Source organism: Dipteris shenzhenensis, chromosome 27 (genome assembly GCF_047967505.1).
Source record: "Dipteris shenzhenensis isolate YYH24624 ecotype China chromosome 27, Dip_SZ_1.0, whole genome shotgun sequence".
In the NCBI taxonomy this organism is placed as follows: Eukaryota; Viridiplantae; Streptophyta; class Polypodiopsida; order Gleicheniales; family Dipteridaceae; genus Dipteris; species Dipteris shenzhenensis.
This window is the reverse complement of record NC_141622.1, coordinates 23,300,381-23,372,469: the sequence shown is the minus strand read 5'-3', so window position 1 is coordinate 23,372,469 and position 72,089 is coordinate 23,300,381. Positions and strand designations below refer to the sequence as shown.

Sequence of the window (72,089 nt, the reverse complement as noted above, 5' to 3'; positions counted from 1 at the left end):
GTATTATAGCAATGCCTATTTTATACAAAAATCTTTAGGTGAATCTGTAGGAATGGTGAGAGCATAATGGGATGGCTTTTGAAGAAACCCACATTTAGAGTAGACTTCTCTATGAAAATTCCCTTATGATCCTTCTTACAACTTTTACTTAATAGGGGGTGACATTGAAAACCCTCTCTCAACCTATCTTCATGAAAGAGTTTCTTCAAAGAAAACTCATTGAAGCAAGCCATCCAGGTAGTTTCGCCAGCGAAACCACTTTGAAGCAAGTCTCCCAAGGTAGTTTCGCTGGCGAAACTACCTTGGACAGCACTTTTAAAAGTGACATAACTTTCATATCCAATGTCCAAATATAGTCATTCAACCACTCAAATTGATCGGAACACCCCATTTGAGCACATCTATGGAGTTATATTTTGGAAAATATTTCATATATAGTATTAAATATTACTTGTATTTTATGAGAGTGATATATAAGCCCAAGTTAATACTTATTTATAGTAATTTAAACTTCTTTAGAAACATGTCCATAAATATGCTATAAAAACACTAAAAAGATATTGCCATATGATATAAATGTGTTAATAAGTAATTATATATGCATAGTATTATTACATTGAGAGTGATTATGAGGAATGTTTCTTAAAGGAATCAACACTTTTTTAAGGTAATAACAGGGGTACAAAGGGATGTCTCTAAATAAGAAAATTATGTTGTGTAAAAATGAATGAGTGACTAGTCTGTATATTTTTATGATAAAGAGATCTAGTTCTAGTGAAAATAAAAGTGTAAAAACCATGTTTCCTAAAGAAAAACATTTTTAAAAATCTCTTGAAAAACACGCTCGGATAAACCTGCTCATAGGTTTTTGCTCGTAAAATTGACGCATCCCAACTTCTAGACACAACTTTATGTTACGACTTTGTGTAACAACTTTGTGTTACGAGTTTGTCTACATGAAGAGAGAGAATGTGTTACGACTTTGTGATACAACTTTGTGACACAACTTTGTGTTACAACTTTGTGTAACAACTTTGTGTTACATCTTCTACATGAAGAGAGAGAATGTGTTACGACTTTGTGACACAACTTTGTGTTACGACTTTGTGACACAACTTTGTGTTACGACTTTGTGATACAACTTTGTGTTACAACTTTGTGATACGACTTTGTGTTACATGCAGAGAGAGAAGCTCTCCAACTTGTATAAATACCCCATAATGGAATGAAGCCCGCACTCTTGGGGCATTGTGTTGAGTCTACATTGGTATTCCAAGCATTTGTCTCAAGTGTCCATGCTTCCTTGCACTGCACATCCAAAAGCATGTCCTAACCTTGCAACCCTTCTCCCCTCTCCTCCAACCCTGCAACCCACCCTCTCCCTCTCCTCCTCCCTCCTCCCTCCTCCTCCTCCTCCTCCTCCTCCCTCCTCCTCCTCCTCCTCCTCCTCCCTCCTCCTCCTCCTCCTCTCTCCTCCCTCTCCTTCCTCCTCCTCTCTCCTCCCTCTCCCTCCTCCTCTTCCCTCCTCCTCCTTCCTCCTCTCTCTCTTCCTTCACCCATGCTCTTACACCTTCTTCCTCTCCCACTCCTATGCTTTCCTAAACCCTTAAACTCCATGACCTACGAGGGAGACGAGTTCTCCACCATGTACTCTACTCTGAACCTTGGACCCTCCTTCTAACCCTGAACTCTTTCTAAACCCTGGATCCTCCTTCTGAACCCTGGAACTCTTTCTAAACCCTGGAACCTCCTTCTGAACCCTTAAACTCCTCCTAAACCCTACAACCCCCAATGAAGGCGAAAGCCTTCATTTCCCCAACAACAATGGTTTACGTGCCTTTTACACATGCTTGCATTTTGTTTACTCACCACACTTAAGCCTACGTCTCTCACCGGAACACGACTCGAGGTCCTAAGCTACATATATACTACAACGACAATTCCAATATATCTGTAGGTGACAAAAAGCCTCGGAACCCTGCAACATAGAATACCCAGCTCTTCCTACGAAAGCGGTAGGAAAGAGCCAACATTTGGCGCCGCTGCCGGGGAAACTAGCGTCTCAAGTAGCGACGAGTAAACATGCGTAGGTAGGTATAAAAGCCACATGATGTACAATTAGGCTAGGTAGTGAACACGGTTGCGTAGAGCTTTCAATTACGATCATTTTACCTTTTTACAGAAAGGCAAACCGAGCTCTCCATAAAGAGTTATGGCTCGGGAAGAGTTTAGGGTTAAACCCTAAACCTAAACCCTAAACCTAAAATCCAAACCTATAAAAACCTACTCCACCCCCCCTCATTCTTCATCTCACACTTTTTGCCTCCATTCTCTTCCTCCTTCCGAGCCCCACGCAAGACACTCCTCCCTCTCCATCGACCGCCCCCTTACTCCTATCCTCGCCATGTAAGTGACATCGAGCCCTTCTCGCAGCAATGACCTAGCCTTCCACCCACCGTCCATTGTTCCGCGACAATCCCGTTCCATCGAGAAAGACTTGGAAAGCGTCAGGTAACCACTTCGCCTTGCTTTTCAATTTCCGTCTTTCAGTTTTTTTTTGTTGCTCTTTTACCCCTCCCCCTCCACCACCACCTCCCTCTCCACCACCACCTCCCCCTCTCCACCACCTCCCCTCTCCCCCTCCCCCTTCATCTTCCCCCTCCCCCTCTCCCCCTCCCCCTCTCCACCACCACCTCCCCCCTCCCCCTCACCTCCCCCTCACCTCCCCCTCTCCCCCTCCCCCTCTCCACTACTACCTCCCCCTCCCCCTCCACTACCACCTCCCCCCTCCCCCTCTCCCTCGCCCCCACCTCCCCCTCCCCACTTCCCCCTCCCCCTCCCCCACCCCCTATCTCTCTCACTCGCCCCCCTCTCCCCCCTCGTTCTCCCCCACCCCCTCTCTCTCTCATTCGCTCCTCTCTCTCTCTCCCCCACCCTTTACGTTCGCCCCTCACCCCCCCTCTCCTCTCTCTCCTCCTTACACCCTCCCCCTTACCCCCCCCTCTCTGTACCCTCCCCCTCTCCACCACCCCCTCCACTACCACCTCCCCCCTCCCCCTCTCCCCCCTCCCCCTCACCTCCCCCTCACCTCCCCCTCTCCCCCTCCCCCTCTCCACCACCACCTCCCCCTCTCCCCCTTCCCCTCCACCACCCCCACACCACCACCTCCCCCCTCCCCCTCTCCCACTCCCCCTCCACTACCACCTCCCCTCTCCCCCACCCCCCACCTCCCCCCTCCACCACCACCTCCCCCCTCCCCCTCTCCCACTCCCCCTCCACTACCACCTCCCCTCTCCCCCACCCCCCACCTCCCCCCTCCACCACCACCTCCCCCCTCCCCCTCTCCCACTCCCCCTCCACTACCACCTCCCCTCTCCCCCACCCCCCACCTCCCCCCTCCCCCTCGCCTCCCCCTCTCCCCCTCCCCCTCCACTACCACCTCCCCCCTCCCCCTCTACTACCACCTCCCCCTCCCCCTCCACTACCACCTCCCCCCTCCCCCTCTCCCTCGCCCCCACCTCCCCCTCCCACTTCCCCCTCCCCCTCCCCCACCCCCTATCTCTCTCACTCGCTCCCCTCTCCCCCCTCGTTCTCCCCCACCCCCTCTCTCTCTCATTCGCTCCTCTCTCTCTCTCCCCCACCCCTTACGTTCGCCCCTCCACCCCCCCTCTCCTCTCTCTCCTCCTTACACCCTCCCCCTTACCCCCCCCTCTCTGTACCCCCCGCTACCTCGCCCCTGCGGCGGCGCACGCAGCGCCGCCGCCCCGCGCCCCTCCACCCCGACCGTCGCCCCGCGGCGGCGACCCCGCGCCGCCCCCGCCCGCAACCCCGCCCCCCGCGGCGGCGCGCACCGCGCCACCCCGCCGCAGCCCAGAGCCGCCCCGCGGTGGCGCACCCCGCGCCACCGCCCCGCGCACAGCCAGCCGCCCCCGCCCGCGCCCCTCCACCCCGGCCGCCGCCCCCGCCCGCCACCGCCCGCGCCACCCCGCGGCGGCGCAGCCCCCGCCCACCCCGCCCGCGCCTCCCGCCCCGCGCCCGCGCCCGCACCCCACCCCCTGCTCTCCTCTCCTCTCTCCCCTCGCCGCCCTCCCCCGCCACCCCCCTCGCACGCCCTTCCCCCCCCGCGCGCCGCCCCCCCTCACCTCTCACCCCCCGCTCCCCGCCCCCCGCCCCCGCACACTCACACTCCCCGCTCCCCACCCCCCGCTCACCACCCCCGCCCACCGCTCGCCCACCCGCCCCGAACCCCCTCCCTCCACCCCCGCCCTGCGCCCCGGCGGCGCACACAGTGCCGCCCCCTTCCTCCTCCCCTGCGCACCCCCCCCCCCCCCCGGGCGCCGCCGTCGGCAAAGCCCCCCACCCTGGAAAAACAACCAAAAAAAAAAAAAAAAAAACCTAACCTAAAACTAACCTCAGGTTAGTTACTAACTACGGTTAGGTTAGTCGATTAACCCTAGGTTAGTTAGTCCTAACTACAGTTAGGTTAGGTTAGTTAGGTTAGCATTAACTAGAGTTAGGTTAGGTTAGTTAACCTTCGGTTAGTTTAGTTAGCCCTCGGTTAGGTTAGTCAGTTAATATCTAACTACAATTTTAAACCTCCCAGTTACAATAACTGGGAGGATCTAGGTTAGTTAGTCTAACTAGAGTCACTTGGTTTCAACCCCTCGGTTGGACTTAAAGTCCATTCACACCACCATTAGGACCCCCCCAAACGCCAAATTTAGCCCTCCTTTAACCCCTCGAAACTCATCCGTTTGGGACCCAAATTGAACCCCGTTTGAACCCAGATTTCACACACGGAAACACCACGTTACGGAGTATTTTTCCAGCCCATTGCACACCATTTAGGCATCCCTAGCACACGTTCGTTCGTGCCCCCGTGTGGGCCCCATTTTGCATTAATTCACTCGTATTTTCACGCCGCGTCCTCCGATTAACGATCCGTCAGCACCGGCACATTTCCCTACACACGTAGGACAATCCTAGGCACATTATTAACACGACGATCCCTACACAAACTAACATCACTCTAACTCTCCTAACGACACCACCTCCACACCCACACTTGGGGTAGCGATCCCCTTAGCCAATCACGCACCCTCTGCATGCAGTTACGTTCCGGCCAACAACTTCGACTCCAACGCTCGCCCAATCTGCAAATTACTCCACTGCCACAACCGTCCCCGCCAATCCTCTACCCCGAATTCCCCCCTGAGAATCAACAACTTCCTTTAACTCCTCCACGCCCCAACATGGCTGGACGCCGTCCTGAGCATGATGGGGACATCGAGCTCGATGCCGAGGCTGACAACTTCTTCAATCGACGAAATCACAACAATCACGGCCGACGCCCCTTGGGAAAACTGGAACTTCCCAAATATAATGGTAGGGGAGACCCTGCTCGCTTCCTCCAACATTTTGATGCCGCATGTCGAGCAGGTGGTGATCAATCCCATGAAACTAAGGTGGCTTGGTTTCCAATGGCCTTAACTGATGAGGCGTCAGAATGGTACCTCGACCTTCTTGTGGAAGAACGTGCCACATGGGACCTACTTCAAACCGAATTCAAACGTCGCTTTCAAACGGAAAGGCTACAAGATGATCCCGCTCTCCAACTCAGCAAGATCGAACAAGGCCGGAGGGAAGATGTACACACATACCTGGGAAAGATGAAGAGATTGATTGCCAAATGTGACCCACACCCAGATGCAAAGTACCTCACGGCATGGTTCATAGCAGGCCTCAGAAAGAAAATCTGCAAGGATATGAAAAAGATAAGTAGCTATGAAACATTCAGTGCTGCTCATGCGGCAGCCATTGACATCGAAGATGGCATGACAGATTCAGACACTAGCAGTGATGATGCCAGATCAAATACACGAGATAAGCGCTCGAAAAAAGGTAAATCAAAGGACACTGCCGAAACATCCAATGAAGATCGCCTCGAGGCCATGACCTTGAAGCTAAAAGAAGATATGATGCAGGCCATGGATCAAAAACTTCACTTGTCTCAGCCGCCAACTCAAACATATCCACGGCGAGAAAATGTATGGTGCCCACACTGCTTGGCAAATCATACAGCAAATGAATGCCCAGTCCTAAGAGCAAGAATCAATGCACAAGCAAATCCACCGCCACGGTTGTGGTGCCATATCTGTGTCGTCGGCGGCCATGATGAGACCAGTTGCATCTTCAACATGCGCAACAATCCGCCTCGACCACCACAATACCAAGCGGCACCCATGCCAGTATACAGGCAACCGGCACTTGCACAAGCGCCCCCAGCTCCGAGACTAAATCCTGTACCCGTTCGGACACAAGTCCCCCAACTACTCAGGAATCCGAATCCACGACCGTATCCAAGAGTAGCAAATTCAGCTCCTCAGGCAGTTCCAATACATCAATTACAAGCCGAGGAAGTCGACTTGCTATTTGAGTATGAAGCAGAGTACCCAGTGTACTACGTCGAAGGTGCAGAGGGTTTAATACCGGTCTATGCAAATCAAGTGCGACCCAACACATTTCGCGCACCAATCAAGTGTTACGGTTGTGGAGAAAATCATAGAATCGCAGAATGCCCTCATCGCGGTAGCCCAGTCACTTTCCAACCACTCTGCAGAGATTGTGGCATAGGACATGCCTGTATGGATTGTCCCATGAAAAATAAGGTCCCAAAACAAACAGAGGTTAAGCCCGACGTCCCCATCGGCATCATTGGGGTGGACCATCAAAGTCTGGGTCCGGCAAGTCTAAGGTCACAACCTATCAATGTAATTACACGCCAACAGAAAGCGGCTACGAAGGACCCTATCATTCCGATCCAACCGAAGCGACTTCTGAGAAAGAAAGCACAAGTGCCTCCACCTCCGCCAAGCAATGAGCAGCCGAGTTCATCCACATCAACTCCCGAGCCTCTAATAAAAGAAGCTCCATTCCCGAATGCAGAGGTGGAGAAGGCTCGTTTTCAGGCACTTCAGCAATGGGTCCAAAATGAACAAGCTCAATTTGAGGCTCAGAAACAAGCTCAAGACCCACTCCATGACTTGGCCCCACAAAGTATTGATACTATACTCGAGCCCTTGTTCCAACAACAAGCTCCACAACAGAATGTACCGCCACGTCAACTTGAAGGAGCTGCACTCTCTAGCATCTTGAGTTGCCCTGTGTCCATTCCCATCGGAATCCTCTTACGAAATTGTCCCAATCTCTGGGAGAGTTTCAAAGGATGGATTGAACTCGCAACTCCCCCTCCACCTATGAACGACATTGATGATATCCCTGTGCGGATGGGTGAGAAAGATGACATATGCAACATCACTGTGCCTTTGATCCACAAGGCATATAATGAAATCCAAGCCATAGTGGATGGTGGAGCAGGTGTCAATGTCCTATCAAAGGAGCTTTACGAAGAATGGGGTCTCCCACCAATGCAAAAGGCTAATTTCAACATACGCCTTGCCGATGATTCACGGGCTAAACCCTTGGGAATAGTGAATGGCGTGTCCACAAAGATCGCAGGAGTCCGCTTTTCCCTTCAATTCACAATCTTGGATCTCCCCAAAAAATCCTATCAAATCTTACAGGGACGTCCTTGGTTACGGGAAGCATCAGTCCTCCATGACTGGGGAACGGATAGATTGACAATCCAGAATCGAGACACTGCAGTCAGGGTGAATGTGGGGACAGGAGTTATTAAACCAATTGTTCCTAGAGCATTGGATGACACATCTTCCACGACAATCTCGAGCAAATCAGATCCCTTGCAACAGCATGCCATAGCAGGTGACTCACAAAGCAATGTCAATAACTGGATACAAACATTGGCAACCATCGACAACTGCCATTCATTAGACCCCATCTTCTCACAGATAGATGTTAACGCACTACAGGTCGATCCTCCACCGACGCATGAAGAACCAATCGATCTAGAGATGCCTTTCTTTATGGCTGACCTCGAATGGGAAAATGAACCTGAAGAAGGTACCCATACCAATGATGACTCAGATTTTCCTTGGGATCTTGAAACAGAGGCTGCAAATGCTAAAATTGAAGATCAAATCTTTGATAATGACCTAGCCATTCTGCATGCCCTAATGGCAGTTGAGCTCCCAAAAGTTGAACCTCCACAGTTGCATAACAGCAGAAGATCCCGCAAGAAAGCTGCCGGAGGAAATCGCAGAAAAGCCAAGGCCGAGCACTTCAATGAATTCGAACGAGTCCAAACACGGATTGTGGAATTGTATCTTGCAAAGGCAGTCCCCTCAAAGTCAAAACCACCACCTCTTGAATGGTCCCCTGAAGGACTGGAAGGAGTATGTGCAGCACATGAACCCTTACTTGGAAACACCTTACCAGTGGAAAAGTTACCCCACAGTTCCCAACGTAAGAAGTTTCGGAAATATAAGCCACATGTGCGGATGAAGCTCGATCAAGAGACTTCAGAAAAAGAAAGGAAGGAAGAGCCTAACAAATTACTAAATGCAACTATGCCACCCAGTACTCATGACACATCTCAGGCTAGTTCAACCCCATCAGAGACCCCATCAGAGGCCGATCTTCGAGCAGTGTCGGAATACTTTAAGAATTATACAAGTGGAAGTGCACCAATAGCAATGCCAAGACCAATCAGAGAATCTAAAGTTCAAGAAACCGATAGCATTGGAGAAACTCCAATCTATGAGGGACCGGCAAAAACACGCACAATAAACCTCGCCCTTGAAGGGGAGGAAGAAAAGTTGGTTTTCATTGGGAAACAGCTCCGTCAAGAAGATGAAATCAAACTCAAAGACCTCCTAATGGAATACCGTGACTGCCTAGCATGGTCATACAAAGAGATGAAAGGAATTTCACCAGAAGTGGCAGTTCACACGATCCCTATAAGGGAAGGTGCTCGCCCTAAGGTATGTGGACCTTATCGCACAAATCCTAAATATGGCACCATGGTTTATGACGAGCTGGAAAAACTCCTAGATGCCGGATTCATCTACGAGATAGAGCACATTGATTGGGTTTCACCGTCATTGTGCCTAAACGCAACAAGAAGCTCAGAATATGCGTAAACTTGAAAAATGTGAATGCCGCCACAATTAGGGATCACTACCCCCTACCCTTAACAGAAACAGTGTTGGAAAAGGTGGCAGGATCCGAAATATATAGCTTCTTGGATGGCTTCAGTGGCTATAACCAGGTACAAATTGCTCCTCAAGACCAATCAAAAACAGCATTTGCTACAGAATGGGGTATTTTTGCATATAGAGTCATGTCATTCGGCCTTTGTAATGCCCCAGCCACATTCCAGCGAGTCATGTTCACAGCTTTCAAGTCATTCTTGAATAAGTTTTTACAGGTGTTCTTGGATGATTTGTGCATCCATTCAACCAAACAGGACCACTTCAAATGTCTGGAAGAAGTACTAATCAAATGCAGGGAGTATGGCATCTCTCTAAATCCAACAAAATGCCAGTTCATGGTCACCCACGGAGTTGTTTTGGGACACATTGTCTCTCAGCATGGGATTGCAACTGACATGGACAAAATCAAAATCATCATGGAATTGCCTCCTCCTACAAATTCCAAAGGTGTACAGGTCTTTATGGGACATGCCGGCTATTATAGAAGATTTATATTGCGGTATGCCATGATAGCTAGACCACTTTACAAATTATTAGTGGAGTTCTTATGGACCGAAGAGTGCGACCAAGCCTTTGAGCTTTTAAAGTGGCGCCTAATCACAGCACCCATCCTTCTATCTCCCAATTGGGATATTGATTTTCATGTTCATACTGATGGATCCAAGTATGCAATTGGGAGTGTGCTTTGTCAACCTGGTGAACATAAGAAAGACTACCCCATCTACTTCGCCAGTCAACAACTCAATGATGCAGAGATCAACTATACAACCACAGAAAGAGAAGCCCTCACAATGGTGTACAGTGTAAAGAAATTTCGGCACTATCTACTCGCAAATGATTTTGTCTTCTACACCGACCATCAAGCATTGCTTTATCTTGTGAACCGTCCATGTACCACCGGAAGAATAACCAGATGGCTCCTCTTGCTGCAAGAATTCAACTTCAAAATTGTGGTCCGCAAAGGTGCCCAACACTACATTGCCGATCACATGTCTCGAGTCAAGACAGGAGAAGAAGCCACTGGAATAGAAGATGACTTACCAGATGCCACACTATTTCAAATAGATGCTGTTCCAGAATGGTGTGGAGATATCATTGGGTACTTGATGGCAGGAAGACCACCCCCTGACATGAAAGCAGTAGATGCCAGAAAATTGATTCTAAAGGCTGCACCATATCAACTCATTGCAGGACAACTATACAAGATGGGCAAGGACCAGATATTAAGAAGATGTGTAATGCCTCATGAGATCCTGCCAATCCTAAGTGAAGTCCATGAAGGCATTGCAGGAGGACACTTCCAAGGGGAAGCCACAGCAAGAAAAGTTCTCGCAGGCTACTGGTGGCCAACACTGTGGGCAGATGCCTATGAATATGTAAAAGGCTGTGATGTATGCCAACGAACTATTAAACCACAACACAAAGACTTCAATCCCCTAACAACAGTTGTTGCACAACAGCCATTTGAAAAATGGGGGATTGATTATGTGGGTCCCATACATCCAGCAGCAAAAGGAACACAGGCACGCTACATCATTGTGGCCACTGATTACTTTACAAAATGGGCTGAAGCTAAAGCAGTCAGAAAGGCAGATGCCAAAAGCACAGCAAGATTCTTGTACGAACATGTGATCACCCGATTCGGATGCCCCCTTGAAATTGTGTCGGATAGAGGCACACATTTTGTCAATGAGGTAATCCAAGAACTCTTGTCTGGCTTCATGGTCATTCATTAAAAAAGCACACCCTACTACCCCCAAGGGAATGGACTAGCAGAATCCACAAACAAAATCATATGCAATATCCTCACCAAGGTAGTAGAACCACAACGTTCTGATTGGGCAGAGAAACTGAATGCAGCCTTATGGGCATACAGAACCACATTCAAGGTCAGTTCAAGGAACACACCTTTTCAATTGGTGTACGGCCTTGAAGCCGTGGTCCCACTCGAATTTGTAATACCAAGTCTACGCATCGCAATACAGGAACGCATGGGTGATCATGAGTCCTTGAAATAAAGGCTCTGTCAGTTGGAAAAGCATACAGAGACAAGACTAGTCGCTTATCATGCCATGACAACAGAAAAACGTCGAAGAAAGGCATGGTTTGACAGGAATTTGAAAGCTAAAGACATCAAGGAAGGCGACTTAGTCCTGTTATACAATGCCAAAGTACACAAGGGAAAACTGAAGTATCTAGGTCAAGGACCCTACCGAGTACGCAAGATGAATCCCATTGGAGCTGTGCTACTTGAAACACTAGATGGAGTCCAATTCAACACAATAATAAACGGGAGCCGACTGAAGCGCTACTACATCAACACGCGAGCCATCCCCGACAAAAACGAAGATTTGGGAAACCAAGTCTTCCTTAATTAGGATTAGATTGTATCACAAGCACTCACTCGCATATGCACGTTTTTGCACATATAGTTTGCACTAGATTCTTACACGCACACTCACTGCATACGCACGTTTTTTGCACATTAGGGATGTTTGAGTCTTAGTTTCCCTATCAAATCCCACAAATAAGCATATAGTTAGACACATCACATGCACTCACATGATTTTGCATAGGCACATAATAGATTGCATAAAAAATAGTATCACACACTTTCATTCCATACTCTCAAAGCATGCAATGAATTCACAGGCACTACACAAAGCTATGCCAAAACTCAAGATGAATTGGCAACAGAGTCTACAGCCTCCGCAATGAGACCCCCGCCAAACATCACAGCCGTCTCCTATATGCAAAAATATCAAACTTGCATACTAATTATCTACAGGCTCAATGCTACGGGTGCAATCGCATCCAACATGTATGCAAGATAGCAAGAAATGACAGCCTCAACAACGAGACCCCCGCCAAATCTCTTCCCAAGAAGATTCGATGGCAGCATCCGCAACCTCAGCAACGAGATCCCCTCTGACATTCATAGTCATCTACCCCTCCTTAAGTGGAGACAAGCTTCTTGACCAACATCCTTTATACCAATCCTCCACAACGAGACCCCCGCTAAACCTCTTCCCAAGAAGATTCGATGGCAGCATCCGCAATCTCAGCAACGAGATCCCCTCTGGCAATCATAGTCATCTACCCCTCCTTAAGAGGAGATAAGTTTCTTGACTATTGACTACAAATTGTGTGGTGCAAAAGCATAATAGCAGGAATGACTCGCATACCACAAGCTAAATAGCCACTGAATTATGCACATGGCATCCCAACTCTGAAATCAAAATAAGCCATAACCCGAGGACGGGTAATAAAATGGATCCGGGAGTATGTTGACTCTGTGCCAACATGAACTTATGAAGAAAGAGAAGGTGATACAACTTTGTGATACAACTTTGTGTTACAACTTTGTGTTACAACTTCTAGACACAACTTTATGTTACAACTTTGTGTAACAACTTTGTGTTATGAGTTTGTCTACATGAAGAGAGAGAATGTGTTACGACTTTGTGATACAACTTTGTGACACAACTTTGTGTTACAACTTTGTGTAACAACTTTGTGTTACATCTTCTACATGAAGAGAGAGAATGTGTTACGACTTTGTGACACAACTTTGTGTTACGACTTTGTGACACAACTTTGTGTTACGACTTTGTGACACAACTTTGTGTTACGACTTTGTGACACAACTTTGTGTTACGACTTTGTGATACAACTTTGTGTTACAACTTTGTGATACGACTTTGTGTTACATGCAGAGAGAGAAGCTCTCCAACTTGTATAAATACCCCATAATGGAATGAAGCCCGCACTCTTGGGGCATTGTGTTGAGTCTACATTGGTATTCCAAGCATTTGTCTCAAGTGTCCATGCTTCCTTGCACTGCACGTCCAAAAGCATGTCCTAACCTTGCAACCCTTCTCCCCTCTCCTCCAACCCTGCAACCCACCCTCTCCCTCTCCTCCTCCCTCCTCCCTCCTCCTCCTCCTCCTCCTCCTCCTCCCTCCTCCTCCTCCTCCTCTCTCCTCCCTCTCCTTCCTCCTCCTCTCTCCTCCCTCTCCCTCCTCCTCTTCCCTCCTCCTCCTTCCTCCTCTCTCTCTTCCTTCACCCATGCTCTTACACCTTCTTCCTCTCCCACTCCTATGCTTTCCTAAACCCTTAAACTCCATGACCTACGAGGGAGACGAGTTCTCCACCATGTACTCTACTCTGAACCTTGGACCCTCCTTCTAACCCTGAACTCTTTCTAAACCCTGGATCCTCCTTCTGAACCCTTGAACTCTTTCTAAACCCTGGAACCTCCTTCTGAACCCTTAAACTCCTCCTAAACCCTACAACCCCCAATGAAGGCGAAAGCCTTCATTTCCCCAACAACAATGGTTTACGTGCCTTTTACACATGCTTGCATTTTGTTTACTCACCACACTTAAGCCTACGTCTCTCACCGGAACACGACTCGAGGTCCTAAGCTACATATATACTACAACGACAATTCCAATATATCTGTAGGTGACAAAAAGCCTCGGAACCCTGCAACATAGAATACCCAGCTCTTCCTACGAAAGCGGTAGGAAAGAGCCAACAATTAACAAAAGCTTTCAAAACTTTAACTTTCGTAAGCTTTCGTACGTACACTTTGCTCGAATTTAACTATGGAAAGCTTAATAAAATATAGGAATTGGCTATGGCGAATTCAAAGCAAAAAATCCGTGAATTAGAGAGGAAGCTACCGAACTGATTGAGCGTCAGTTGTGTTGTTTGCTTCCAGCTCCATCAACTTCGCAGCTCCGGTGGAGTTCAGCCTTCTTGCCTCAAGAATCTCCGTGCGAGCTGTGGTGAGTAAAACTCTCAGACTCTGAGACTCCTCTCCAATCCGCTTTGGAATGAATAGAAAGTGAATGAGGGAAAGGCATCAATTGAAATGAGAGAAAAGGTCTTGATTTGAAACTACTAAACAATTCAAATTTTGAAATATAGGTCTTCCCGCCATTGTGCCCTTTTGAATTTTGGATATATAGAGTGGCACTTATGCCATTCTCTCCAATATTAAATTTAAATTCAAATTCATATTGATAATTTTAATTTCAATTTGTATTTCAAATTGAAATTATTCTTTTGAAATTGTATTTCAAAACCTAAATTCTAGTTTTTAAATTTTGATTTCAAGTTAAACTTCAATCTCAATTTTGATTTTCATGATTGAATGGCAAATTTAGAGATTGAATTTCTAATTTTAAATGGAGAATGGCATCAGTGCCATTCTCCAAGACCTCATAAGAAGTCCGTGAGAGTGGCACTAGTGCTCTTCCCACCATTGTTCCCTTTTGAATTTGGATATATAGAGTGGCACATATGCCATTCTCTCCAATATTAAATTTAAATTCAAATTCAAATTATTCTGTTTGAAATTGTATCTCAAAACCGAAATTTATATTAGGACATTGCAATGGGAGAATGGCACTGGAGAATAGGAAAATGGAGAATGGCACTAGTGCCATTCTCCCAATGGAATGTCCTAAGTTTTTAGCTTTGTAATAGGAAAATGGAGACTGGCAATAGTGCCATTCTCCAATTGGAAAATGGAGAATGGCACTAGTGCCATTCTCCCATTGGAAAATGGAGAATGGCACCAGTGCCATTCTCCCAATGGAATGTCCTAATTCAAAATGTTGGCTTCACAAAGGTAGAAGGCACCAATTCCATTCTCCCATTGGAATTAGTGGAGTATCAATCTATAGGTTTAGTGCCATTCTCCATTGTAATAGGAAAATGGAGAATGGCACTAGGAATAGGAAAATGGAGAATGGCACTAGTGCCATTCTCCCAATGGAATGTCCCAATGGAATGTCCTAATTCCAAATTTTGGATTCACAATGGAATGTCCTAATTCAAAATTTGTACAAGTGCCATTCTCCCATTGGAAAATGGAGAATGGCACTAGTGCCATTCTCCCAATGGAATGTCCTAACTCAAAATTTTGGATTCACAATGGAATGTCCTAATTCAAAATTGGTACTAGTGCCATTCTCCCATGGAAAATGGAGAATGGCACTAGTGCCATTCTCCCAATGGAATGTCCTAATTCAAAATTTTGGATTCACAATGGAATACCCCTCCTAGAATAGTGGTGCCAATCTCTTATTAGGCCCTAAGAAATGTCATTGAGAAGCCTAAACTCACATGCACAAGGAATCCTAAACTCACATGTGCATTGGCACTACTACTAATGGAGAATGGCAGTGATGCCAATCTCATGCTGGCAACTACATAATGACAATGAGATCATCAAACTCACACTACAGCCAATAAATAATCCTACTAGAGCCAATAAATATAGTGGAATGTCAACCTACAGGTTTAGTTTGTCTAGATTACCACTAGTGGAGAATGGCAGTGATGCCAATCTCATGCTGGCAAATGCATAATGACACTGAGACCATCAAACTCACATGTGTAGAGATCATATGGAATTATGCCAATCTCTATGGAGAATGCCACCAGTAGAGAATGGCAGTGGTGCCAATCTCATACCATGACCTGAAAACATGCACAAGGAATCCTAAACTCACATGTGCATTGGCACTTTTGCCATTATCCTATTGCCATTCTCCGCTAGTGGTAATGTGCATTCTTCTATGTAATGATCACTCACTCTACTATGCAGAGATCATATGGAATTGTGCCAATCTTTGTGGAGAATGCCACCGTCAATCTATAGGTTCAGTCTGTCTAGACTACAACTAGCGAAGAATGGCAGTGGTGCCAATCTCATGCTTGCAACTACATGATGACACTGAGATAATCAAACTCACATGTGGAATGGAATAGGACACCACTCTCCTATCATCACTGGAATACCCCCCCTAGAATAGTAGGGTAAACATTTGTACAAGTGGAGAATGGCAGTGGTGCCAATCTCTTATTAGACCCTAAGAAATGGCATTGAGAAGCCTAAACTCACATGTGCAGAGATCATATGGAATTGTGCCAATCTCTGTGGGGAATGCCACCACTGGAGAATGGCAGTGGTGCCAATCTCATACCATGACCTGAAAACATGCACAAGGAATCCTGAACTACTAGCGGAGAATGGCAGTGGTGCCAATCTCACATGTGCATTCTTCTATGTAGTGATCACTGTCTCCACTGTGTAGAGTTCATATGGAATTTCAATCTATAGGTTTAGTTTGGCTAGATATTCACTAGCGGAGAATGGCAGTGATGCCAAAATCATGCTGGCCCTAAGAAATGGCATTGAGAAGCCTAAACTCACATGTGCATTCTTCTATGTAGTGATCACTGTCTCCGCTCACATGTGGATCGGAATCAGACACCATAATCATTGGAATACGCCTCCTAGAATAGTAGGGTAAACATCTGTACAAGTGGAGAATGGCAGTGGTGCCAATCTCTTATTAGGCCTTAAGAAATGGCATTGAGAAGCCTGTGTCAATCTCTGTGGAGAATGCCACCAGTGGAGAATGGCAGTGGTGCCAATCTCATACCACGACCTGAAAACATGCACAAGGAATGCTAAACTCACATGTGCATTCTTCTATGTAGTTACTGTCTCCGCTGTGGAGAATGCCACCAGTGGAGAACGGCAGTGGTGCCAATCTCATACCATGACCTGCAAACATGCACAAGGAATCCTATACTCACATGTGCATTCTTCTATGGAGTGATCATTGTCTCCGCTGTGTAGAGATCATATGGAATTGTGTCAATCTCTGAGTTCATCAAACTCACATGTGGAATGGAATAGGACACCACTCTCCTATGATCACTGGAATGCCCCTCCTAGAATAGTAGGGTAGACATTTGTACAAGTGGAGAATGGCAGTGGTGCCAATCTCTTGTTAGGCCCTAAGAAATGGCATTGATTTTTGTCTCCGCTGTGCAGAGATCATACGGAATTGTGTCAATCTCTGTGGAGAATGCCACCAGTGGAGAATGCATGTGTTGCCAATCTCATACCATGACCTGAAAACATGCACAAGGAATCCTAAACTCACATGTGCATTCTTCTCTGTAGTGATCACTGTCTCCGCTATGTAGAGACCATATGGAATTGTGTCAATCTCTGAGATCATCAGAGTCACATGTGGATTCTTCTACAAGTGGAGTCTGTCTAGACTTCTACTAGCGGAGAATGGCAGTGGTGCCAATCTCATACCATGACCTGAAAACATGCACAAGGAATGCTAAACTCACATGTGCATTCTTCTATGTAGTGATCACTGTCTCCGCTGTGGAGAATGCCACCAGTGGAGAATGGCAGTGGTGCCAATCTCATACCATGACCTGCAAACATGCACAAGGAATCCTATACTCACATGTGCATTCTTCTATGGAGTGATCACTGTCTCCGCTGTCTAGAGATCATATGGAATTGTGTCAATATCTGAGTTCATCAAACTCACATGTGGAATGGAATAGGACACCACTCTCCTATGATCACTGGAATGCCCCTCCTAGAATAGTAGGGTAGACATTTGTATAAGTGAAGAATGGCAGTGGTGCCAATCTCTTACTAGGCCCTAAGAAATGGCATTGAGAAGCCTAAACTCAGATGTGCATTCTTCTATGTAGTGATTTTTGTCTCCGCTGTGCAGAGATCATATGGAATTGTGTCAATCTCTGTGGAGAATGCCACCAGTGGAGAATGGCAGTGTTGCCAATCTCATACCATGACCTGAAAACATGCACAAGGAATCCTAAACTCACATGTGCATTCTTCTGTGTAGTGATCATTGTCTCCGCTGTGTAGAGACCATATGGAATTGTGTCAATCTCTGAGATCATCAGAGTCACATGTGGATTCTTTCTACAAGTGGAGTCTATCTAGACTACTACTAGCGGAGAATGGCAGTGGTGCCAATCTCACATGTGCATTCTTCTATGTAGTGATCACTGTCTCCGCTGTGTAGAGTTCATATGGAATTTCAATCTATAGGTTTAGTTTGGCTAGATATTCACTAGCGGAGAATGGCAGTGATGCCAAACTCTTGTTAGGCCCTAAGAAATGGCATTGATTTTTGTCTTCGCTGTGCAGAGATCATATGGAATTGTGTCAATCTCTGTGGAGAATGCCACCAGTGGAGAATGGCAGTGTTGCCAATCTCATACCATGACCTGAAAACATGCACAAGGAATCCTAAACTCACATGTGCATTCTTCTGTGTAGTGATCACTGTCTCCGCTGTGTAGAGACCATATGGAATTGTGTCAATCTCTAAGATCATCAGAGTCACATGTGGATTCTTCTACAAGTGGAGTCTGTCTAGACTACTACTAGCGGAGAATGGCAGTGGTGCCAATCTCACATGTGCATTCTTCTATGTAGTGATCACTGTCTCCGCTATGTAGAGTTCATATGGAATTTCAATCTATAGGTTTAGTTTGGCTAGATATTCACTAGCGGAGAATGGCAGTGATGCCAAAATCATGCTGGCCCTAAGAAATGGCATTGAGAAGCCTAAACTCACATGTGCATTCTTCTATGTAGTGATCACTGTCTCCGCTCACATGTGGATCGGAATCAGACACCATGATCATTGGAATACCCCTCCTAGAATACTAGGCTAAACATCTGTACAAGTGGAGAACGGCAGTGGTGCCAATCTCTTATTAGGCCTTAAGAAATGGCATTGAGAAGCCTGTGTCAATCTCTATGGAGAATGCCACCAGTGGAGAATGGCAGTGGTGCCAATCTCATACCATGACCTGAAAACATGCACAAGGAATGCTAAACTCACATGTGCATTCTTCTATGTAGTGATCACTATCTGCGCTGTTGAGAATGCCACCAGTGGAGAATGGCAGTGGTGCCAATCTCATACCATGAATTGCAAACATGCACAAGGAATCCTATACTCACATGTGCATTCTTCTATGGAGTGATCACTGTCTCCGCTGTGTAGAGATCATATGGAATTGTGTCAATCTCTGAGTTCATCAAACTCACATGTGGAATGGAATAGGACACCACTCTCCTATGATCACTGGAATGCCCCTCCTAGAATAGTAGGGTAGACATTTGTACAAGTGGAGAATGGCAGTGGTGCCAATCTCTTACTAGGCCCTAAGAAATGGCATTGATTTTTGTCTCCACTGTGCAGAGATCATATGGAATTGTGTCAATCTGTATGGAGAATGCCACCAGTGGAGAATGCCTGTGTTGCCAATCTCATACCATATGCACAAGGAATCCTAAACTCACATGTGCATTAATCTATGTAGTGATCACTGTCTCCACTGTGTAGAGACCATATGGAATTGTGTCAATCTCTGAGATCATCAGAGTCACATGTGGATTCTTCTACAAGTGGAGTCTGTCTAGACTACTACTAGCGGAGAATGGCAGTGGTGCCAATCTCACATGTGCATTCTTCTATGTACTGATCACTGTCTCCGCTGTGTAGAGTTCATATGGAATTTCAATCTATAGCGGAGAATGGCAGTGATGCCAAACTCATGCTGGCCCTAAGAAATGGCATTGAGAAGCCTAAACTCACATGTGCATTCTTCTATGTAGTGATCACTGTCTCCGCTCACATGTGGATCAGAATCAAACACCATGATCATTGGAATACCCCTCCTAGAATAGTAGGGTAAACATCTATACAAGTGGAGAATGGCAGTGGTGCCAATCTCTTATTAGGCCTTAAGAAATGGCATTGAGAAGCCTGTGTCAATCTCTGTGGAGAATGCCACCAGTGGAGAATGGCAGTGGTGCCAATCTCATACCATGACCTGAAAACATGCACAAGGAATGCTAAACTCACATGTGCATTCTTCTATGTAGTGATCACTGTCTCCGTTGTGGAGAATGCCACTAGTGGAGAATGGCAGTGGTGCCAATCTCATACCATGACCTGCAAATATGCACAAGGAATCCTATACTCACATGTGCATTCTTCTATGGAGTGAGCACTGTCTCCGCTGTGTAGAGATCATATGGAATTGTGTCAATCTCTGAGTTCATCAAACTCACATGTGGAATGGAATAGGACACCACTCTCCTATGATCACTGGAATGCCCCTCCTAGAATAGTAGGGTAGACATTTGTACAAGTGAAGAATGGCAGTGGTGCCAATCTCTTACTAGGCCCTAAGAAATGGCATTGAGAAGCCTAAACTCAGATGTGCATTCTTCTATGTAGTTATTTTTGTCTCCGCTGTGCAGAGATCATATGGAACTGTGTCAATCTCTGTGGAGAATGCCACCAGTGGAGAATGGTAGTGTTGCCAATCTCATACCATGACCTGAAAACATGCACAAGGAATCCTAAACTCACATGTGTATTCTTCTATGTAGTGATCACTGTCTCCGCTGTGTAGAGACCATATGGAATTGTGTCAATCTCTGAGATCATCAGAGTCACATATGGATTCTTCTACAAGTGGAGTCTGTCTAGACTTGTACTAGCGGAGAATGGCAGTGGTGCCAATCTCATACCATGACCTGAAAACATGCACAAGGAATGCTAAACTCACATGTGCATTCTTCTATGTAGTGATCACTGTCTCCACTGTGGAGAATGCCACCAGTGGAGAATGGCAGTGGTGCCAATCTCATACCATGACCTGCAAACATGCACAAGGAATCCTATACTCACATGTGCATTCTTCTATGGAGTGATCACTGTCTCCGCTGTGTAGAGATCATATGGAATTGTGTCAATCTCTGAGTTCATCAAACTCACATGTGGAATGGAATAGGACACCACTCTCCTATGATCACTGGAATGCCCCTCCTAGAATAGTAGGGTAGACATTTGTACAAGTGAAGAATGGCAGTGGTGCCAATCTCTTACTAGGCCCTAAGAAATGGCATTGAGAAGCCTAAACTTAGATGTGCATTCTTCTATGTAGTGATTTTTGTCTCCGCTGTGCAGAGATCATATGGAATTGTGTCAATCTCTGTGGAGAATGCCACCAGTGGAGAATGGCAGTGTCGCCAATCTCATACCATGACCTGAAAACATGCACAAGGAATCCTAAACTCACATGTGCATTCTTCTGTGTAGTGATCATTGTCTCCGCTGTGTAGAGACCATATGGAATTGTGTCAATCTCTGAGATCAGCAGAGTCACATGTGGATTCTTCTACAAGTGGAGTCTGTCTAGACTTCTACTAGCGGAGAATGGCAGTGGTGCCAATCTCACATGTGCATTCTTCTATGTAGTGATCACTGTCTCCGCTGTGTAGAGTTCATATGGAATTTCAATCTATAGGTTTAGTTTGGCTAGATATTCACTAGCGGAGAATGGTAGTGATGCCAAACTCATGCTGGCCCTAAGAAATGGCATTGAGAAGCCTAAACTCACATGTGCATTCTTCTATGTAGTGATCACTGTAGCGGAGAATGGTAGTGATGCCAAACTCATGCTGGCCCTAAGAAATGGCATTGAGAAGCCTAAACTCACATGTGCATTCTTCTATGTAGTGATCACTGTCTCCGCTCACATGTGGATCGGAATCAGACACCATGATCATTGGAATAGTAGGGTAAACATCTGTACAAGTGGAGAATGGCAGTGGTGCCAATCTCTTATTAGGCCTTAAGAAATGGCATTGAGAAGCCTGTGTCAATCTCTGTGGAGAATGGCAGTGGTGCCAATCTCATACCATGACCTGAAAACATGCACAAGGAATTTCTTGGGCATTGACGTGATTAGATCACCAAGTGGGATATGGCTCTTGCAGAGGCAGTATGGATTGGACATGCTGTCCAAATATGGGATGACAGGCTATAAGCCTATTTCAGTTCCTTTGGAGCAGAATGTGAAGCTGAGCGCAGATGCAGGTGAGCTTCTGGAAGACCCTACTATGTACAGACGCATAGTAGGAAGTTTGATTTATATGACTATTACCAGGCCAAATTTGAGCTATGCTGTTGGATTGGTAAGTCAGTTTATGCAAGCTCCAAGGAAACCGCATTTGGATGCAGCTAGACGCATACTTAGGTATGTGAAGTCCACATTGCAGTATGGACTATTTTATGAGACTGGGGTTCAGATACAGTTGCATGGATACACTGATATTGATTGGGCTGGTAGTATTTCTGATAGACGATCTACCAGTGGATATGTGTTCTCTTTTGGGAGTGCTGTAGTCACTTGGAGTAGCAAGAAACAACCTACAGTTGCCTTGTCGAGCACAGAGGCTGAGTACAGGGGTGCAGCAATGGCTGCATGTGAGGTAGCTTGGCTGCATAAGCTACTTTATGATATGCATCAATCTACAGATGGGCCAGTCGTCATTTATTGTGACAACATGAGTAGTATACACTTGGCAAATAACCCAGTCTATCATGCTAGAACAAAGCACATTGAGGTGCATTATCACTATGTGCGGGAGAAGGTTTTACTAGGTCTTATTGATCTAGTTTATGTCAGCACAGAGGATCAAGTAGCTAACATATTCATGAAGGTTGGTACACCGCCCATGAATAATAGTTGGATGATAGCTATCCTTATGTACTCTAGTTCGTGGCTCAGTTAGTATGCCACCTTAGTTAGTTGAGTTTGGTTTGAGACCCACATATAGGGTTCTTCTATTTCTTTGTACTAGAGTTCTTTTGGCTTTCACAACTAAGAAGAGGAAAATTGTTTTCAGCCTCCACCTTTGTGTGTATTCCCCCATTGTCTATGTGAGAAAGCCGCAAGTGAGACTCCTTCTCTCTCTCCCACTATCTTCACATTCTAATGCTCACTTGCCTATGTATCAAAATACCATATAATCTACAATCGCCTTCCTTTCTTTGTAAAAAAATACAAATGCCTTGCAATTTGGTCCACACAAGGAATGAAGAAATCACTATACATGGCACGGAATGCATTTGGAGGAAAACAGAAAGCCAATATATTTAAAAAAGTGTTTCAGTGGTTCTATCAAGGAATACTACAAAGGCTTCAAGCCAAGAAGAAAGTCAATACATCACAGATTAAGCTAGCATTCAGATTGGCTTAAAAGGAAAGAGGCAAATTTTGGAGAACTCAAATGCAGCACAAAGACATACTCAGTGGAGGCACTCAAAGATATTTGTAAACCACAAATGGGTAGATAGAAGCTAAGTGCTAAATCTTATTCATCAATAGGTGTCATTTAATGTTTTTTTTTTTTGCAATGAACAATGACTTGGATCTTTCATTCATAAGGAGGTATTACTTATTGTGTCATTGTATGCAACCATTGAAATATTGAAATGTACATTGTTTTTGTCACGAATACACATAAACATAACTAAGACATTCTAAAATGACAGTGTTCTCACAATTCAACTCTACTTCCATCTTGTAAAATATACAATGCCATACATGCTATTCTTCCAATGGTTTGCCAACTTTGCTTAGAATCCTTCTTGTGACTTTGATTGGAGACCTTTTTTTCTTGAGCTGAGGAGCAACCGAACTCTTCTCATCTTGTGTAAGAGTTATTGTTGTTGTCATAGTTTGCTCTTCATCTGTTTTGTTGTTGGGAAGGGCCACCAAAGAAGGCTCTCGATTCTATATGAGCTTATGCTTTCCATAACCCTCCAAGGCGAGGGGATTCTTTACACCACAAGATAGGGCCCAGACAGTATATGTCAAAAAGTAGCCAGCTCTTGAGCCTTGCTTTCTAGAATAACACCCAAAAATAATTAAAGTAGAGTACTTCTCTATTAGAATGATCTTATCTGTTTGCCAGGATATAGGACGACCACCCAAAACTTTTGACACACTTGAAAAAATAAGTAATAGCAACTCCATTGTTACTACGCAATTTGTGAAAAATCAATATCTTTGTAGCAGATAGAACTTTAATATAATGTGAAAGGCTTGATAGTTTACCAAACCCAGGATTTCTACTTCCAGCTACCCTTAGGAGGAATGTGTCATCTTCAACGTACACCTACCATATGCGAAACACACTCAGATTAAAGACAGACCATTAAATTGCATATCTAAAATCCAAATTCAAGAAAGGTAGGTGGTTTACCTCAATAATCTCATTTTTCTTCAACACATCATCGTTAAACAAGGAGTTACCCATCTCCTCCTTGCCCTCGAAGCTCTGACTCATATCCAAGCTTGTTGTGAGGTTCATTCGTGCTTGTGTTTTCTGGAAGATTGTCTCGTCCACATCTTCATACATTTTAGCTTGCTCAAAACAGATGGACAATTCTTCAGAAGTATTGAATTTTTCCTCCAACTCTAACAAAGGATCATCATCAATCTTTACTTTCTTGTTGACCCTTCAAAACTATGCAATAAGGGCAATTGCATAATCCTCTCTCTCAAATTGAAGAGGCACTGTATGTCATACAACAGCTTGGTGGTTGTCCTCCCTCTCTCCTGGCAATCTCGGCTAGTGCCTGACTCTTAAGCAAAGACCTCTTATTGGCAAGGATAGTGGTAATTTTTGTCTTTGCCCATTTGTCAATGAACTCATGATATTTTGGATTGGGATACCTCCTGCATAAAGTCTTGATGTTATCCTCAGCTAAAGTTTATTTTTGCTTCTTTGAATGGAATAAAGCAATCTTTGTAGTTGTTATGAACTACAGAGCACATGAAGGACATGATGTCCTCCCCCTACACTCAGGGGAGTTATGCCATAGGACCTTCAACAATAAACCGCACAAGTTCAACTATCTGTGACACTGCAAGGTCTTGCAATTCATTTATGAAAAATATGCATGGCTTCTCCCAAGCATGACCGCTCATTGTTATGAAATGCTCCGTATCAATGCCATTGATGTGTGCAAATTTTGTATCATTCTCTGATAGCAGGATATCATAAGAGAAGCTGAATGAAGAACCATCATCTAAACCACCAATTGCTCTACCTTGGGTACTGGACTGCAAGGCCTTTTTCTTAATGTCCATATATTCTCTGTCTCAACAACCTTTGGCATTTTAGCTCTTAGATCCTTTGTTGGTGTGGCATCTACATCCATTGAAGCCAACCACTTTCTAGCCCATGTTTTATCAAGGAGTTGACCTAGGCTAAGTGCTTTCTTCTTATCCACATCAATTGACTTGCCAGCTAACTCATCATCAGATTTCAATAAAAATAATAGTGCCGAGAGAGCAGCCTCACTTTGAATCATTCGGGTGACCACTTCATCTAAGTTGCTATGCTTGCTCTTCTTTCCAAAGAAGCAGTCACCACTTAGGATCTTCTTGCATACTTCTTCTGTTATTGCATCTGGAACAAACCTTAAAGCTCTCCACCAAACAATAGACATCGGTTTCTTTATTTCTTTCCTCTGAGTTGCAATGTGCTCTGGTGCCTCAAAGGATATCTTTCCTGTTTCATATGCTTGGCAAACATCCACGATGCTCTGAAACACTGATTCCTCGCGGACGACAATGCAGGTAACATCCCTGTATCTTGCAACAGCGGTGTTCAAATCCTTTGCCTCAACCTTATTACCTAGTATGCCTTGCGTATTGCTTACAACACCTTTCAAGCATCTATAGAACCGAGTCCTCTTTGTCATGTACTCCGATGTAGGTCTCCTGCCCTTCACTGTTTGTGGCTTTCCACAGCCCATCCATAACTCCCTTGCCTTTATCAAGATCTCAGAAAGAGAAGAGCTTTTTTTCAACCTAAATGGAGCAGAATTCAGCCTCTCTGATTCTAGAATGTACTTCGAGTCATCATTAAATATGCATATATGACAAATGACCCGTTGAAACTTTTCCATCCACTCAATCTGTGGCAAGTTTCCTTTTCTTCCCTCATCAAGGGCGATCGTGTAAGCCTCACAAAAGTGTTGCCCATCAATGGGCTCAAACCTACATCTTTCTAAGAATCTATTCTTTGCCAGCATGTATCTCTTCTCGATGTCAATCCCATATCGGCTTTGATACAAAGCCTCTCCACGAACAAAGTCACTCTTTCTAAAGTTCTCAAAAGCATCAAGAAAGTCCACGCGCTTTTGAAATGTGACATCAGGCAATGTAGGATCATCTTCTTGAAGTCTCTTAAACGCCATAGGACGAAGAGTGATATTAGTGGCAACGGGAGTTCTTGTTTTCCTTGTATCTTCATACAATTTGCGTGCAAATATCTTATCGAGCTTTCTTTGATTTGTGAACAATGAAGCTCGATCAATAAGCATTGTGGCCACGCTGAATTGTGAAAATCCCCAAATGTATCCCTCATCCTCTAGAGGATGTAAGTCCGCCACACTTATAGAAAAGTCTTCGAGACTTGTATCTTCTTCTTGCTGATCTTTCTCTTCATCGCTATCCAATTTTTCACCTGGTTTTAAATAGCCTACACTTGAGCGATCTCCACGTGGAGTAGGAGTTATTTTTGCTCTCTTTCTGGGAATAGCTATAGCACTTGAGTCTACTCCACGATCACTCCTTCTTGTTCCTGTAGTTGCAGCAGTCGATGGCGTAGGTACAGTTGGAGATACTATAGTTACACTTGTTGGAGTTATCGGAGTTACCGCCACAGATATTGACGGTACTTGAGGGTTGTATGTTATAGATGGCATAATTAGTGCCCCTGAAGGTTCAACACCACCACTTGGAAATGCATCCCACATTTTCTTCAATGCTTCTAAGGCATTAAGTAATTCTTGGGATCCCTCAATTGAATCTGGTAATGGTTTCAAGAAGTGCTTTGGAGTAACTCGTAACTTGTAAACCACCTCGTCATTCTTTCCTTGGCACACAATTTCTATCAAATTGTTTTCTTTAATATTGATGTTTGATACCATGCCACCATTTCTTACTACCTCTGCAGAATATTTCGGGCTTGATATGTTCTCTGAAGTGATCACCAAAAAATACTTTGATTTCCGCTCCATAAAATACCAAGCATGTTCAAGGTATTTGAAAGACACCTTGGAACCAAAACTGGAAGCCATGAAAGCTATAGTTTTCTGAAAAACAATCAAAAATAAAAAATGAGAAATACAATGATTTTCAAACTCAAAATATTAAATAAATTTTTAATTAAATATTCTTTTAAGTTTTATTTATTTTTAATTTTTAAAATAAAATGTTTTTTTAAATTATTTTATTTTAATTAGTTAGTTTATTTTAATCACCCCTTGCCCGTCACCTTGCGATGTTCCCCTCCCCGCCCCTTGTCCTTCCACGCCCACCTCTTCCCTCCGCACGCACCTCCCCACGCCCCTTCCCTCCCCACGCACCTCCTTCCCTTCCCCTTGCCCCTCCCCTTGCCCTCGCCCCACACCTGTTGCGCACGCAACAAGTGTCATCTCCCTCGCCCGCCCCCTTGCCCTCCTCGCCTCTCGCCCCCCTCACGCCCCCCTTCCATCCGCCCACCCCTTGCTCTCCCCACCCCCTCCCTTCCCTTCCCCTTGTCCCCTATTGCGCACGCAACAGGTGAGGGGGTGATGCTCCCTCGCCCCCTCCCCTTCCCCCTCCCCTTGCCCACCGCCCGCCCCCTCGCCCTCCTCCCCTTGCCCCTCCTCCCTCGCCCTCGCCCGCTTGCTCGTCCCCCCTCCCCTTCTGCCTCCCCTCGCCCTCGTCCGCCCGCCCTCCCCTCCTCCCCCGTCTCCCTTGCCCCTACCCCCACGCCCTCCGCCTGCCCCCCCTCCCCCTTGCTCCTTCCCCACGCCCCCCCTTCCCTTGCCCCTCCCCTTCCCTCGCCACACGTGTGCCTTCCCTTGGGAAAGGGCAAGGGAAGGGGGGAGCGGGGGGCCGGGCGGGCGGAGGGAAGGGGAGGGGGGCGAGGGGGACCTGTTGCGTGCGCAACAGGTGGGGGGGCATCGCTCCCCCCACACCCCCCCTTCCCTCCGCCCCCCAGCGCGCCCGCCCCCCCCCTTCCCCTCCGCCGTCCCCATGTCCCCCAGCCCCCCTCCCAATGCGCGCGCCCCCCCTTCCCCTCCGCCCTCCCCCGCGTCGACGCAAGGGGGCGGGCGCGAGGGGGGGCGTGGGGAGGGCGGGGGTGTGCGAGGGTTGGGAGGGCGGAGGGGAGGGAAAGGGGGGGCGGAGGGGAGGGCGGGTGGGGGCGGAGGGGAGGGGGGCGGGCACGCGGGGGGGGGGGCGTGGGGACGGCGGGAGGGGGGGTTGGGGGGGCGGAGGGGAGGGAAGGGGAAGGCGGAGGGGAGGGCGGGAGGGATGGGCGGAGGGGAGGGAAGGGGGGGGCGGGCGGGGGGAAGCCCCCCACCTGTTGCGTGCGCAACAGGTGGGGGGCGCGCAACAGGTGGGTGGGGGGGGGGGTCGGCCCCCCCCCCACCCACCTGTTGCGCACGCAACAGGTGGGGGGGGCGCCCTCGCCCCCCTCCCCTTCCCCACACCCCGCCCCCCGTAGCCCAAGGGGTCGGGCGCGCGGGGGGGGCGTGGGGAGGGCGGGAGGGGAGGGGGCGGGCGGGGGGAAGCCCCCCACCTGTTGCGCACGCTGTGCGCAACAGGTGGGGGGGCGCCCTTGCCCCCCCTCCCTCAGCCCCCTGCCCCCCCCCTCCCTCAGCCCCCCGCAGCCCCCCCTCCCGGCGCGCCCGCCCCCCCCTCCGCCCTCGCCACGCCCCCCACCCCCAGCCCCCCCTCCCGGCGCGCCCGCCCCCCCCCTCCCGCCCTCCCCATGCCCCCCCCCCGGCACGCCCGCCCCCTTCCGACGACGGAAGGGGGCGGGCGCGCGGGGGAGGGGGCATGGGGAGGGCGGGAGGGGAGGGGGGGGTTGGGGGGCGGAGGGGAGGAAAGGGGGAGGCGGAGGGGAGGGCGGGAGGGAGGGGCGGAGGGGAGGGAAGGGGGAGGGCGGGAAGGCCGAGGCGTAAGGGAGGGCGGGAGGGAGGGAGGGGCGGAGGGGAGGGCGAAGGGAAGGGGGGGCAGAGGGGTCAACAACAGGGCAGGAGGGGGGGGCGCGGCGGGAGGGCGAGAGGGAGGGAGGGGGGTGGGAAGGGCGGAGGGGAGGGAAGGGGGGCGGAGGGGGGGTGGGGGCGGGGGTAGGGACGACAGGGAGAGGGAGGTTGGAGGGAGCGGGCGGAAGGAAGGGAGGAGCGACGACAAGCGGCAGGGGGAAGGGAAGGAAGGGGACAGAAGGAGGAGGGAGCAGGCAAGGGGAGGGGAAGGGGCCTTGGGGAGGGAGGAGAGGAGAAGGGGGAAGGGAAGGGAGGGGAGAAGCGGGAGGAGAGGGGAAGGGACGGGAAGGGGAGGGGAGAGAGAAAGTTGGAGAAGAGGGAGGGAGGGAGTACCTGAGTGGAGAGGTGGTGTAGCTCCAGGAGAGAGTTGTGAGAGAGAATAAGAGAGTTGTGAGACAGAATGAGGAGAAGTAGAGTTTTATAGGAAATGGATAGCTTTTAGGTCATCAGTTTTTTTTAGTTTTTAAGGTTTTTTTAGTTCTTTTAGGTTCACTATAAGTCCCGGGGGATTCACAGGGGGAAACTTATGATATCACGTGAGTGTACAATAGGGGTTTTTTTTGAAATGAGGCATAAGCTTATACATTAGGGGTGGGGGCCCTTTTTTTCTCCCCAATATTGAATTTAAGCTAGGGGGACCATGTCATATTTAAGAAGGGGGGACATAATATAGGTTACCTTGGGTAACTAGTCCAAACAAATTTGATTTTATGTATGGTTTTAAATAGTCATAGGGAAAGTAACCTAAATTTGCTTATTGTGTAATCTAAATGCTTGAGAGAGAATGTAGATTTAAGGAAAGGGGGGGACATAATGGAATTTTGGTGGTATCTTATAAGCTTAAATAGGGGTGTTTTATTATCCTATGTGGATCTTAAATAGGGGGTTTTCTTGAAGTTCATGCACGCAGGTGACGTCCCCCTTTAATGAAGAGTGAATCCCCCGGGCTATAAGTAGAACATTCTTCATTCTCTCTTTCATTCAAAGATCATTCGTTTACACTCCACGCTTCTCTCCTCTCATCAACCTGTTGTAGGATTCGCAAAAATTTTCAAAATGTTGCAAGAGGTGAGTTGTTGCGTACGCAAGAACTTCTAAGAATCAAGTTTTTATAAATTTGAATTTTTTTTCAAATCCGATCTTTTTCTAAAAAACTTGTGTGTACGCAACAACTTAAAAAACCATTTTAGCATTAAATCTTTTTTTCCATAAATTTTTCTCTTTAACTGAAACTCTCACAACCCCTCCCTACCTATTGCGTACGCAACAACTTCAAAACAAAATTTAACACTCAAACCCTATCTATTGCGTACGCAACAACTTCAAAACAAAATTTAATCATAAATCTCTCAAAAAAACTCATCAACCAAAAAAAAAAATCTATTACAAATTTCTCTCTCAACCTCAAAGCCACTCAAACCTCCCTACCTATTGCGTATGCAACAACTCCAAAACAAAATTCAATCATAAATCTCTCCAAAAAACTCCTTTAAAAAAAAAAAAAATCTATAACACATTTCTCTCTCAACCTCAAAAACACTCAAACCTCCCTACCTATTGCGTACGCAACAACTTCAAAACAAAATTTTATCACAAATCCTCCAAAAAACTCTTCTCACTACACTTTATTACAAATATCTCTATCAACCTCAAAACCACTCAAATGTCTTACCTATTGCGTACGCAACAACTTCAAAACAAAATTCAATCATAAATCTTTTCAAAAAACTCTTCTCACTACACTTTATTAATATAAGAAATCCATTTATAATATTTTTACCCCATAATATAATAAATTAAATTTTTATTAGCTAATGTTAAAATATAATTTTACTAAAAATATATATTATTAATCTATAAATTAATATAAATATTATATAATTATTATATAAATAAATATATAAATACATTAATTTAAGAAAAAAATTGAAAGGAGATCTTCTAGCATATGTGCTTTATATAATACTTAGTCTTAAAACAATGAAGAATTAGTGAATATATTGCTCTTCTATACATTATTAACTTAAAAACTAATATAAATATAAATTAATTATTATATAAATTTAAATAAATATATAAATAATTAATATTATACATTAATAACATTTAAAATTATGTAGATTATATACTAATAACCTTTCAATTTTAAAAAGTAGTCAATAAAAGAATTAAATTAATTTTAAAATTTAAAAAATATTAAAATTTACACACTTACTTTTAGCATGTATGCTTTTATTCCATGTGTATAATACTTGTTAGTTAGTCAAAAAATGAAAAATTAGATAATGTATTTGTAAGGTAGGTATTTAAAACCATAGAATCTAGAAGACTACACTATCATTGCATCCATATCATTTTTTTACTTTAGTAACCATCAGATATCCATGATTCCATGTGTATAATACTTGTTAGTTAGTCGAAAGAATGCAAAATTAGATAATGTATTTGTAAGGTAGGTATTTAAAACCATAGAATCTAGAAGACTACAGTATCATTGCATCCATATCATTTTTTTTACTTTAGCAAGCACCAGATATCCATGGTATCCATGATATGGAATACATATTTCTTAGAATGTCCATGATATGGAATATATATTTCTTCGAATATTTCTTATCAAATACTTTTTCATTTCTTCTCATACACCATGCACTTCTTCCTAATCAGTGTGCATACATCACTTCTTCGAATCGGTGTGCTTTTAGCCTATGTACTTGTTCCTAATCAGTAGGATACTTTGAGTAGGTAGGCTTGTAACTACTTAAAGTAAAGCCTTTGCAAAGGATCGTACCTTTTGATACACCATGCAGCATGAATGTAAAAAAATATGAATCGGTGTGCTTTTAGCCTATGTGCTTGTCCCTAATTAGTAGGATACTTTGACTAGGTAGACTTATACTTACTTAAAGTAAAGCCTTTGCAATGTATCATACCTATAAACAAAACACTTTGGAAAGCATATAACATATAGTCTATATATATCTAAACTAAATACTTTAGAATGCATATTTTATATAGTCTATATATCTTAAATCTTACACCCTAAATCTTAAATCCTAAAGTTTCCTAAATCTTAGGTTATATAATCTAAGCTCTTAAACTTATATAATAGTTATAATTCCTAAACCTTAAATCCTAATCCCTATAACTTAAATTCTAAAACCTAATTTTCAATTCTAAACCCTAGATTCTACACTCTAAGCTCATGATCTTATATACTAAACCTTAAAACCTAAATCCTAAACCCTAAAACAATAATCATAAATGAATACAAGCTGATAATTGTTGGAGAGAGAACAAGAATAAATATATATTTGCTTTATGCTCTATGTTGGTTGGTTTGAAAATATTTGAAGAAGTGGAAGTTGGCTTTCTTCTTGTCGGCCATACACATGAAGACATAGATCAAATCTTCAGTGTTATCTCTGGTGAGTTGAAGGCAATGGATGTTTTGACAATGGAGGATATGCTATTTCGAATTGGGAAAAAAATTGGAGGCAAAATATATGATGGACACATACTTTTCAGAGATATAGCCTGAATTTGTAAGAACCTTTATTGCATATTGTTTAAGAAGTTCCAAATTCAATGCATTGGTACAAAAAAGATTGAAAAAATACTTTTTTTAAATTGCAGATGAAAGAGGATAGTTTTTGCTCTAAATATGTAAATAGCTTCAGAGCAAAGAAAAATTTGAAGCTGTTAGAGGTCTCTTCCCCTTCTCCAACACAAGACTGAACATTCCAAATAGGAGAGGGCTCAAAAGTCCTTGAAGATCTCTGGGTTGAACAAGAGGTTGAGGAGGCCAACAAAAATGTCCTTGTTGCTTGAAATCTAGAAGATATTCAAGAAGGTGTTGCTATTGATGACCTGCAGGAACAATTATCAAAGGATGTGGAAGGAGAAGCTGCAGTTGATCCTTTTCAAGAAAAGCTACCAAAAAAACCTGAGCCCATGCACGAGGAGGCAAAGACATCAAAGCAGCACAAGCCCGAGCCCATGCACGAGGAGGCAGAGACATCAAAGCAACACAACATCCTGAGTCGAGCGAAAGAAGTACGATTGCAACAGGCCGAGATCTCAAGCCCACGGAGGAATCAAGTCATCAGAAGGATGTACAGCAGTAGCTGCTTGACCAGTATGTGGAAGAAGCTAAAGACAACTCTTCTCAGAAGGAGTCTCCACTGCACAAAATTCAAGAGAGAGATTCTGAGCAACAATAGAAAAACACATGATACTTGTACTCATTTTGTATTAATACATCACACATGTCAACTCTCTTTTTTTTGAATTGCAAGTAATACCTGGAGTCAATAGCTTTAAATTATTTGAATTGTTCTATTTACAATGTCCTTGCATTGAATTTCGCTTTCGCTCCTTTGCAGTATCTGCAAAAAGAATTTTTTTGCAATATCATAACCTTAGAAGTGATAGATGAATGTATTATGCAAATGTAAAGAGAATAGATTTAGGAGGAACAGAGGGTGGAAACCAACTTACTTTCTTGTTGTTCAAAATGAATGAAAATTCTTTGTGGATATTGTTCTGAGTCTCCATAATAATGTCATTGCATAACTAAAGAGAGTGCAACATTGTCCCAGTGAGATGGATGTTAGAAGGATGTCATTCTCAATAACATTTATTTCAATTATTGGACCTAAAGACCTCTCATCTTGGTCCATTTCCACAAGTTTTGTGCCTATCATTCTGCCGCGTTTACACTAAAAAGAGAAAATAAAGTTTTGTGAGGCAATCATGTACTTGATGTTGATGGAGTTATGAGCAACCTTACAATACACATTGTTGGCCACCATTCTATCCCAACCATTATCCAAAAATTTTGGAATTGGAATTTCATCATATCCTTTTGCTCTTAAAGTCAACATTGACTTACAAACTTTAATTGGATAATCTAGAAAAGTTCTACAAAAAGTGTAAGTGGCATGAAAACATTGGTTTTGGCTATCCTGGTAGCAATATTTGGTTTCAGGGAATGTTGTACTTCTGAAAATAGTTTGGCTCTATATGATTCTATGATGCTACCATCAGGGACTGGCCAATCAACAGTATTCCATGTTGGGAGATCTTGCTTTTTTAATAAACCATATGAGTGAGCGTTGTCCATCAATTGATAAAAGTGATCATTAAAAAAATATACCCGATTCAGCCAGCTTTCTTGATTTTCTACCTTTGTACTGTAGCTCCCCAATAGCACCATGTAAAGCATCAAAGAATCCCAATATGCACTCCATTGGTTGCCACTCTTCGTATGATAAGCAATATATATTTGAACCAAAACAAAGATACTATCTGTCATAGAAAGCAAAAGTTCTTTCGTTTCAACTATTTCATTATACAAATACACTTACAATTGGGTCTATGGTGTGGAAGATAAGCAGGATAATCTCGCAACACAAGTTCTCGATGCATGTAGACATGTTGTATCTGAACCTCTCTCATGCATTTTGTGCCTTCTTTTTTGACTCTGAAATCTTTCAATCTACCATTCCAAGAACCTAAAAAAGTGTTAGTTGATTGTTGCTTTCTCCGCTTGTTGGGTTGGATTAGCACCTAGGCTCTTTTCGCCACTGCCATCCTTTTCCAGCTACCGTCTCCATGGTCAGAGTATTGGAAACTTATACACATGAGATCAGTGAGACAGGTCTTCGTGGCAAAGAGATACTTTGTACATCCACATCTTTGCCAAGTAGAGCGACAGACCTTTTCCTAGTGGCATGACCATAGTTTTTGGTTACCATCTGAAATCCTCACTCTAATAAATGCGAAGTCAAAGAAACACACATCAAAATAGTCATACATTATACTTTATCACTTTGAAGTATTTTGCCCAAAGTAATCGACGTTAAAAAAAATTGAATGAAACTGAGAACAAGCGAATAAAAGGTGAAAGGAGCTTATTGTCTTGAAAGTTTAAGAGCATCACAACAACAGTAATGCAAGGAGGAATTCTTGTCGAAGAGAGAATGGAATGGCTCATGGTAGCGAAAGTAGAGGAATTATTGTTGAAGAGAGAATGGCGCCTGAGAACAAGAGAAAGTGGATGGTTGTTTTGGGTCACCATGCGGGAAGGTTTCAAAATGGAGCTCTGTTTTGATTTTGGGTCCACATCTCTTGATAGGGACAGGAAAACCGTAAAAGAATTTAAAAAAAATCTTCTCATTAATGCCACACGCTTGTAGCAACATAAAGTACTAGTTTTTTCATATTTTTGCCTTTTTTTTGTTGAATTTCTACGTTATGTTGGCCTTCTCGTCATTGGTTGAGAGACATTTTCCCCAAACCCTAAAAGGCCCCAAAATGAGCTCCCTTTTTTCCTAATGTTGCAGAGCTATTTGTAACGAGCCTCTCTGTTCTTCAAGATGCTTTCACATCGTTGTTGCTGGCTCCTTCTCCGTGATGCCCCCATCTGTTCTTACATCTTCAAGCCTATCCTGGAGCTCCTTGATGCACTTCTTTTCTTCTTCTCTTCTATTCCTTTCCATGTCGACCAGTTTTGCAGCGGCCTTAGCTTGCTCTCGTGCCTACAAGGCCCTCGCTTCTACCTCCTCTACCTTGGCTTCTACACCCTCTCTGAGAATTTTCTCAAGTTGCGCTGCTTTTATTGCATCAGTTGCTTTCTCTTGTAGAAAAGTCACCTTTTGAGACATCTTCTTATCATATTGCTCAAAAATCCCTTTGAGGGTAGCTGTCATCAGGTGCATTGCAACTCCAATGAACTGAGATGACAATTTGGATTTGCCATCCACACAATTCTTTGAGTTGGTTATCACACTCTTGGAGATCTCCCTTGAGAAAGAGACATCATGTCCTTTCAGTTGCTCTACCGCTGCTTAAACTTGCCAGATTTTCATGGTTCTCGTATTAGGAAAGAAGTGAATTATCTTCTTTAGCACATCTTGGAGGTCTATTGGCAAGCTAGAAAGCTTGACTCCACCATCTTTACTAATCTGAGTGTTGGGGTTACATCTAGAATATCCTGTCTCTTCCACTACTTCTCCAAGAAGTGTGCTTGCAAATTGCCTCCAGGAATGCCTACCACATTTTCAATCATGCTTTCAATGATGGTAATCTTCTGACCTTGACAGACTATTTGTCCCTCCTTCACGTTCACCTCCTATACCAACCTAAGAAGTTATTGAGAGCATCCAAATTGGTCTTTTAAAGAGCGAGTGAGGAGCTCCCAAATGTCACAATTTCAAGATTAGGGGAGGAGAGGCTCTCACAATGTGCTATAGGAGGGGAGAAAAGATTGTGTGAGGAGCTCCCAGACTGTGCAGAGGAGGAGGAAAGATTATATGAGGGCCTTTCAAAATGTGCAGACATGTTTTGGAGCTTGTTGTGTTAGAGGGGATCCATTATGAGATGGGATATGATTTGTAGGAAGAGTGCAAGGGAGAAAGAAATGGTCGAGAGGGATATAAGATGAAACAGTGAAGGAAATGGAATAGTGGAGGCTTAAGTTTGCAGTCCGAGTGCAAGAGAGAAAGAAATGATTGAGAGGGATAGAAGACAAAGCAATGAAGGGAATGGAATAGCAGAGGCTTAACTTTGTAGCCCGACTACAAATAACTATCAAGGTGAGAGCCACAATGGTGGTTGGCTTGAATTTTGATTAATTCAAGGTGGCAGTACTACCTTGCATGGTAATAAGTGATTAGAGGTGATTAGGCTTCATGATTTACATCTGGGGTAACTACTACCATCTTTCGTTGGTGGGCCAATTGCCGTACATCTTCACTTTCTTACTCAATTTGGTCCTGATATTCATCATACTTATTGCCTGCTTGGGACCTACCATTTGAAATCTTTAAAAAAAATTTGAGATGAAACTTGAACATGGGCGACATAACTCTTTGAAAATCCATCATGAAGTTGTTGCTGACTGTGAGCTTTAATTCTTTACACTATCTAACCTATGTTGCACTCATATTTGAATGTTGATAAGAAATGAAGAAGTCCGGGACCTAGGCCTATCTTAAGAAGACCTTTCACCTATCTCCATAGCTTATACTACCCGAATGATTGGAGTCTCTGAACTTCCAAGCAATGTTCACATAAAACATTTTTCTTCACAAATGTGAAAAATCTTCAAGTTCAAAATGTTGAAGGCTTTTATTGAAACTTGCAGGGTTTTAAGCAAAAAATATGACTGAAATGCCTTGAAATTCAGAGGTTTTAAAACCTTCAGTTGTCAAAAATTCAAAGGTTAAAATTTCCAATGCACTCGACATTAAACCTCGAGTTTTTACCCAGGGTTTTTGCGAACACACAGACCTCGATTTGCGCACGCAAGTGTTCAATGAGCAACGCAAACCCGAGTTTCTCACGTGGGTGCTCCGGGAAGAGGGCTTCGAGAGTTTCAAAATGTCAAAATTTTGGATTCAAGAAAGGGGGGGGGCCCGGCAGGGGCCCAGTGCTAGAAAAAAAACTTTTTCCCAACCAATCTAATTAAGGGACAATCTCCAAGTCAGCCGGTTTTTTAGTCTCAAAACATACGCATTTACCGGTCTTTAAACTAAAATATTCAAAATCTCAGCTGGGATTTTAAAGGCACACCAAAATTTTAGTCGGGGTTTCCCAGATTTAGCTGGTGCAAAATACACTAGCACTTGGGGCGGGGGGGGCTTCAAAAACGAGGGGAACGAGAGGGGGGGGTGAGAGTCGTGGATGAGGGATCGGACGGCGGAGGGAGGGAGAAGGAAGAGAGCCGTTAGATGGGGGGGAGGGAGGGATCGGACGGCAGAGAAGGGGCCAAAAAAAAGGAAGCATTATTGAGAAGAAAGAAGTCATGGTCTTCGTCATCATCTTCTTTCTTTCTTTCTTTTCTTTTCTTTTTGTTGTTGAGCTTTGCAAGCTTTTCTCTGTCTCTCTGTTTCTGTTGCTCTGTTTATTGGCTATGGCGATGGCTTCCCACTCTCCATCCTCATCCTCCCCCCCCCCCCCCCTCCCCTCCTTGATCTCTCTCCCCATTCAGTAACCAAGCTGGAAAGGATTGAAGACTGTTTTGTTGGCCTTTGAGATTTTATCCAATTTTGTAGGCGAAACGGGATCATCGTTAGCCTTGGCCGAAGAATCATCACCTTCTCCTCCACTCTTTCAAGGTGAGTCCATCCTTTTCCTTTTCTGTTGCTCTTTCCTTTCCCGGCTTTGCAAAATTTTGCATGGACTTGCTTCTTCTGCCCTTTCCCCTTACTTTCTTTTTTGCCTGGAATTCCCTCGTCCTGTTCATGAGCAAACGCTTTCATCACTTCTCTCAGTGTATTGCTGTCGTAACTCGAAAATAACTTAGTTGGAGCGCACGGAGTTTGTAGAATTGTTTAGCCGCGCACAAGTCGTGTCAAGCACCCCGTCGTCGAACCAAGTGGATTCTCTGAGCTGCACTTTGTCTTTTGTCCTGCAGTGACACAAAGGAGTGGTCTGTTGCTTAAGGCACCCGTGTGCTTGTGAACAATTTGGCAGATCGCCTCGCAGTTTGTGCATTCGTCTGTCGGGGAAGAATTGCTTCCTTTTGCTTCGCTTATGCTCCCCTGAATTTACAGTCATCCGATGCCTATATGAAGCTTTTTAGCCTAGCATTCATTCAACGGAACAGTATTGGGAGCAGGTAGCATTGGATGGTTCAAATGTTTGTTCAAACAGGGCAGCATCCAGTGAAGCAAGTGTATGTCCATGAAAACTTCAAAGGAATTTGTCAGCCCCATCCTTGAGGTTGCCTCTGATGATTCCTCAAGTTTGAATCGCAGGTCAATGAGCCTGAACACAGAAGCTTGGAAGGCAAAATGGAGAGTTGAACAAGGTTTCACGCCAGAATTGCTGACGGGAGTTTCTTTTTGTGCTGTCAAGGCAGTCATGACGATACCTACTGCAAATATGACGAAACAGCAGCGAAGGGAGCTCAGGAAAATGCTCAGGGAGGAGCTGAATAAAGTGCAGGGTTTATCGTTAAAGCTTGAAGCAAGAGAAATGCAACTTAAAAGGCAATCTCAGTCAACAGGCGTGTACCCAACGCTCAGCGACGCCCAATTTTCTGGAAATGATGTCAGAAGTTCTAGCGGTAAGGAGGTTACGTCTCAGTTGATCTTAGCTTCTCCTGGATTAAGTCAACGCGATGCTGGGCTACTCAAGCAGCGATCTTTCAGAGCAAGTGATAGTACCGCAAGTGAAGCTGACCTCTCTCACCATAAACGCACACCCAAAGCAAATCAGACGTACCACAGCTCTGATTTTGTTATAGGGAAGGAAAAGATTTCCTCCCCTTTGAACTCAACGCTCAAGCCTGCCATTTGTAGCAAGCGGAAAGCCCCAAGGGTGGATGGGAAGGATCCTAAGCGTAAGCCAGTAGAAATGCAGAGTAAACAGAATTTCGAATTGCTGGTACAATGTAAAAGTATACTTCAAAAGTTAATGGGCCATAAAGATGGATGGGTCTTCAACCATCCTGTTGATGCAGCAAAGCTAGGCCTGCCTGATTATCACTTGGTTATAAAGGAACCTATGGACCTTGGGACTATCAAGGCTAAGCTTGATAGGAAAGAGTATAACACACCCCTAGATTTTGCTAAGGATGTGAGGTTAACGTTTAATAATGCTATGACTTACAACCCACCTGGGAATGATGTACACCAAATGGCAGATGACCTGAAGCATTTGTTCGAAGAAAACTGGAAAGTCATCAATGAAAAGCTGGAGAAGACAGATGGTGAAGGTGAGTTAGAGGTCTTGAATAAACCTTTATATCAGCTATCGGAAGCTCCTCGTGCTTTGGTAGAGATTGAGGAAGTTATTGATCAGTCTCAGCCTAAATCTAGCAAGAAGAAGACACTCAGCAATAACTCTGCGGTGGCTAAACCTAAAGCCCTGTGTAAACCAAAGCCTCCAGCTAAACCTAAAGCTCCAGCCAAACCCAAGTCTGCAACCAAACCTCAAGCCAAGGGTAAGCCAAAAAGGCAAATGACCTTTCAAGAAAAGGCACAGTTAAGTCACAGTTTGTCGCTAGTTCCTTCCCACATGCTGGATTATGCCTTGAACTTGATGAAGGAAAGAAATCCTAATATGAGTCAAAAGGATGATGAGATAGAGGTTGAAATAGATTCATTTGACAATGAGACACTCTGGGAACTAGATCGCTACATCAAAAACTGCCTCAAGACTGTTGAGAAGAGCAAAAAGGCAGAGGGACAGAAAGGCCAGGTAAGCAGAGAAAGTGTTGCCTAGTTGTTCTTAGGTGATTTGTATAGAATGATGTTTTCGAAATTTGCCTAGATCAGTGGACTCTGTATGACTGATTCATATTGTGTCTTTTCATATTACAGCCTGACGGAAACAACATAGCTCAGAACTCAAACAAGAAACAGAAGGGTATATGCTCTCATCCTTTGAAAAGTGAAATGACTTATAAAAAACCCTACTTTCTGAAATACTTGTCTTTTTGCAGGAATTCTACCCTTGTTAGCCTCTATCTCATGCGAAAGACTACTAAGGAAGTTGAAAAGCTCTTATTGTTTCAGGTGAACTTTGTGAAGAAGATATAGACATTGTAGATGACGTACCCCACTTGAGTCCTCCTGGAATTGTGGTCCATAAACACACTGGCAATGGAAGCAGATCGGTTAGTTCAGGCAGTTCAAGCACCGACTCAGGATCATCTGGTGGTCAGTGGCTATAATTGGGCAGAAGCTTTCTGTGTTATGGTCTATGGATTCAACCTTATTTTGTGCACTGTCTTTTATTTTTAGCATCAACTTACTGTTTTCAGTTCTAGTAAGTTTAGTTTTTAAAAATTCATTTTCCTTCTTGGTGAACCTTGTTGCAGATTCGGATTCTGGAAGCTCTTCAGCTAGTGAAAGTGACGCAGATGATAATCTAATGTGCTGACATGAGGCGATACAATTGCAGAGGCGCCTGCAACTTTCTATGTATCTTGTTGCCAACAGATGCCATTTAGGATTTGCCTAAGTATGGGTATATCCATGGGAAAGTATGACATTCATGGTAGGTGGGCTGTTATACTGCGTGCAGGTTTAGGTCTAATGTGTTTTCACAAAGTCTAGTCGTTTTGTACAGATGTTAATTTCTCTGATTCTGGTTTTAAGTATGGAGATGACATTTTTTTATTTCGGCTCAAAATTGAGTGTTTTCAATGCAAGCTCCAAGTGAAGTCTAAGTGGTGGGTCATTGTGTGACACATTTGGATTTGGTTTTTCCTCTCGCTCTTGATTTCCATTGCATTTGATCTCCTTTTTGCTGTCATTCAATTTTGGGATTTCATAGGTTAGTAAGCACTGAGTTTACTTAAGAGATTGTGGAATCTTTTGAAACCTAGATGACAGCTGATCCTTGGCTACTGATGAGAATGTAAGCCTAGCTTTGCTTACTAAGGTTTTTTTAATTTTCATTTTTCTCTTCCACTCTTAGTTTTGATTTATGTCTCTTACAAACCTGCTTCTTTTCCTCTCTCTTTTTTTTGTTTTATGAAACATTCAAATTTGTAAGATTCGATATATTCTAGTCTATATAGTGGTTTTCCCTCCCTTCTTTGTTTGTTTGATTTGAAGTGCGGACTCAGCGTAGGGACCTTTGATGTAAGTTTGAGTGGCGCACTTACATGTTTCTGTTGCAGTTGCATTGCAGATATAATGGCAGCTTTCTGAGTCATGGGTCTGGTCATTCATACAAATTTGGAATTTATTGTGAGGAGACTTGAAGATTAATATTTTTCCCAAACAGATGCGACGTTGAGTAATCAATACTAGAGAGGCAGGTACTAGATAGTATTTGCTCAATTTGCGTATTGGGCAAAAGGGGCGAGGCAAACCCATTGCATGCTCAGGAGATCAGCTTACCTATATGTCAAATTAAATGGTTTGGTCTAACTGGAAAATTGAATATGTTTTGCAAACTAAAAATTTGTCTTGTGACTAGCTACCTGCATGATCGTTTTGGGTATGTTGATCAATCAATAGTTCTGTCTAAACTCTACTGTGTTATATATTACCCTGATGGATTGCATGCTCAGGAGATCAGCTTACCTATATGTCAAATTAAATGGTTTGGTCTAACTGGAAAATTGAATATGTTTTCGCAAACTAAAAATTTGTCTCGTGACTAGCTACCTGCATGATCGTTTTGGGTACGTTGATCAATCAATAGTTCTCTGTCTAAACTCTACTGTGTTATATATTACCTTGATGGATTGTTCATTTGACGTATCAGGTAGAAGAATTACTGTCTTTGATTTGCAGTTGCTGGAAGATATAGGCTTGTAGATGGATATATTATAATGGACTTTGGGACTTTAGTCTTTCATTAGCACTTCTTGCAGGTGAGTTTTTAATGGGGACACATTTCCAAACTTCTCGCATATTGCAAACATGCCCTTAAAAACAGCTTCTACCTGCTAACTACGTGTGGACCCACCAAGTGCTTGAGGAGGCTTCGGGCTTTGATGCTTTTGTGAGTGCCCATTGTGGTTTTGCATGTGTGTGTGTGTGTGTGAGAGAGAGAGAGAGAGAGAGAGAGAGAGAGAGGACCCATTAAGATATGTGGGTATCTTTTTTTTTGACATTAAATGTCATCTAATACATTCTAAAACCTAGCTTGACGTTCAATGTAGTACTTTCAGATACCTATCAAGCTGCATAACTGGCTGATTGAGCAAACTAACCCTAAATTTGGTTTTAATTTTGAGACATTGGAATTCTTCTTAATTTTCAAGCTCTTGATTGTCCACATAACAATTTCAGACATCTAAGAAGTGATTTATCTTTTTATTTGTTATGTGCAAATCATGGGACCTTTTCTAGAGGCATTGTCTTACGACTTGAAATGTCTTCATGGTCGCCTTAGCTAGCATATATCATTCAAAGCTAATTTGCTTTAGGTGCCATTTTTCCTTGTGAACAAGGGAGCAAAATTCTCCAAGTAGCATGCTTGTATTCTTGCATTCCTTCATCTCTATGTGCTTGGCTTAGCTCGTCTCCCATGCTTGGTAGCCATGGAGAGGGTTAACTCCAAAAGACTATCACCATAGTTATTTTGAAGATCTAAATTTGATAGGTATATAAGAGGAGACAATTGCTTGGATGTTGTTGATTTCCATATTCCATGGCCTACCGTGTATGATCTTTCACATTAGTTTTTGCTATCAAAATTCACAAACTAGAATAAGAGTATTATTTGAAGTTTCATCATTACTTTGCTAGGTGTAACTTATGATTTGCTTAGTTGTGATGATGCATAATTTGCAATATGATTTTGTGTCTCTCATTTTGCACAATGAAAGAGGATATTTGTTTTGTAGAATTGCAGAGCCCTTAATTGATTGGATGGCAAATGAATGAGTTGAAAAGGGATCCTTCGTAATTGAGCTTGAAAACATTGTATGAAACCCTTTCTTTAGAGATTGTTGCTAGGATTTTGCTTGTGGCAAGCCTGACCCAAGTAACAGAAAAACAATGTCCATGATTTCAAAAGGGAAGGGTGTAAGGGTGGCCATTCCAAGGTGCACAATTCTTGAAATACCAAGAAGGGTTGTAAGGATGAAGCAAGGTTGTACTTAAGAAGGGTTGAGGAGTTAAAATGAATCAAATTTAGGGAAGCTAGTAGGGCGACACTTGCACCAAGTTGCAGGTGGTTGTCGTTTTTTCAAGTAGATGAAATGGTGCAGATGCAAGATGAAGGGTGAGGGGAAACGGATGTAAAGATGCAAGAGAGCGGAGCTTTGATACCAATGTAGCGAACATGATTTGGTGAAGGGCCAAAGATGGGAAAATGGGGAAGAAGGTAAGGGACGTGGAGGAGAGAGATAGGAGGGAAAGGAGTAGAGGGAGAGGAAGAGAGAGAAAAAAGTAGTGAGGGGAAGGAAGATAGAGAGAGATTGGGAGAAAGAAAGATATATTAACATCTTTAGAAGCCCTAGTGGGACTATGAGACAAAGCACACACATCAAAAGGGTAAACACCAAACATCAATTATAGACTGAGTGTCTCTTGGGAGTGCATATAACCACTTCCAAAGTTATTATAGATAAACTACATTATATTAGGTGAGATAGTCAGCCTGTATTGCATCAATGAAGACTGAGAGTCCTTGGGTTTGGATTTAAAATCTTTGATAAGTGCTTTTCCATCTTTGTAGACACCCCATTTCCCTTCTTTGCGAGTGTCCTTTACTTTGTTCAATTCTATGGACTTCATTTGGAGCTGAATCGGGGTGAGCTCCTCTGAGATACATACCTTGGTGCCTCTCAACTTATTCTTTTGCATGAGAATCTTGATTCTTGCTTTATTGTCATTGAGTACCATGTTAGCTTGTGTCCCAATAGGAGCCACAATGGTTATATCCTTTAAGTCCCATTCAATCTAAGGGGTTGTTGCTATAATATTATCAATTCTTTTTACCAGGCTACCTTCATGCCAATCTTTAGGTAATTCTCCAATGCATAGACATTGAGCATTAGCCACCCTTTTTTCTTGTTCTTGCACCTCTCCATATACTTCACTTTTGTTGATTTTTTCTATTTTTCAAAGCTACTTGAAGTTAGCATTATGTCACTTTTTGCAATTTGCAACATAAGAAAATAGTATGTTCATATCAAATCTTTGCAATTAGAAAGATCTTAATTTGCAAAATTTTTATGTCTATGACATAGGGAATGTCAACTATGTTTCCATTTGCTGCCATTTGTAACATAATAAACACTTGTATATTAAATTATTGCCACTTTAACGTGAAAAATGGTGATTTTTATGTCATCTTTTGCCATTTCAAATATAATAAATGGCATCTTTTATGTCACCTTTTGCCATTTCAAACAAAATAAATGGCAACTTTTATGGTATATGTTTGCCATTCCTTTAATATTTGATCTCAAATGTAGTGCCATTTCATACTTGCAAAACTATATGGCACTTTTTATGTAAAAATTGCAAAACTATATGGCGCTTTTAGTTGCCATTTCATACATAAAAATGGTGGAAAAATATGGCACTTTTGGTTGCCATTTTAGACGTAAAAATTGTAACAATATATGGCAATTTTGGTCATCATTTCCAAAAGATGAAAACAAGGTAAATGCAGCCCCGACCATGGAAATGATGATTGATGGGCATGGTACTTTGCACAAGACTATAATTATATGATATGGAGACCTTTGCAACGTTCCATCCCAATTGAAGACTCACATGTCTAAATGAGGCACCCCAACACGTGTATGTCGGGTGGTGAAAAACAAGGAAAAATGCATCATCACCCCCATTCCATCTTGAGTCTCACTTGAGAGCTCTCCTTCCTGTTGTGATAATCCCTAACCTAGACTTGGAGCCCGAGGAGCATACTATTAACCTAGCTGAGGAGCTAGTTGATAGCGAGGTCATCTTATCATCATATGCGACTCGTGCATATCCATCCTCCACCTATAATCCAGATGAGGCAGCAACCAAGCCACACCTCGCTTCGGTTGATCCAATCAGGATTGAGGATGAGGAATACCTTACCCTATTGGAAGTAATGGAAGAAACCGGTCTCTGAGAGGATGAGGTGCCACATGTTGGCTCTCAAATGACACCTTTGATGATGTTAAAGTGGTTGGTATTTTCCCCCTATAAATTGCCATGCCCATTGGAGGCTTGCATGTCAGAATGAGACACATCGATGCATGTTTTTTGACCCTTTGTGCATCATAGGCCATGAAAAAACAAGGAAAAATGCATCCCCGACCGTGCAAATGATATACAATGGGCAAAATACTTTGCACATGCCTTAAAGTGGATGATAATGAGTTCCATCCAAAGTATCATCCCCATTGCAAACTCTCACATCCGAGTAAGGCACCCTAATGCAAGTTTTTTGAGACTTGTGCATGACGGGTGGTAAAAAACAAAGAAAAAATGCATGCCTCTCGATGCAAACAATATTCAATTGGCATGATACTTTTTACAAGCCTTAAGTAGGGCGATTTTGAGACTTTTACATGGTATTGTTTGTTGAGATATTGAGCTCCACTCGTGATATGCCAGGGTGACTGTTGTGCATTTATGTCACCGACTTGTTAGCTATAGATGCGGTTGGTACACCGCCCATGAATAATAGCTGGATGACAGCTATCTTTATGTACTCTAGTTAGTGGCTCAATTAGTATGCCACCTTAGTTAGCTGAGTTTGGTTTGAGACCCACATATAGGGTTCACCTATTCTTTTGTACTCAAAGTTCTTTTGGCTTTCACAACTAAGAAGAGGAAAACTGTTTTCAGCCTCCACCTTTGTGTATATTCCCCCATTGTGTATGTGAGAAAGCTGCAAGTGAGACTCCTTTCTTCTCTCCCACTCTCTTTACCTTGTTTCCATTAAAGACTCGCATGTTCGAATGATGTACCCCAATGCGTGTTTTTTGACCCTTGTGCGTGATGCGTCGTGAAAAACAAGAAGAATTCATCCTTGACCATGTAAAAAATATCTGATGGAAAAAATACTTTACATGGACATAATAAAGATGAGAATAAGGCTCAGGAAAAGTATCATGTCCATCAGAGACTTGCACGTCCGAATGGGGCATCCCGATGTGTGTTTTTTGACCCTTGTACATGACGAGTGGTGAAAAACAAGGAAAAATACATCCTTGACCATGTAAAATATATCCAATGGGAGAAATAATTTACAAGGTCCCTAAGATGGGTGAGATTAATGATCATGCAAAGTATCATGTCCATCGGAGACTCGCACATCCGAATGAGGCATCTTGATGTGTGCTTTTTGACCCTTTTGCATGACAGGTGGTGATGTGAATAACAAGGAAAAATGCATCCTTGGCATGCAAATGGTATCTAATGGGAAAAATAATTTAATTTGCATTTGAATTGGATGAGATCAGGGCCCACAAAAAGTATTGTTGCCATGCAAATGATACTAAATGCATGTTTTTTAACCCTTGTGTATGATGGGTGGTGAAGAAATAAGAAAATATATGTCCCTGACCATGCAAATGATATACGATGGGCATGATACTTTTCATAGGCCTTAAAGTGGGTGATATTAAAGTCCTTGCAAACTATTATTCCCATCAGATACTTGCATGTCTGAATGAGGCACCTTGATGCATGTTTTTTGACCCTTATGTATGATGATGAGTGGTAAAAGACAAGGAAAAATGCAACCCCATGCATGCAAATGATACTAGAAAGGATAATACTTTGCTTGAGACTTAAATTGGGTGGTATTAAGAACCTCTCAAAGGATCATTCTCATCAAAAACTTGCACGTGGAATGAGACACACCCCGATGGAAGCGTTTTTACCCTTGTACATGACGAATGGTGAAAAGAAATAAAAATGCATCCTTGACTATGCAAATGATATCCAATGGATATGATATTTTTCATGGGCCTCAAAGTGGGATAGATTGATGGTGGTTTAAAGTATCTTCTCCATCAAAGATTCACATATTCAAACGAGAACCCAGATGCATATTTTTAACCCTTATGCATGATAGTGTTAGGAGCAACCCGATCATGGAGCAATAATGCGAGAAGAAGAATGTGTAAAATATACAATAAAAAAATCGCATAGAATGGAAGAGAGAGAGATACCGATACTGATGTACATGATTCACCTATTGTGGGCTACATCCGTGGAGAAACAACTAGTCTTGCATTTTTCATATCTGACTAGCAAGAAGATATAAGATACAAGCAGTATATCCATTGCTCTTATACAATGTGAGCAACATGCCTTTTTAAAAATTTTGGACCACACAACTCATACGCCAATTTTCAAGTATTTTTGGCTTCGGGGGCACTGTCCCGACTGAATCCTCACCAAGGGAGGCCAATAGCTATTGTCAATCCCTCTTGCAACCCCTTAGTGTTAGTGTGTTGCCCCACCCTTCATAAAGTGGGTAAAAACAATGCTTGGGTCCAAAGTACAGCTAAAAACAACCTTTGAAAAAGGATCAGGCTCCATATACAAATAGACAAAAGGTGAAAAAACAAGGAAAAATGTGTCTCTAACCATGCAAATGAAATCTAAGGGAAATAGTACTTTTCACGTTTGTCTACTTCCAGGCCATGCAGTCCTTGTACTCTCAGAGGAGGGAAATTAAGGCATGCTACTTGTTGAGGGTGAGGTCATCTACTATGTATACTGGTTGTGGGTCTCCTCTTCTAGCGCCAAGTCTACTTCCTTAACATTGGTTGGATCATCGTATCCTTGGAAGCACCCTTCTTCCTGGGCTCTCTTGACCTAATGGTATAGCAATATCTCTATCTATGAAGCCAGCCAAAATCATGTTTCAATAATAAGCATGTTGAGATCCTTTTCCATGAAGAATGTCTATGTTAGAAGCTCAAAGTGTTTTTAGAAACCATCAACCTTGTTTTATTTCTCAACTTGAGATATTCTCAACCTGATATCATAAATATTTTGACATTGTTTATGTCTTTTGTAGGTATCATGTCGAACAAACAAAATTTTAGAGAAATCCGTGGCTTTGGAAAGCCGATGTGACATTTTAGAATCCATATGCTTTGAATGTTTTGAACATTTAGTTTTTCCCATTAATTTGTTGTTGGGGATGGTTATGAAGATGATGTAGATGACACATATGGGAGAATTGAGTAGACTCCAGCTATGGAATTATATTGACAGTTTTGTGATTTTGAATTGTTTCAATAGACAAGTGTTCTTAAGACATTTGAGAATCCATATGCATTGAATGTTTTGAAGGAAGGAGGCGTTTAGTTTTTTCCATTAATTTGATGATATTTTTTTATTCTTTCAGTACTTTATGTGATACTACAAAGTTCAACTTAAGAATTTTGATAAGGTTAGGTTACTACACGCAGCAATGAAATTAGTTTTTATATTGAAAAGAAAAGGTCAAAGAAAGGAAAAAAATTACAGGCTTCTTGATTTTTCTAAATACATTGATATTGTGTTTTGTAGTCGAGGTCCTTATTAATTTGCGGGCATTTTGTACCAAAATTGATAGAATTTTAAAAGTTTTGAAAAATTCACTATGCAAAGTATGACCTTTTTTTGAAAAAGTTATAATTTTAATGAATTTTTGAGGGAATCTTAAAATGGGTACCAATGTTACATACCTCAATTAGATGTTACGTTGTTTCTAATGGAAACCATAATATTCATGGATCTTAATCTCACCCAATTTAATCCCATGCAAAGTATCATGCCCATCAAATATAGGGGGTGAATTTCTCCTTGGTTTTCACCACCCATCATGCACAAGGGTCAAAAAGCAAGCATCAGGGTGTCTCATGCAGATGTGTGGGTATCTAATAGAGATACTACTTTTTGTGGGCCTAAATCTGATTCAGTTCAAGGCCTATGAAAATAATCATGCCCATTGGATTTCATTTGCATGGTCGGGGACACATTTTTTCTTGTTTTTCATGACCCATCATGCACAAGTGTTAAAAAGCACGCATCTAGTGTCTCATTTTGGACATGCAAGCCTTTGATTGGGATGATACTTTGCATGGGACTCAATATCACCCACTTTAAGGCCATGTAAAGAATCGTGCCAATTTTCATGGTCGAAAAGCATTCTAAATCGTTGTTTTTCACAACCATCATGCAATATGATCAAAAGACACTCATTGAGGTATCTCATCAAACTTGCATGTGTTTTGCAAGGTTAGGGTGCAGTTTGCCTTTTTTCACCACCCATCATGCACAAGTGTCCAAAAACATGCATCAGGGTCCCTCATTCAAACATACAACTCTCCAACGAGGATGATACTTTGCATGGGAATCAATATCACCCACTTTAATGCCCCTCAAATTAATCAAGCTCATCCAATTTTATTTGCATGGTTGAGGATGCAATTTTTCTTGTTTCTCACTACCTGTTATGCACAAGGGTCAAAAAACACCCTGTGGGTTACCTCATTCGGATGTACAAGAATCTGATGGGGTGTAATACTTTACACGAGACTCAAACTCAACCACTTTAAGTCCCTTTCAAAATAACATGCCCATAGTATTTCATTTTCATGGTCGGGGATGCATTTTTTCTTTGTTTTTCACCACTCCTCATACACAAGGGTCAAGAAACATGCATATAGGCTTCTCATTCAAACTTGTGAGTGCCTAATGGGGGAAATACTATGCAGAGCATCAGTATCACCTACTTAAAGACTCATGTAAACAAGCATACCCATCATATATCATTTTTCTTGTAGGGGGTACATTTGTTCTTATTTTTTAGCCACCGTCATGCACAAGGGTTAACATCGGGAAGCCTCATTCAAAAGTGCAAGTCTTTGATGGGGAAAATAATTTTTATGGGCCTCAACTTCATGCATGGTAAGGCTCATGCATAGTATCATGACCATCGTATATCATTTGCATGGTCAGGGATGCATTTTTTCTTGGTTTTCTCCACCCGTCATGCACAAGGGTAAAAACGTTTGCATGGTCTTTCATTCAGACTTATGAGTCTCTAATGGGATTTATACCTTGCATGGGCATGAATATCATCCACTTAAAAACCTATACAAATTATCATGACCATCGGATATCATTTGCATGGTTAGAAACATAATTTTCCTTGTTCTTCACCACCCGTCATGCACAAGGTTCAAATAAGCATGCATCAATGTGTCTCATTCAAATTTGTGAGTCTTTAATGGGGAATATAGTTTTTTCAAGCCACAAACTCACCCAATTTTATACTTGTGGAAAGTTTTGCACCCATTGGATACCATTTGCATACTCAAGGATGCATTTTTCTTTATTTTTTCACCACCCACCATGCACAAGGGTCAAAAAACTTGCATCTGAGTGTCTCATTTGAAGGTGCGAGTCTCCAATGGGTAGAATACTTTTCGCAGCTCTTAATTACAACCACTTTAAATCCCATGGAAAGTATCATACCCATTGTATGTCATTTGCATGGTTAGAGGTTCAAATTTTGTCATTATTTCACCACCCATCATGCACAACGGTCAAAAAACACACATCCGGGGACCTCATTCAAATGTGCGAGTCTTTAATGTGCATGATAATTTTCATGGTCCTCAATATTACTTACTTTAAGGGTTGTACAAAGTATTGTGCATGATCAAGCATTCATTTTTCCTTGTTTTTCACCACCTATCACGCACAAGGGTTAAAAAACATGCATTAGGGTGTCTTATTCGAATGTGCGAGTCTCTGATTTGGTCAATACTATTCATGGATCTAAATATCATCCACTTTAAGTCTTGTGAAAATTATCATGGCAATTGGATATCATTTTCATGATCGGGTGCACATATTTCATTGTTTTTCACCAGTCATCATGCACAAGGGTTAAAACACACGCATCAGGATGCCTCATTCAAATGTGAAAGTTTCCGTTGGGATTGATACTTTATATGTGCCTCAATCTCCTGGAATTTAAGGTTCAAACAAAGTATTGTTCCCAATAGATATCATTTTCATGGCCGGGGATATAATTTTTCTTGTTTTTTACCACCCATCATGTAGCAGGGTAAAAAACCATGCATCGAGGTGCCTCATTTGAACATTCTAGTATCTGATAGGGCTGATACTTTTCAGGTTCCTCAATATCACCCAAATTTATTCCTTGCAAAGTATCATGCCATTGATATCATTTGCATGGTCGAGCACGAAACTTTCCTTGTTTTTCCATCACCTGTCATGCACAAGGGTAAAAAAAACAAGCATCGAGGTGCTCATTTGGACTTGTGAGTCTCTGATGAGAATTAATACTTTGCAATGACCTTAATATCATCCATTTAAAGGACCATGCAAAATATTGTGCCCATTGGATATTATTTTCATGGTTGGAGATGTATTTTTTCTTGTTTTTCACCATTTGTCATGTATAAGGGTAAAAAAACAAGCCCTAGGGCACCTCATTCGAACATGTGAGTCTTTGATGGGTGAAATAAGTTGCATGGCAATTGATCTCACCCACTTTAAGGCGGTGTGCCCGCTGAAGTCATGCAACACACTATACCCTCGATAGATGACATCCAGCTAGTGCAACGACATTTCTATTCTAATATGCGCTCATAGAGAGGGAGGACATCCAAAAACTCATAGATGTCAGATTCATCTATGAGATAGAGCATATAGACTCGGTGTTGCCCATTGCGATAGTCCTGAAGAAGAATGGAAAGATTCGAGTATGTGTAGACTTGAAAAAGGTCAATGTCGCCACAAGGCATGACCACTAAACATTTCCTTTTACGAAACATGTTCTAGAAAGAGTAGCCATGAAAGAACCTTATAGCTTCCTAGGTGGTCTCTTGGGATACAATTAGGTATCCATCACCCCGAAAGATCAACATAAAAACAGCCTTTGCAACCAAGAAGGGCGTGTATGTGACCAAAGTGATGATATTTGGACTTACCAATGCCCCCATCACATTTCAGTGGTGGTTGATGATCATCGCCTTCAAGGAAGTATCTAAGGTACTTTGTAGAAGTCTTCTTGGATGACGTATGCATGGAATTGACATGGGATGATCATCTGAGATACCTGAAGCTAGTCGTTGAGAGGGGCGTGTTGTATTGGATATCCCTGAATCCTCTCAAGTGTCAAAATTTTGGGGCAAACACGGCATGATTCTCGGTCACATAGTGTCCAAGAATGGCATATCCACGGATTACAATAAGATGAAGCTCATTCTAGAGTTGGCCCCCCCACAAACACCAAGGGAGTGCAGTGGTTTACAGGCCATATGGGCTACTATCAAAGGTTCATCCTGTTCTACATAGACATAGCCCGACCATTATACATGCTGTTAGTAGTCTTTGAGTGGAACGATGAATGTAAAAAATCCTTTGAAGCCCTCAAGCTAGCTCTAGCCACAACATCGATATTGCAGGCCCTGGATTGGAATATAATATTCCACGTCCACATAGATGCCTCAAACTTTGCCATCGAATGCGTGTTAACCCAATTACCAAGGGAGTACAACTTGGACTACCCGGTGTACTTTGCCAGTCGTCAATTAAATGATGCCGAGGTTAATTACACTACAACAGAGAGGGAAGGCCTGGCCATGGTCTAGGCAGTTAATAAGTTAAGACATTACTTGGTTGGCCATGGTCTACACAGTTAAGAAGTTCATACATTACTTTCTAGCCAACAAGTTTGTCTTTTTTATTGATCATCAAGCATTACTATATTTGGTTAACAAGCCTTGCATGATGGGACACATAACAAGGTGGATGCTAATCCTTTTGGATTTTGACTTCAATATCACGGTGCATAAAAGAAAGACCCACATCCTAGCTGACCACCTGTTGAAGATTCCCAACGAGGAAGCTCCAATTGGAGTTGAGGATGACCTCTAGATGCTCCCCTATTTCTCATTGACATAATTCTAGAATGGGCAACCAAAATAGGCCTCTAGCTAGAAAATGGGTTACCCTTGGACAAATCCCTCAAGAGGGACAAAACCTACAAACTCATTAAAGATGCAACACGATGCCAGCTAATTGTTGGCCAACTCTTTTGCATGGACAGGGATGGCAAGGTGCATGTGCGAACATGAATATATTGATGTGCTTGAGAAGTGCATTCAAAGACAACAGGTGGTCACTTCTTCGTTGATGTTACATCACATAAAGTGTTATAGGGGCCTCTGGTAGCCAATCTCTTTGGAGATGTAGTCGAGTTTATCAAGCGATGCAATCCCTGTTGAAGAGTGAAAATCCCATATGAAGTGGATATGATGCCCCTAATGGGAATATTAATCGATCAGCCTTTTGAGAAATGGGGCATAGATTTTATTGGTCCTATAAGCCCACAACAACTAAAGGAATAGGGGCCATATACATTATCCTGGCCATAGATTATTTCACCAAATGGGTGGCATGATGAGCCACAAGAAAAGCTGATGCGTGGTCCACAGCTAAATTTTTATTTGAACAAGTCATTACATGGTTCGGGTGTCCCTTGGAATTAGTCAGCGATTGAGGAACTGATTTCCTCAATGAAACCATAGAGATCCTGACTAGCGAATTCATGAGCATACATAGGAAATCAATGCCATACTATCCTAGGGCAAATAGCCTAGCTGAGAGCTCAAACAAAATGTGCTGCATGATTATAACTTACACAATCAAATCCATTCGTACCGACTAGGAGCACAAGCTCGTTGCAACATTGTGAGCCTATCAAACATCTTACAAAGTGGCAATGAACTGCACCCCCTTCAACTTAGCCTTTGTGGTGGAGACAATTATTCTGATGGAGTATGTAGTGCCTAGCCTTCGCATCATGGTCAAAGAAAGGCTCACAAAAAATGCTTTGGTGGAGTGCTTAATCGATCTTGAATGACTAGATGAGACGTGATAGTGCACAACCTATTGCCTTCAAGTGGAGAAGGCAAGACAAAAGACGGTTCAACCACAACCTGAAGAACAAGGACCTCAAGGAGGGGGATTGAGCACTCCTCTATAGCATCTGTAATACCAAGCACAAACTTGAAAATAGGGGCATGGGTCCCTACCCCATAGTGGAGATTACTTTGCAAGGTGCATGCCAAAATAGTTACGCTAATGGAGTCGACATGGATGGCTACCCTAATGGTAGCAAATTGAAAAGATACTATGGACCCCTCACTCTACAGACCCTCTAGATACACAAGGAAAAGGAGCTCAAGGTCGAGGTACCACGGATAAAACTCTAGGACATCGAAGAAGCCAAGATAATAATGCCAAAATTAGACATCAAACTTAAATGGCTTTGTTTAAGGTAATAGTAGAACACTTGGGTCCGCCGACTGATGAACTAACAATGGTTTCGGCTAGGTTGAGTGTCCAATTGAAGGGCTCAAGTACATGCATCGAGGCACTCGTGGATCTGAGATCGAGCCATAGCTTCATCTCCCATGAAGTATGGGAAGCGCTAAAGGTACCCCTAACCCTTAATGTTGCTCCAGTTTAGGTTATCAATGGTCAACTTTTAAGTACATTGGGTTATGTGGACTTGAAACTATTTGTTGTCTGCCAAGAGGTAGAGATTCATTTTTATGTTCTTCCCATAGAGATGATTGATAAATAGATGATCTTGGGAAGGACCTGGTGCTATGCCATAAATTGCCAAATCAATTGGAGAGTGAGAACGGCCACCCTCACCTACAATGGAAGAACCTCTATAATTCCGCTTTGTAAAGACCATTCCACTTCCCCTACAACACGACCACCCATGAGGGACAAGGAAATTTTAAAAGAGGGCAACTCCCAAGCTCCTAAAGCCCCTAGCGCCCCCTGTTTTGATTCCTAAAAGGAAATCCATGCTAGCACCGATCAAAATCCTAGCCCTAATCTCAATAAGAGAAAACCCTTGCCACAAACTACTCTCCTACCTTTACTCCCCACACCCAATGCTAGGGGCCTAGCCAAAAATTCCATGAATAATGGGTGCATGAGGCCATCCTTTGTGCACAGTGCCAGTTCAAAAACCTAGAAAGACCGTAGTCATGGAAGTCTTTCAGACCCATCCTTGGTTAGCGCCAACATAGGAAATTCCTTCAAAAAATAAATCCCCACAATGCCAATCGCCCACACCACTCCACAAGTAGAAGTTTCACAAACTGCGGATTGTGACAAGGCTCCTAAAAGCCCAAGGCTACTATCAAGGTGAGCGATATGTTTGGGTTCCAAAGCTTCCAACAACGCTGAATACACACTCTCAACTCACTGGGATTTGTAGGGTAGTGACACAAGAACCTGCATCAACTCCGGAGGGAGTCCCACAAGAACCTACCCTCAAGCCCAACACAAGGGATAATTCTGCAAGCCCAAAGAATATCATGATTCCACGTATATTGCAACTCAATGAGAGAGTCGCCCAATTCATTGAGGGAGCAACACAAGAACTACGAACCTCCCTCCAAGTCCATGCGAACCCCATCGGAGGTCACCATAACACACAGACCTACTCCTCCCATCAAATTAAAGGTCACAGTACCACAAGAACCTTCCCCCACTATGGGTACAGCCACACAAGAACCCCCACGCCTTGTTCTGAGAGAGTTCCTTCAAATTCAAGGTTGCAGTGCCGACACACACCTGACATCTAGGATTATGCACAAACTCAACACATGCTCTACATGGATGATGACAAGGTATGTTGTTGTTTGGCATTCAGCTTCATTGCATTCCACATAATTGACCCTCCATTGAGGTGCACCATCATCAAGTCTAGTTCTAGGTGAGTTTATACAGTAGGCATCTCACCAAACATGCACTAGCAGCTCACAAGTCCTTGGTTTTTCACAATGCACCCACCTCATTCTCAATCAACATAGATGAATACGGCCAATACATTTTTTGCGTTCTTACTTTTTTTGCATGCTTGCAGGCTGATCTCACGAGTCTATGTATTAACCAAGTTTGTCCACCCATTTCCCCTCTGGGCAGCACCCTCCCCATCAACAGCCCCCCCCTTTTCTTTTTTCCTCTCCTCTCTCCCCTCTCAATAGCTTTGAATACTGCCAACCCGATGACTCGTCGCCTTAGAGCTATCTTGTCGGATCGTTGCCTTACAAAACTATCCTATCAAATCATCGCCTTATAGCTATCCGATCAAAACATTGCCTTACTACCATCCCGCCAGATTGTCACCTCACTCCTATCCCATCGACTTGTCACCTTACTCCTATTTTGCTAGATTGTCACCTTACTACCATCTCACTGGATCATCATCTTACTGCTATCCCACCATCTCATCACCTTAACACTATCCCCCTAGCCATTGGGATACTAAAAACAATAAAAGGGCACCCTGTCCCCCTGGATCGTCGTCGTAGCAAAAATAGTCAAACTCTATCAATTTTCTACAAGAAGTTCCACAGCTCCCTGCCTCTTTCCATACTTCCTCCTAGCCACCATTTGGATGTCCTCATCCTCGTCCTCCTCCATAAACTCATTTGTTACCCACTTGTCTTCTTTCTTCTACATGGATTCTGAGAATGGATTTGAAAGGGACCTCGGCCTCCACCCCCCAAATCCATTGCCCACTGGCCCTTTTGAATCCCAAAGCACGCCCTCAGGGTCAATCAAAATGCCATCAGACATCCCCACAACTGAACTACAAACAAAAGAGGAGTTGTCAACTCAACGGATCTCAAATGCCACCAATAGTGGTTGCAACCCCTCCCTACCGATCATTCCCAGGAAGTGTGCACACAAACTCCAACATAGGAGAAGCACAAGGTCGTAAGGCTCCAACAACTTAACGACTACATGATCCACTCTAATTACATGTACAAAGGGCAAGACTATACCCTCTACTACCACAATGTGGCTGCATACCAAGCACTCAAGGACCCAGAGGATCAAGGATCCCTGATAATGACATCTCAAGCCCATTGTGGATCGACTGCCATGTCATCTCAACATGAAGCTGCTCGGGGAGTTCATAAGTGCCTACAACTCAAACTCTAACACTGGAATACTTCGTGATGCAATAGGGGTCCCCCACTTCCACCATCTCAATGTGGACGTGGTGTCCTCTCCCTTTTGCCTCCCAGTCATTGCAAAAATATATACCCATAAGAAGAATCTACATGAGCCCCCTGGCAAGATCTGCAACTATGACATGAAGAAAAGCAAGGGCCGAATCCACTTCTCTGAGATGAGAGTGCCTGAGTTGGACAAATTGGCAAGAGTGCTCTAGGGGTTCACCATTAGTCGATAGTGTCGAACATCCTTGCGAGGTTGGCAGAGTTGTAGGTCACCAATTGGGCAAATTATTTCTACACACAGATGAGGGAAGACCTAAAGACACATGGTAATGTCCTCGGCAACCTGATGTTGTACATGCTCGTACTTTACCACATGTTGAAGCAACAGCCGCCAATTGGATATGGGCTAGCCGACAAAGAAGCCATGAGAGAAAATCTCAATAGAAGAAGAGCTAGTTGTGGCCACCCTCAAAAGGCTCCAAATCGATCCAAGCGCTACCCCCTCCAATCGTTCTGCTCAACAGCCACTTGATAGTCAACTTTGGGAACAATTCAAAGAGCATCAAGTGTCAGAATTATTGAGGATACAACAATGCCTCGAGGCCTTCACCCAACACCCTAAAGGCAAGACAACCATCTAGGACCCCATTTATGTGGAAATGTTTCATGGGGATGATACTATAAATATTGGCCTCCACTCGGAGGCAACACGCATTTCCCCCACCCCTCTGCTCCCCAGACTACAACCACTACCTCTACTATTTTGCAGCCACTTGAGTACCAAAACACCTGGAGGCTATAGTGACATGTCGGCCGAATAGCTATCACAGGAAAACCACATGGAGCTCCAACTACTAGATGCAATGGCCCAAATCCCTAAGGTATTGCACACAATTTTGTAGTGGAGGCAAGAGTACACCTCCCAACTATCCTCTTCTTTACTATAAGCACAAGTCAGGGCCCACGATAGCCATACCCTCATGGTCGCCGCACAAGCTATTGGGCAAACTGCTGCCCTTGACAGAGCAGAGGATTACAAGGCAAAGGTCAAAGAGTTGGAGGTCACTCTTACAAAGCTCAAGGATGAGCTCTATACCAGTTAATCCGTGGTTCACATGATGGACTAGCTAGACAAGGTAGAATCCACCCTCTGTACCGCACAAGAACAACGGGCACATGCCGAGGATAAGTACACTAGGCTCAAGGAGGGGATATGACTGACAGATCTAGATGCTTCAAGGTCTCCTCACACAGGAGCGATCCCACACTGTTGCCATGCAAGTTGACAACGAGCAACTTTGCACCTCTAGCAACCCAAAAGAATCCATGATGGAAGACAGAGAGCAATAGGACTGCACGATGTACATGAGGTCTCTGTACAACTAGCCACCTACACCCTATCCCCATGCACCATCCCCCAAACAATTCAGATGCACTTTGATGCACTCTCTACACCCAAAACCTCATCTTCCATGTAGATCTCACCACCCCTTTCCTGCCCAACACACTCCAGACCATCCTCTATCAACATTCCTCTCATGCCGATAAAATATCACTTTGGGAGCATAGAGATGAGAAGGCAGTTGGCATCATGGGAAGAGCTCTTGGATTTGATTATTTTCATCATCTTGACATAAATAAGATAGCTGCAAAAGATTGGCATACTCTAGATACAATTTTTGGTGTTCGAATGAAGCATTTGAAGTCTAATTTAAAGCAAAACTTGTTTTATTTTCAAATGGATGGGGATCAAAGACAATAGGGGTATTTTTGAATTGTATGCAAACTCTCCTCAGACAGCTTAGTGATCTTGGAGCTCAGGTGGAGGAGGAAGACAAGAAGGCGATCTTGTTGAGGAGTTTACCCACAGAGAAATAATTCAAATATTGCTTCTTAATGATGACTTGGATTTTCTCGATTGTGTGGCAATGCTTATGAGTGAAGAAAAATGCAATTATGGTACATTGATTGACAACAGGGTATATGTTGTAACTAACAAGAAAAAGACAAATCGTGATACTTGAAAGTGCCATTATTGTGGCATGATGAGGTCACAAAGCCAGATAAAGGAAAAGAGAAGGCCATGATCGTGGAAGGTACAAAAGAGGCATCCATGTATGTAGAGGCTGAGTTCCTGAAGGATCAGGAATGGGCTTTTTGATTTTGGGAAGGTAACTTATGTTCGGGCTCTTTGTGAGCAGTTTTGTTCTTTGTGAAGCATTTCTGGATACTGGGCTCTTTGTGAGCATATTGAAGCTCTTTGTGAGTTTGCTATATTGGTTAGTTGTCCTTTGTGAGCATGTTGAAGTATCCCCATTTCGGCCGGGGGGGGAATGTTGGAGATTAAAGCTCATCCTCATGGGGTGACAAAAGGTTTGAAAGGGATAGCTATGCTCACCTTCTTTAGGTCATGTGTTATTTTGGTCCAAGGCTTGTAATTGGACCATGCATGAGGCAGACTAGTGATTGTTCACTTGCATGGCTTTTGGCCACGTAACAACAGGGTGGGCAACCTTACTAGAAGCTAGGAGTCATGGCGGTGGCTGCAGCTCGTTGCAGTGTTTGTTGGCAGCATGCATGGCAGTGATCCTCTATAAAAGATGTCGCAGCAGTTGGCTACCTCTCTCTTTGTCGAAGGCTTCACACCCGTATAGTGAGTCTTGCTCCTCGTGAGCTCTAACAACTATTAGAAGAGTCTATAGGGTCCATAGTTTATGTAGTGTTGATCATTAGATCAATTGTAATGCCGACAAGTGCAGTAGCAATGAGGCTTGGTCTTTTGTCAGTTTCAGTTTTTGAAATAAAGAGTCTTTTGATCTATAAGGAGCAGACTTTTGCGTGTTAGTTGTGCTGAGATTATTCAACTCATTGTGTAGAATCTCTTATCTCTATTGTTGTCTATTCTATCTTCATATCATATGTGAGAGGAGAAGAGATTGATAAAGTAGATCTTGAGAGCATAAGGGTTGTGATTTGCATGCACTATTTGCTATCTATTCATTTCCTAGTCTCTCTCTTTTTGTTTCTTTCTTTTCTTGTCACCTTTTGTCCTCTCTCTCTCTCTCTCTCTCCCTCCCTCCCTCCCTCCCTCTCTCTCTCTCTCTCTCTTTCTCTCTCTCTCCCCAATCATCCCCTCTCCCTCTCCCTCCCTCTGTCCTCTACCTCATCCCCTCCCCTCCTCCTCCTCCTCCTCCTCCATGTGCGTGGTTGTGACACACGAATGGAAGAGGAGGGGAGGGATTCTCATCCCTCCTCTCCTCCCCCATCCTCTTCCATGTACGTGGTGCGGCCACGAGCATGGAGGGGAGGAGAGTCCTCCCCTCCTCCTCCATGTGCACAGCCATGGCTGCACTGTTGCACCATGTGGATGGAAGAGTAGGGGAGGACTCTCCCCTCCTTGCACCTCCTCCCTACCCTCCCTACTCTTCCCCCCCTCCCTACACTAATCCCCCTCCCCCCTCCATGTTTTGATCCCCCCCTTCCCTACACCAATCTCGCTCCCCTCCTTGCATTGATCCCCCCATCCTCCTTCTTCCTATGCCCCCATTTTGCTTCTTCGAAGACATCACCATAGCCACTTTCATGCACCAAATAAGCTTCATCACTAGCTCCATTCTGCTCAGTATATCTCTGAAAATAGCATGAATCCTCATCATGACTAGTTTTACCACAAAAAGTACAGTTGTCAAACTTATTTAAATAAGACGTTCATCATGGTATTCACGACCGAAAAAAACTTGGTTTCCACGACTAGCTTGATGTGCTTGGCTTCCATGGCCAGCTTGATAATCTTGGCTTCCATGGCCAACTTGATAAGCTTGGCTTCCATGGCCATCTTGATAAGCTTGGTTTTCACAACCAGCTTGATGAGCTTGGTATCCATGACCTCTCCATGACTAGCTTGAAAATGTGTTTGTCCAATATTTCCACAAAAGCGCTTTGATGCTACATATAGAGCTTTGTCATCATATAAAGAGGGATCAAACTTCTTTTGCTTACAACCAAAGCTTTCTCTTTAAGGTGTTCCATTGTCTTAATCTTTCCTGCAACATCCTTTAAAGAATTACAAGCTACTTCAAATGTAACATTGTACTTATTTGCTAGCACTGTGATGATTGTATCAAATTTAGGTGCTTTCATAGTCTCCAAACTAATAGCAACATGTTGATCCTTTGGAATAGGTGCACCTCATGTGAATGTTGTAGAGTTATCGCATTCATCAAAGTTGAATCCTTGAGAGCATATGGAATTAGTCCTCGAGCAGCTTGATCTTTGTCATCCCACTCTACCATTGCTTTTATCCATGCATTTTAAATATCTCCAGCTCAAATTGGATTTCCATTTTCATCAATCGGTTGAATAGGACGTTGACTTTTGCCTTTGACAATGTCCGAAAGCTTGTCACATTGAAGGACCAATTTCATCTTTGTCTTCCATGCACAATATCCGGTCCCTTGAAACACATACAAAGTTTTTGTCCCATTGAGACCTTTGAAAGAGATGGTGAGTTACTCTGCCATTGCGATACTAGTTCCTTTATATTTGTCAAGAGAATCTCTAACGAAGTGCCTTGAAATTCACCATGTGTGTTTTTGCAATTTGCCTCTTGTCCCAATTCACAATTGTTCAATTATTTTGAAGAAAGGTAAGTAGCTGAGAATTGCTTATTCTTTTTCTACTCGAAAACTAGATCTAAAAGCCACGATTCAATTTAGGCAATTCAACCACCACAAATAATACATTCTACATTTGGATTTAAAAGCCTCTCCCCAATAAAGAGTGAATCTTTCCAAGTACGTGAGGACCGATCCAATGTTTGTACAAGTAGGCAACCTGCACATGATCTCAAAAGCAAATCTTGTAACCTACAGGGGTCCAACTATGGTCGCATGCACTTTACATGCGGCTGCGATCTTACTAAGACAGGGATTGGTTCATCAACTTGAGCACCTAATACTATCCGCCGCTTGTCACTCAAGATTCTCTCTCTTTCTCTCTCAACCTTCTTGCCAGACCTCCCAGGCCTCTGCATGCATTATTTAGTATGCTAGTGATTTTTGTATAGTAGAGTGCGACGAAGACAATTCCCCTACTCTTCAGACTCTATATGATTAATTTTGAGGTTTTTTGGGGCTTCTATCGTTGTCACTATCTATTGTATGAGATTAAAAAAGGCAATTAGATTTGCCTATTTTGTAAGTTAAAAAGAGTTGAGGATAAAGTAAGGATGAAGTACAAGAAAGGCCTGAAACAATAAGCATTATCTTTGACTGTGTAGCAACATTTCATAAGAAACTTTACCTTGGAGATGAGTTGAAGAGAGATTGTTTTTGTTTCATTGATGGTAAATTGAGAACAGTAGGAGATCTTTGATTTGTGCACCCAGTACTCTACGCTATAGACATGTCCATTGCCTTAACTACATGTTTTACATTACTTTATTATAATATTTAAATTTTGTAATCAAAATCAAAATTACTCATGGTTGAACCTTGTTCCTACCAGGTTTGCTTCATTTGCTAGCCTATGTTCTAAGAGACCTAAATTTCATCAAACACATGAGTAGACTTGGTTGGAAAGAGTAAGTTGCTTCAATGGGAATCTGTTTTGTTAGCCGTATTGAATTGTTGTTTTATCATCAAGGCAGGATTGGGTCCACACAATGTAATAGGGCTTTTGCGTGAAGATGAGGTGGACATGGGTGCCACTTCTAAGGGTTTTACTACTCTTAAATCTACATCGACTGCCATGCTTCGGGCTCCAAGGTTCCCAACACCCAAACATTGTGAGCGCTTGGACAAACTTTCTTTCATTAAGTCTTGCTTATCCTCAGTCAAAAGATCTTTGAATGAAGGCAAGTAATGAGATAAGATCTGCAGAAAAAGAAGATGGTGCCACAAATCATGCCACAAATCAATCCTATCCATATGGGAGCGACATACAAAAATGTCAAATTAGATGGATAATCCTTCCAAACATGCAACCTTAAGAAAAGAATTTCAATTTTTCAGAAATAAAAAAGTTTCCCTTTTCAAGGGTACACTTGTTTACTATAGCCTTTCCCCTAGGGCATGATGATGCCTGATTGTCTATTCCTACCTCGTGGAGAGGCCTTGGTACTCAAGACATCAAGAAAAGTGTCATCAACTTATGTACACAAACTTTTACATTACGGGGGAGAGCTACGCAAGTATGACGACTCAAGAATATCAATCAACCAAGAGTCAACCAATAAACAATTTGCAAGACAATCATGCTCATGAGATGCTAATTCTTGCATTATGATTTTCAAGGCACTATGCGCCACAATTGTCCAGGTTAGTTTATGAAAGGAATGTGAAACAAGTATCCAATCTAGCAATCAACCTTAAAGGATTCATGGTAAGATCTGCAAACTCTTTCCAGAGTTATATCATAGCGAGTACCTAGAGAGATAATAAGTCAACCTTTATGGAATTATTTGGGTAGAGTAGTTTCAGGTTTCCCATTGAAAGCAACCCATCTATTTTGCATAGGATAAGTTAGGTGATTGTCTAAACTAGCATTAGTTTGAATTCCTTGCGTAGAGCTCTGCTTTAAGCCCATTTGGGAATTGTCATTTGAATGAACAATGTTCTTGACAATGCTGGATGGCTTCCTCAATGTGTCATACTAAGTTTTCTAAATAGTTTCTACCAAGTTTTGGCTTTGAAACCAATGATCCACCTACTAATTTATATCTAAAGCATTGATAAAAGCAAGTACTCTGCCAAATTCGAATTTTAGCACCCTCATGTGCTCTGCTCGTTCTCTATTTGTGTGCGCATGTTTAAAAGGAAGTCGTTAGAAAGGTGTGCACTTTACGACCAACATGCAAAAATACCATTATAACTATTGACATCTAGGTAATATGCTAGTATCTTATCTATTCGCGAGACTTATTCTCGACACTAATATTCTCAATGGTGTTAATATCTTTGGCGGACACCGAAGGGCCCCTTCCCTTGGATTATAACTCTTTGGGGGAGGAAGCATGCCACCCACACTATGGGGGAGGAAGCATGCCCCTTCGGGAGCAAGGAAATCCAAGCTGGAGGCAACGTCAAAAGATATCGACACTTTTATTCATATGATTGTAGTCCATGTGACAATATTGTATAAACTACAATGAGGATCAATTATGAGCTCTTGTGAGCATCACCTTATTCATATATTTGTTGGGCTTCAACTCCCAAAACTCACAAACGATATGGCCTAGTCAATACTAAATCACCATCCCTGACATTTGCAAGGAGGATCAGGTCCTAACGAACCCTGTGTCGTGTCTCATGTCCACATTTTTACTCATTCTTTTTTTTCTTTCAAAAATTTGATAAAATCTTAGGATTTAAGTTCAATTTTGAGTTAGTAGTTACGTGCTCGATGAAACGAAAAGGCTACCTAACACAACCTAGTATTATTAATTTATCATGAAGAGAGCTTTTCATCCTTGCTTTTTGCCATGTACTTGCATTATGATACTTTTTATTTTTATTTTATCATGATTATATGAAGGTATCATAATCCCAAATTTTGTATGGATAAGCTCACTATTTTTAATCCTTCAATCTTAACAATGTGATTTTGAAGCTGTTGGAAATTACTTTATGTAAAATTTTCAAAGAACCAATAAGAGTATACACATTAGTGTATGCATCATCATTATCATTGTAATATCTAACAATATTTTCATCGATATTAACGTGTGTAAATCGACACTAATACTAGTACTAGTACTATTGAGACTAAAGAAAATTCTAAAAATCGAAGTGTGTAGAAAGTGTCACAAAAAAAGTAATGGAAACGGACCATATCTAGTAGTGGTGATTGCATTAAAGCTTGTTAGATCCTCTCTCTCTCTCTCTCTCTCTCTCTCTCTCTCTTAATTCCCATTAATTAACTGGGATCTTGATAGTTTCAACTAGTGCTGTACCTGTGACGTGCTTTGCACGGGCATTAAATACTCACCATATCTCTCTTCCAGAACCTCAAATCTCTCTCTTTCCTCTCTCCAAAGCTCCAATCTCTCCTAGAACCACCATCCTCTTGTCACTAGCTTCTGAAAACTTCTCCTTATATATAGAGATAGAGTTAGAGATAGAGATAGAGATAGAGAAGGAGAAGAGAAGAGATGAGATGTGGGAAATAAAGTGTGCATATGTGCTCAGATTCTTTGAAAATTGCTGAGCGCATCCATACAATTATCAATGTGGGAGAAGGCTTTCAAGAGATCCTTGATTCTGCGCTTAGTTTGGTCTGCGCAATTCATCTGAGCGAGCAGTAGGAGCTTCTCCCTGGCGCCCACATATATTGCTTCCTCAAGCGTTTCATCACAGGTTGCATTGAGGCAGATCGCCCATAACGCCCCCAACGCCTGCTCGTTTGCGACCTCCGATACCACCAATAAGCTTCTCACTAACGCCGGTATGGCCAGTGCATGTGCAATTGTCGCAGCACGACCCTCAGGACAGGAACATAAAGCTTTCACAAGGGCGAGTAGTCGCTCAGCTGTGCTCCTTTCTGCGCCTGGCAGAAGTTCGATGAGAGTTGGAACCGCTCCCTTCGCTACGATCAGGAGTTTAATGTTCTTTAAAGGGGCGCAACACAGTGCCAGAAGTGTGTTGAGACTTTTGTTGACTGCCGCCGGATATAGGTTCTCCTTCAGAAATCCAATCAATCCGTCAATGGTCGCATCAGCAGCACCGATAGTCTTGACTGCGCATCTATCGATTGCTAATGCTTCAAGGAGTGTCGCTGCATTGACACGAGCATCGCTCGTCCCTCTATTGAGAAGCCAGGAAATTGTTTCGAGTTGCCTTCTGCCCAACAAGACGTTTCTCGTTGTTGTATTCAAAGGGAGAAGCACCAATGTACCGAGGGCTTCTTGCAAAGCTTCGACATTTTCTCGGTCAAGATCTGTGGTTTCTGTTCCCATCAAGTCAGCTAGAACGGGATCGACACCAACCGCTTCCAGGCACCGTTTGTTTCGCTCGCTCGCCTTTGCTAGAACTCTGAGGCACCTGAGAGAAGACAACATATCCGGCCCAAGCGAGGAGACATCCTGCAGCATCCGTCGGACAGTATCTGGATCTGCGGGGGGGGTGGGGGAGAAAATTCTCTCCTCAGCGCTGGACTGGAAATTGGCGAGACACCAATCCTGGATGAGGCTACGGAGGGCGAGGTTAGGGATGAGGGGGGGGTTGGGGCCGAGGGGGGTCATGGTGGAGGGGCAAGTGGAGTGACCATGGTCGAGCCAGTGCTGGATGAAGGGGCGATCGTAGGTGATACCGGAGGGCAAGGTGACGGGGTCATGCATGAGGGAGAGGGAGATGGGGCAAGAGAAGGAGGGAGGGAGGGGGGAGGGCATGCTGTGGGAGGCTATGGAGATGGAGAGAGGGATGAGGGAAGCTTGGCTATAGCGATGGAGCTCAGATCAGGTGGCTATGGCGATGGAGCTCAGAGATCTGTTGGACAAGACGATGAAAGGAAGAAGGTGTATTTCTATATAACGTAAAATTCCATGCAAAGACAATTTTTTTTTCAAACCTTGCCGCGTCCTTCAACCTCTTTGACTTTTTACCATTCTTTGCTTCCCTTGTTGACCCTAGACTTGGGCAAACACTCTCTTAATGCCATCCCATTCAGTTCACATAGCATTGGGGTTCACCACACCACATCAACATCCATCGTTGATTTGTTTGGCCCCATAGGGCCACCGACTCGAGTGCTTTTTCCTCAACTCTCTCTCATTTCACATGTATAGGTCCCCCCATTTTAAAAGAATTCAGATACTTGGAAAAATTAGGAGGGAGCTCAAGGGGAGGGGTAAAGAGGCTAGTGATCAATCATGGGGGATCGATAAGAAAGTCCCTCTATTTATGAGGGGAGGGGCCCCTCCCTAATTATCTGTGCATGGAGTTTTGAAGCTATGGCTTTGACCTTAGCTTAGTTTGAATATTCCCACCTAAGAAATCAATTAGATTTCTCTATTGAAAAATCAAGGGGTTTTCAATCACCTTTCTCCTTAGGTTAAGTTATAACAGTGGATAATTTGTTGAGATTCAAGGCCTTTAGAATCGGTAGATGGAAAGCATAGATTAGCAAACTAATGGAGGAATTAGGTGAGAGCCTTTATAGGGATATGAGGGACTCCATACAATTTAGTCTACGTGGACGCATGTATAGGTCCTCAATTGAAAAGAATTCAAAAATGTATTAATTACACGAAAAGGGGGGGTGGTAAAGGCAAGAACACTATTGCATGTTAAGTGAAAACTCTTGCACTTTTCCCATTTTAAAGATTTCCCTAGAAAAGAGCATATTCCTAGTAATAACTATGCTAGAATTTATCATGTTTTTATAAAACTGTATTAATATATATATATATATATAAAATAAATCAAAATTATACATGATCTTTCAATATAGTATATATACAGAGATTAAGATTTTAAAATTCTATGTTTTTATATATTATTTTTAAATAGTCTAATTAGTATAGCTGTTAAATTCCATAGTTATTATTTTAGCATTGCATTGAATTTTAGTATTTAATTTTTCTCTATTATTTTTTGTTTAAATATTAAAGGGATACTTCCGAATTTAAAGAAAGTAGGAGGTTAGTAGTATCAAGGAAAGAACCAAAGCTTGCGTCACAAGTAGAATTGATAGTGGAAGTGAGAGAAGGAGAGAGAGAGAGAGAGAGAGGAGCGCACACAATATAGCTACCTGTACACTAAGTTGTATTGAACATGAACATGAAGATATACATCCGAACCCCTTAGGGTTAGGGTTCGGGTTTGCCCCTATGCCCTAGAGATATGGTGCAATTTACACCATTCCCAACACCCCTCTTAAATTGCACTAGGTAAGTAGAGAGTGCACGTACAAGACCCTTTTGCGGATTTCGTTTGGTGCATATGATAGCATCCAAAACTGAAAAGAAATTAGTCTAGTAGTATGTGCATATGCGAGCACAGTGACTACGTGGAAGAAGCATGTACAATGAGTACAACTTACGATCTTGTACATATCGTGGATTTCCCCCTGTTGACTTGGCATTGTTGAAATGGAGGTATGACATGGCAGTGAGCTGAGGTGGGCATATCACTGATGATATGTCAATCGCTGGTGTTGATGTGGCATTACCATCTTGGATGCTGACATGGTAGGTGAAAGCTCACATGGCCTACATGACATGGCTCCCAGTGTTGATGTGACATGCCATGTGGCTCAGATGATTGCGCGGCACTGTGTTGAGGTGGACTACCTACATGGCAGATAGCACGACACATGGCACTGAGCTGCTAATGATGTGGCAAAATGGTAACCAGCCCTATCTAGGTATTTGACCCATGATCAAAATATACTGACTCAGGTAATTAATTATTTGCCATGTGTCCTTTCCTAAGGTGTTCGATGGAGCTTTACAAGGAAAAAAATTAACCAATATTTTTCAACTTTTCAAAGTAACATATGGGTCAACCACTAACATAAATAGAGGACTCTGCTACATGACTAGATTTCAACTAACTAAATGTAAGATCTCATTAAATTCTAGCTTATGCGATATGCATAATGGTATCACTCTATAAAACTACTACATATTCTAATATTTTGCCGAAACATTTATTAGATTAAAAGTTCTCAAATCTAAATTGACATCTTAACACACGTATTGCCACACAACAAGACCATAGCGATAAATGCATTGACATTTGCCCTCACTCAGAGGTAGGACCATTGTACACACACACACACACACACACACACACACACACACACATGCACACACGTGCATGTGCACACCCCCACCCACGTATGCACGCGCATGCACGCACACACACACACACATGGTCACACACATGAGACTCCAAAATACCCAACAAAACCCCTTTAATTCAGAGCATAAAAAGTACTATTTTCTCTTTTGAGTGTGCTCGTGCTATCTATAAAATTTTGCACTGCACCCAAAAGCATGGGGCATCATTTTCCAAGCTGCTTTCATGGTATATCTAATGTATATCCAAGCAGCTTTCATGGTATCTCTAATGTATGACTTCTTATTTTTTCCATTGATCCTTGAATGTATGTGTTCATGTTAGAGCAACCTCATGCTACCGCATGTCAATGATGGTGTTGGGGTCCCAATCCCTATCCACAAAGTGTGATTTTTCAATAATCTCTCTATGGTGAGGTTTATTTGCTAAGATGGTGCACCAGTCTCCATGAGGTTTTCCAGAGTGGGGTTTTGGTACACCTCTTCTACCAAATCACAAGTTAACATAAAGAAATTTATAATACATTAAAAATATGATGCTAAAAAATTACTCTAGTAATTTAAGTTTTTGCTTAATCGACCTTCCAAGTTCATTTTAAGGGGTATTAAAATGATACCAAACTCATAATCCAAAACCATAACACCAAAAACTATTGCTATTCATAGAACCTGAGTATAGTGATCCATAAACATTAGACAACTTGCAGGAATGTAACTATACCATGCTTGCAAATGAGTAGCCAAAGAAGTTTCAATTACAAAAAAGAACATATCTTATTCTTGGAATGATTATCTAGATCAAAAAATTCTCCTATTAACAAGAGACTAAGTAACAACAACAATTATAAAATAGGGTACCTACGACGTCTCCAACTTTAGGCTCTACCAAAAGTGCCAGGGCCTCCAAGTAAGAGCACAACAATAAGGTTCTATCTTTAATGCTTGTGGAAAGTATAAGTTGGGACAAGGAAGGATATGAGTTCAATTTCTTAATGGTGATGGGCCTCTTTTTGGAGCTTGAGAAGTCATTGTTAAAATTGTACATGTTATGTATATCCTCGAGGGATTCACAAGCAAAAACTTATAACATCACATGAGTGTACAATAGGGTTTTTTAAAAAAAAGATAAGACATAAGCTTATCCATTAGGGATGAACTTTTAAATTTTCATGAGATTAAATTTAATTGAGGGGTCTATGCCATCTTGTGGGGGAGTTGGGAGGGTGTAGGCCTAAGAGTCCAATCAAGGAAACAATTATGCATATAAGAAAACTATTTTAACAACTACTTGCTCCCAATTCTAGTTATCAAATAGGAAGAATAAATATCTAGGGAAAGTAATATAAAATTACTTTATCATCTAGTCTCGAGGGGGCAACTAAGAAATATGTAAGATAGCACATGCCATCAACGGAAGGGGTTTTATATTAAATTTATGGAGTTACAAAAAATAACATCATGAGCTTCCTCAAGGATGCCACAAAAAGCAAGTAGACTCCAAGTAGACAAGGTCGGGTCATCTAGGAGGAAGCCTTTTCTAATTGTTGAAAACCCTCCAATGCAATCTAGAGTAGAGATAGTGGAAAAAGATGACGATGAGCCCTCCTTAGAAATTTTCAAAGCATGCAAACTATGTCGTTCTTAGGAATCTATTGAGTCCTTGGACTACAAGTAAGCCAATGGCAGTGCTCTCGCAGTTCTGATGAGCATTCCAATGATTCTATATTTCTATCTCTCTTATCCCATGCTTTATTGCAACCACATTAGGTGATATCCCAGTTGTGCCTCCTTATCAACCGATCACCTTTCACTAGTTACTAGTTCGTGTTCATGTTTGTTGCCCAACCATGACTGTCAAGTACCCCAAGTTCTCTAATTTCCCGGAGGAGGATGCCAATGCGCATGTAATGTTGTCTTGAAGTGCATGTCAGGAAAATGTTCCCATGGTGCACCAAATCAAACATGTCAAAATGGCGATGTTCCTGGCTACTCTCTACAGCAGCAAGGCAATGATTTGGGCTGCACAGTATGTCGGTACCCCATTCCAAGATTTTGATACCCTTTGTATGGCCTTTCCGACTCACTACCACTTCCAAAAGATGGTGGTCCACATCCTTGAAAAGGTCGAACATATGAACCAATGCAGCCTCATATTGTCACCAAGTTCCGCACACTCAGCAGTCACCTACCACAAGCACAATACCTCACCCAAGAAGTATTAAATATGTACTTTGTGAATGGGTTGAATTGAAAAATAAAACAAGATATCAAATATTGTAGCATTGACCTTCAAAAACATCATCAACGGTGCCCTCCATGCCCAATGAATGTTCACAAGAAGCATGAACCAATGATCCATTGGGCTAATGATAGTTCTAGCATGAACTCCGGTGATAGTAGCGTGGATGAGAAAGCCCATGAATGTCATGAGCATAGAAGAGCAACCAACACATCAGCCATAGATCATGGCTTTGCTACGACCCACCTGCTTGAAGATGGTACTGAAGCCTTGCCACATCTATGTCCTGGTGTCTGGTGCAATGGCCATGAACTAGAGGGATGCAGACTCAATTAGCTATGATGCACCATATGCCAAATGGAAACTCACACTATCAATGCATGTAGATACAATTCTCGTCGCACACCACATGTGCCCACGATAATTCCTATCCAAGCCATGGCTATCAAACCAATTCAAACAGCGTCCCTAGCCATTGCAAATCGCATTGCTCATAGTAAAAGCTGTTTCCCTCATCAAAGACCTTATTGTGGTACTCCAGGCTAGATAACTTGCTACCAATGTGATGTGCTCAGCCAATCGAAAGAGCGAGTGCGAGTTGTGGAAGAAACACCAGGTTGAGAAGGATGTGTTGCATGCTAAGCTTGCCACGCCTGTGCCTGTG

The 72,089-nt window shown here is 43.0% G+C and overlaps 2 protein-coding genes across 3 annotated transcripts; one reads left to right on the top strand and one right to left on the bottom strand.

The window, feature by feature from the left end:
• Nucleotides 1–37,781: 37,781 nt before the first annotated feature.
• LOC147884056 (transcription factor GTE4-like) lies at nucleotides 37,782–41,920 on the top strand. 2 transcript variants are annotated; one of them, XR_015543654.1, is made up of 6 exons: nucleotides 37,782–38,046; nucleotides 38,346–40,135; nucleotides 40,258–40,303; nucleotides 40,453–40,596; nucleotides 40,758–40,936; nucleotides 41,565–41,920. XR_015543654.1 is itself a non-coding variant. In XM_087398466.1 (5 exons), exons 2-5 carry the CDS (start codon nucleotides 38,609–38,611, stop codon nucleotides 40,817–40,819), a joined length of 1,779 nt encoding a protein of 592 aa, XP_087254592.1. In that variant the 5' UTR covers nucleotides 37,782–38,046; nucleotides 38,346–38,608; the 3' UTR covers nucleotides 40,820–41,554. The 2 variants fall into 2 exon arrangements, 1 of the variants encoding a protein (XP_087254592.1); XM_087398466.1 differs by lacking the exon at nucleotides 41,565–41,920 and having other exon boundaries at nucleotides 40,758–41,554.
• Nucleotides 41,921–65,571: 23,651 nt separating this feature from the next.
• LOC147884055 (U-box domain-containing protein 25-like) lies at nucleotides 65,572–66,627 on the bottom strand. Its single transcript, XM_087398138.1, has one exon. The coding sequence runs from the start codon at nucleotides 66,625–66,627 to the stop codon at nucleotides 65,572–65,574; it is 1,056 nt and encodes a 351-aa protein (XP_087254264.1).
• Nucleotides 66,628–72,089: the final 5,462 nt, after the last annotated feature.

Bases quoted from the DNA above. Each gene is read 5' to 3' on its own strand.
- LOC147884056 (XM_087398466.1), top strand. From the start codon at position 38,609: ATGTCCATGAAAACTTCAAAGGAATTTGTCAGCCCCATCCTTGAGGTT. The intron at 40,304-40,452 runs GTATATGCTCTC...TTATTGTTTCAG, and splicing joins CTCAAACAAGAAACAGAAGG to GTGAACTTTGTGAAGAAGAT. The intron at 40,597-40,757 runs GTCAGTGGCTAT...ACCTTGTTGCAG, and splicing joins CGACTCAGGATCATCTGGTG to ATTCGGATTCTGGAAGCTCT.
- LOC147884055 (XM_087398138.1), bottom strand. From the start codon at position 66,627: ATGACCCCCCTCGGCCCCAACCCCCCCCTCATCCCTAACCTCGCCCTC.